Raw genomic sequence first — 72,089 nt, 5'->3', positions numbered from 1 at the left:
CATCGAGGCTAGGGAAGAAACTGCATCAACTAACGAGCAAAATAGCCAACCAGTTAATATCATAATGGCGGATCAAGTTCACACATAACAATCTTAACCTTCAATGTAAATGGACTAAATGCTCCAATGAAGATACAGACTGGCAAACTGGATAAAGAGTCAGAAGACTCCATCAGTCTGCTGGTATTCAGGAGACCCATCTCACACGCAGAGACATACATAGCCTTTCAAATAAAGGGATGGAGGAAGATTACCAAGCAAATGGAGAGAACAAAAAAAGCAGGGGTTGCAATCCTAGTCTCTGATAAAACAGACTTAAACCATCAAAGATCAAAAGAGACAAAGAAGGCCATTACATAATGGTCAAGGGATCAATTCAACAGGGAAGAGCTAACTATCCTAACATATATGCACCCAATACAGGAGCACCTAGATTCATAAAGCAAGTCCTTAGAGACCTACAAAGAGACTTAGACTCCCATACAATAATAATGGGAGACTTCCAACACTCCACTGTCAACATTAGACAGATCAACAAGACAGAAAGTTAACAAGGATATCCAGGAATTGAACTCATATCTCTGCAGCAAGCAGACCTAATAGTATACCTGCTACAGAACCTCCACCCCAACAACAGAATATGTATTCTTCAGCACCACATCGTACTTATCTAAAAATACCATATAATTGGAAGTAAAGCACTCCTCAGCAAATGTACAAGAACAGAAATTATAAATAAACTGTCTCTCAGACCACAGTGCAATCAAACTAGAACTCAGGACTAAGAAACTCAATCAAAACCGCTCAACTACATGGAAACTGAACAATCCTGCTCCTGAATGACTACTGTACATAAATCTAAATGAAGGCAGAAGAAGATAAGTTCTTTGGAAACCAATGAGAACAAAGATACAAATATACCAGAAACTCTGGGACTACTATTTAAAGCAGTGTAGAGGGAAATTTATAGCACCAAATGCCCACAAGAGAAAGCAGGAAAGATCAAAAATTGACACTCTAACATCGCACTAAAAAGAACTAGAGAAGCAAGAGCAAACACATTCCAAAGCTAGCAGAAGGCAAGAAATAACTAAGATCAGAGCAGAAACTGGAAGGAGATAGAGACACAAAAAACCCTCCAAAAATCAATGAATCCAGGAGTTGGTTTTTGAAAAGATCAACAAAATTCGACAGACCACTAGCAAGACTAATAAAGAAGAAAAGAGAGAAGAATCAAATCGACGCAATTAAAAAAATGATAAAGGAATATCACCAATCGGACCCCACAGAAATACAAACTACCATCGAGAATACTATAAACACCTCTACTAAATAAACTGGAAAACCTAGAAGAAATGGATAATTTCTGACACTTACACTCTTCCAGGACTATACCCAGGAAGAAGTTGAATCCCTGAACAGACCAATAGTAGGCTCTGAAATTGAGGCACACTAATAGCCTACCAACCAAAAAGTCCAGGACCAGATGGATTCATTGGAAGAATTCTCTACTCAGAGGTATAAGGAGGAGTTGGTACCATTCTCTGGAAACTATTCCAACTGATTGTAAGTATGAGTGGAATCCTCCTTAATCACATTTTATGAGGCCAACATCATCCTGATACCAAAGCCCAGAGACACACAACAAAAAGAGAATTTTAGACCAATATCCCTGATGAACATCGATGCAAAATCCTCAATAAAATATCATAAAACCGGATTCAACAACACATCAAAGTTTATCCACTATGATCATGGGTTTCATCCCTGGGATGCAAGGCTGGTTCAACATTCGCAAAATCAATAAAACATGTAATCCAGCATATAAACAGAACCAAAGACAAGAACCACATGATTATCTCAATAGATGCAGAAAAGGCTTTGATAAAATTCAACAGCCCTTCATGCTAAAAAAACGCTTCAATAAATTCGGTATTGAAGGAACTACCTCAAAATAATAATAAGAGCTTGGCTTATGACAAACCCACAGCTGGCTGGTCATACTGAATGGGCAAAACTGGAAAAATTCCTTTTGAAAACTGGCTACAGATAGGATGCCCCTCTCTCACTAATTCCTATTCAACATAGTGTTAAAGCCTGCCAGCAATTAGGCAAGAAAGAAACTGAAAATATTCAGTTAGAAAAAGAAGAAGCCAAATTGTCCCTGTTTGCAGATGACATGATTGTATATTTAGAAACCCCTACTGTCTCAGCCCAAAAATCTCCTTAAGCTGATAAGCAACTTCAGCAAAGTCTCAGGATAAAATTAATGTGCAAAATCATGCTAATTTATACACCAGTAACAGACAAACACAGAGCCAAATCATGAATGAACTTCCATTCACAATGCTTCAAAAGAGAATAAAATACCTAGAATTCAACTTACAAGGATGTAAAGGACTCCTTCAAGGAGAACTACAAACCACTGCTCAGTGAAATAAAAAGAGGACACAAACAAATGGAAGAACATACCATGCTCATGGATAGGAAGAATCAATATCGAAAATGGCCATACTGCCTTAAAGGTAATTTATAGATTCACCGCCATCCCATCGTTACCAATGAGTTTCTTTTCATAGAATTGGAAAAACTGCTTTAAAGTTCATATATGGAACCAAAAAGAGCCTGCATCTCCAAGACAATCCTAAGTCAAAAGAACAAAAGCTGAGGCATCACGCTACCTGACTTCAAACCATACTACAAGGCTACAGTAACCAAAACAGCATGGTACTGGTACCAAAAACAGACATATAGACCAATGGAACAGAACAGAGTCCCTCGAAATAATACCACACATCTACAGCCATCTGATCTTTGACAAACCTGAGAAAACAAGAAATTGGGAAAGGATTCCCTATTTAATAAATGGTGCTGGGGAACATAGCCATGGGTGAAAGCTGAAACTGGATCCTTTCCTTACCCTTATACGAAAATTAATTCAAGATGGATTAGAGACTTAAATGTTAGACCTAATACCATAAAAAACTTAGAGGAAAACCTAGGAAAATTACTTTCAGGACATAGGCATGGGCAGACTTCATGTCTGGAAACACCTCAAAAGCAACGGGCAGCAAAAGCTACAAATTGACAAATGGGATCTAATTAAACTAAAGAGCTTCTGCACAGCAAAAGAAACTACCATCAGAGTGAACAGGCAACCCACAGAATGGGTATATGGTAACTACTCCCATCTGACAAAGGGCTATTATCCAGAACCTACAAAGAACTCAACAAATTTACAAGAAAAAACAAACAACCCCATCAAAAAGTGGGGCAAAGGATATGAACAGACATTTCTCAAAAGAAGACATTCATACAGCCAACAGACATATGAAAAAATACCATCATCACTGGGCCATCAGAGAAATGCAAATCAAAACCACAATGAGATACCATCTCACACCCAGTTAGAATGGCGACTAAAAGTCAGGAAACAACAGGTGCTGGAGAGGATGTGGGAGAAATAGGAACACTTTACACTGTTGGTGGGATTGTAAAACGTTCAACCATTATGGAAAACAGTGCTATGATTCCTCAAGGATCTAGAACTAGATGTACCATATGATCCAGCCATCCCATTACTGGGGATATACCCAAAGGATTATAAATTATGCTACTATAAAGACACATGTACACGATGTTTATTGCAGCACTATTCACAATAGCAAAGACTTTGGAATCAACCCAAATGTCCATCAGTGACAGATTGATTAAGAAAATGTGGCACATATACACCATGGAATACTATGCAGCCATAAAAGGATGAGTTTATGGCCCTTTGTAGGGACATGGACGAGCTGGAAACCATCATTCTTAGCAAACCATCACAAGAACAGAAAAACTAAACACCGTGATGTTCTCACCATAGGTGGGAACTGAACAATGAGATCACTTGGACTCAGGAAGGGGAACATCACACACCGGGCCTATCATGGGGGAGGGGGAGGGGGAGGATTGCATTGGGAGTTATACCTGATGTAAATGACAAGTTGATGGGTGCAGCAGACCAACATGGCACAAGCATACATGTAACAAACCTGCATGTTATGCACATGTACCCTACAACTTAAAGTATAATAAATAAATAAATAAATAAATAAATAAATAAATAAATAAAACATTATTCAGATAGAGCTTCATGGCTAATTATTTTTTCTTAAAAACACAATTATTTATTTTCATTGTTATATATTTTATTTCAAGGGCATAAACTTAAAGTTGAGGAAAAAGTAGTTTCTGTCCACACAAGTCTTTCCTTTCTCACCTCAACTTTCAGGGCTAATAAAATGCATTATAGGTTTCTTTTGATCATATGAAAGAATGTCGACAAATGAGCAAACAGTTTATCTATTAAGGAATTTAACAGTTTGGTTATTTTTTATTACTATTTTATGGATACAATGTTCAGGAAAAAATGTTACTTAATTAAAATTTTCAGGTTTATATACAAGGTAATCATGAATAAAATGAAATAAACCAAATTGTTTTAACAGGTTGTTTAAAATATTACTAATTGTTTTGGTATACTTATATGGCTATACCTCAGAATAATGTAATATGTAATTAAATATCAAAACTGTTTTTCATGGCTGAGAACAGGCAGGAAATAAAAAAGATCCTCTTCTCTTTGGGGGAAAAAGTCCCTGCCCTGGTCTCTGAGTAGTAAGGAAACACGGCAATATTTTGACTGAGAGGAAGAAGTACTTTTGGCTATGCAGAATAAAGCTAGAAATAAGCAGAGGTCAAGTCTAGTAAACTCAGATTTGACTGTCAGGTGTTTCCCTTCCGTATATCCGAAACTGTATTAAATACAAGCTCTTGAGGCAAAGACAATCAATTATCCTCCACAAGCAATTTGGGAAACATAAAAATATTACTAAAGTTTTGTAGTATGACAGATATTGATTAAACAAAACAAACTAAACTAAAACAAGCAAACAAACAAGGACACTAAAAAATCCCCAATAGACACTTTTTTCTTCAAGTATCCACCTTAGGTACAAGTATACCTCTCTGGACTGGTATTTCACCCATGAAGCATCTATATCTTTCATAGTTTTTGTCTTTAGCAGTAAGAAATTACTCTTGTAATCTCCTCTTGTGATGGAGGCTTTCATTTGGGGTCCTCAGTGTCTTTTGTTCTTTCTCTATATCCGGTCCTCCTGTTAGCAAAGGATCTTTACTAACATATATTTTGGGGTAGGAACCAGAGTCTACAAATAATATTATATTTTTAAATAATATATATAATATTACGTATTAACATTATATATTATTATTAAAATAAATAAATATTATTTTTTAAATTATTTAAAGAAACATTTTAACATATTTTGTTTTCTCTTAGAAAAAAATCCTTGCAGAAAGGATATCTATCTCCTTTTATCCTGATAACACTTTGTACATAGCAGGCATTCAATGCATATTACTTAAGTACATGAATTAACCAGTTCAAAAATATAATGTGATCCAAAACAAAGAGGAAAATCATTAGAAAATTTTTTTGTGAAAAGGAAAACAAAATGTGTTGATTAGCAGTAAGTTTTATTTTTCTTCTGGTTGTTCTGATACTGCTACTAATGTGTTATTTTCACAAAGAAGGCAAAGGGAATTGGTTCAAATAGATTAGGCTGAAGAGCTTCAGTTTCTGTTTTTCTAAATGGTAAATGTGTACATGACAATCAGTTGTCTCTTTACAAAATAACTATGAGAGTGTTCGATTGAAAGAAATACTCAAACCAGATTTAATTTCAAGAACAGCAAAGACTTCAGAACTAGCATAATGTCATGATATTTTTGCAGAACTGAGATTCTCGGATTTTTTATTAGCTCTAGGAGTTTCTGTAATGATGAATGCTAAAATCATTTTTAGTTCTTTACTAGTAGAGATTATTTGCATCCATACAAGTTATTACTTAATAATTCCCTAGCCATTTGCTTATGTTACTTTTCTTTATTTTTTATTTTACATTTATTTATTTATATATTTATTTATTTATTTAATTTTGAGAGGGAGTCTCACTCTGTCACTCATACTGGAGTGCAGTGGTGCGATTTCGGCTCACTGCAACCTGTGCCTCCCAGGTTCAAGCGATTCTCCTACCTCAGCCTCCCGAGATGCTGGGATTACAAGTGCCCACCACTGCTAAAACCACATTTTCCCTCTGTTTGTTTGGAATTTACTTATAACAAAATGATGCCCAAATTTGTAATGCCAAAAGTAGTGATTTTTGTTTCTGATTCAGGGAATTTATTATTTTATAAATATCTTTATTATCATTGGCATAAAATGTCAATCTTCAATGCTTATTCATAAATCTATAGTCTAAAATGGAATGAAACAATACTGCTGTAATTGATTTTATTTGCAGTATGTTCTAAGTATTTCATTATATAAAAAACAAATCTTATAAAGGAATAAATATTATTATTTTCTGGGATACTGGACAACACGTTGCACCTTGATTTCCACACAACTACTAACTCAGAGGCTCTTCATTTGTTTAACAAGTGATTCTCACACAAATCTCTGATAAAAAAACCAAGGTAGTAAAACCAAGTTTTAATGGTAAGAGATGAATAATAATGACACCTAATATTTATTATTTGCTTTGCATGTGTCAGCCTCTGTGTGAAGTTATGTATGACTAATATGCAATAACTTATTTATTTCATACAAGGTAAGTATAATACTTTATCCTTACATTTGAGGACTGTCAAATAGTTTGTTAAAACAATGTGACTATTGAGCATTGGATCTGAGATTCTTATGCACATTGATCCAGTATTTTATCATATGGATACACATAACTAAATGGAAAAACCATGTTTCTCTACTCATAACTCTTTTGATGCCAAATATGTATATGTTTTTCACAGCAAGCAATTTTCTAGTTCTCTGTAGACAACAACCAGGTGTCCAACAATGTAAATCAATACCGGATCTATTTACCTGGAGTTAACAACAGATCCCACAAGTTAATGGTTCTGTCCCACAAGACTTTCCCCACTTCAAAGGCCAGTTGGAAGCCATGGGTTCCCAGGCTACACACAATTTATAACTGTCTAACTTAGTTATAAATTAGGGATTCCCACAATCCCATCTTCAAGTTTGACAATTTGCTATAATTGCTCATAAATCTCAGTGAAACATTTTGCTTACATTTACTGTTTTATTATACAAGATATTAGTTCATTTTCATCTGCTATAAAGAACTGCCTAAGATGGGGTAATTTATAGAGGAAAAAAGTTTAATGGACTCACAGTTCCGCATGGCTAGAGATGCCTCAGGAGACTTACAGTCATGACCAAAGGGGAAGCAGGCATGTCTTACATGGCAGCAGGTGAGAGACAGCATGTGTCAGCACAGGGAAAAGTATCATTTATAAAACCATCAGATCTTATGAGAATTCACTCACTATCATGAGAACCGCATGGAGAAAACCACCCCCATAATGCAATCACTTCCCACCAGGTCTTTCCCTAAACACCTGGAGACTACAATCCAAGATGAGATTTGGGTGGGGACATGAAGCCTAACCATATCATTCCACCCCTGGTCCCTCCCAAATATCATGTCCTCACTTTTCCAAACACAAACACGCTCCTCCAACAGTCCCTGAAAGTCTTAACTCCTTCTAGCATTAACCCAAAAGTCCAAACCCAACGTCTCATCTGAGACAAGGCAAGTCCCTTCCACCTATGAGCCTGTAAAATCAAAAACAAGTTAGTTACTTCCTAGATACATTGAAGGTACAGGCACTGGGTAAATAAATACGCACATTCCAAATGGGATAAATTGGCCAAAATCAAGAGGCTTCAGGTCACATGAAACTCCAAAACCCAGTGGGGCAGTCATTAAATCATAAAGCTCCAAAATAATCTTATTTGACTCTATGTCTCACATCCAGGGCACGCTGATGCAAAAGGTAGGCTACCAGAGCCTTTAACACAAAGACGGGAGTTCTGCCTCTATGGAATCGGGAAGTTCCAACCTGAAACACCCCAAATCTTGTTGTTCAAGGTTTTCGTGGAGACTCTATTACTTAGATATAATTAATGAAATCATTGGTTATCCGTAATTAAGTCAATCTCTAGCCCCTCACTCCTTTCCAGATTCAGGTACCTGGGCTCACAGTTTCAACTTTCTAATCATCCCCTGGTCTTTGTGGCTACCAGTCCCCATCCTGAAGCTATCTAGAGACATATGCCACCAGTTATCTCATTAGTATACAAAAAGATACTCATCCTTCCTGGGATTCAAAGCATCTTAGAACCTCTTATGTCCTGAACTGGTGACTGAGACTACCAACTATTACAAGGAAAGATGCTTCTATCATTTATAAGACTTAATTAAGTTACAAGGCCTTTAGAATTCTGTGCCAGGAACCAGGGGCAGACATCAATATATAGCTTTTATTATGTCACAAAAACTAACAAGTACACTGTGATTTGCGAGTATTTAAATAGTTCATATGTTAAAAGATATTGGAAATAATGATGTAAGCGCAAATCTTTTCCTGAATTGGATTTTTTTTATTCCTAATATAAATTTCTAAAGTAGATTTGCTTGCATGCACCCTGAATGTTATCTTTTATTTTCCTGTATATTTTAAAGCATGTAATATGACAAATTTTTGTCATGTTTTTTAACATACCTATTTTGTTAATAGTGATGTGGGTTTTTTTTTTGGAGGGGGGGTTATTTTTCTATTTTAATTGCCTTTATTTGTCACAGACACTATGCCAACCTATATGCTCAGCATAGTGTTATCATGAGAAGCTCAGACTGGGCACGTGACAAGTTACAGTGACAACTGGGAGCCACCAATAGTACACCTGGTCCTGGAGGGGTCAGAAAGAGCACAATTATCAAAACAAAGTGTGTGGTGAAATAGAGAAAGAGGGCCAGGCAAGGAGGCTCATGCCTGTAATCCTAGAACTTTGGGAGGCCAATGGGGGCAGATCATTGAAGTCAGTAGTTCAAGACCAGCCTGGCCAACATGGTGAAACCCTGTCTCTACTAAAAATATAAAAATTAACTGGGCCTGATGGTGCATGCTTGTAGTCCCAGCTATTTAGGAGGCTGAGGCGGGAGAATGCCTTGAACCCAGGAAGCAGAGGTTGCACTGTGGCAAGATTGTGCAATTGCACTCCATCCTGGGCAACAGAGCCTAAGACTCTGTCTCAAAAAAAAAAAAAAAAGAAATAGAGAGAGACACTTGTGTGGAGGGCACTGCTTGACATGAAGCTTGGACGCATGCAATGAGCTCATCAACTAGAAGCAAGAAATCAGCAGAAATGAACAGCCCGACTCGAGTTCTCCCATTCTCTGGTCTTCTACCTGGACTCAAAACTGATTAAGCTCGACCTGAAGCCAGAAGATGAGCAAGCCTGTTCTTAAGCTTTAAAACAGAGAGAAGGGTGGAAAGTGAATATGGAGGGTCAAACAAAATATACCACCAAGACCACACAATCAGGTTGTAGACCATAAAGAGGCATTAATCAGTATTTTGAGAAGGGAAGGGAGTGTAGTGATAACATAAAAATATATCTTAGGACTTTAATATTTCTTAGGTCAAAATAAGACTGGGTCACAAATAGCTGAATAGTTTACCAGTACAAATATTACCCTCTGCTCTTCTCTCTTAAAAAAAAAGACCTTTGTACAATGTAAGGTAAACAAACATATGACAGATATTAGATAATTCAGCAAGAAAAAATATGACAATATATTAAATCTAAGTTTCATAAGAAATAAAAATATTCTAAATGTTATAACTGAGCCTATATTATAAAAATCATAAAATGTTTGTTTTACTTATTTTCTTTCTCTTTGTCCTTTTCTTTCTCCATACATGCTTTCTTGTACATATTGATTTCGGTAGAGGGTAGTAACTAGTAATTGATTAATTTCATATCCTAACCCCCAAGGACTGCCCGTGATATTAATGAACCTGTTTTTCTTTTAAAGAGCAATGATCCTTAGGTCATGTAGACCTCCTTGATGGCCTCCAGTTTAATTCATCCAGGGACACAAATATCTTTGTGTCATTGAGGGAATCTCACCTCCTACATATTTTACCTTACTCGTGAAGGCCCCTAGTTATGCTCTAAGGGATGTGCAATTTGAGAGTTCTCTTCTCCCCTCTCACTTTGACCCAAACTGAATAAACCTTTCTTCTCTGTACCTAAGCACCGATGTGTCAGAGTTTGGCTTACTGTGCATCAGGTACACAAAACTAAATTTTGGGGTATTACAAAATTGCAAAAATAAATTTAGATAGAGAAAATATTTAAGTAAAAATAGAGGAGTATAAACTCTTAAAAAAAAGCCAAGGGATAAGTCTTCTTGATCTTCGGTTGGACAATTGTTTCTTAGACATAAAATCAAAAGCCTAAGCAAGAAAAAAAAGACACTAAATAATTGGATTCAATTAATAAAAAACATATATTTTGTGCATTAAAAGATACTATCAAGAAAGTGGGATGACAATACATGCTATGAAAGACTATATTTGTAAATCATATATTTGATTAGGCTCCCCTATTCAGAATATATAAGGAACTCTTACAACTCAACAACAAAGAGAAAGAAAAAAAGAGCTCAATTAAAGAATGAACAGAAGACACAAGTAGGTGTTTTTCCAAAGAAGTGATCTGATTAACCAAGAACCACATATGCTCAATGTCTTTTAGCTATTAGGATGATATAAATCAAAACCACTGTTCCGTAGCACTTCACACCCTGCAGAATGGCTATTATTTGATAAACAGAAAATAACAACTATTGAGAGGATATAGAACAATTCAAACCATTGTACAATGCTGGTAGGGATGGAAAAAGGTGTAGCTGCTGTGAAAAAGTTTAGCAGTTCCTCAAAACTTTAAAAATGTAACTATTATATTACCCAGAAGTTCTATTATTAGGTATATACACAAAAGAATCAAAAACAATAATTCAAATGCGATCTTGTACACTAAGGTTTATAGCAGCACTTGTTACAATAGCCAGAAGGTGGAAACCACTCAAATGTCCAACAACTAATAAATGGATAAACAAAAGTAGTATATCTTGCAATACATTATTATTCAGCCACAAAAAAATGAAGTATATATTACAACATGATTGAATCTCAAAAACAGTATGCTGAGTAAAGAAACTAGAGTTAAAGGATCAGATATTGTATGATAGCCTTTATATAAAACATCCAGATAGAGAAACATATAAGAGACAGACAGAAACAGATGGGTAATTGCCAGGGGTTGGGGAAAGAGGAGAACAGGTTCTTCTGTACTAATAAAGATATTTTGATACAGGTGATGATCACATAACATTTTAAATGTACTTAATGCCACTGAATTATACACTTTAAAATGTTAATTGCATGCTATATGAATTTTACCTCAATAAAAAGATAAAAAGGGTATATTGCATAATCAAATTATAAATTAAGATGAATAGTCATGGTATAATAATTTTGAAATGTTACTCATTGATATAAAATTGTGGTTATTACTTTAAAAAGTCATCTATTTCAACAATCAAACCATATTAATTGAAATAAACTAAATAAAATAAGTATCTTATCTTAAGCTTATTTTGCCCAAGATAAAATATTCCAAAAGAGTCAACATAACATATATGCCTGAAGCACCTCTTCACAGGTTACTGTGAAAACAGGAAGTATTGCAAAGAGAAAGCACACTTTCTACATACTTAAAATATTTTGTTAATATTCATCAACATTTTCTGTCTACTTATTTTTATTACTGCCCTAACCCAAATTATCCCATTTTCTACTTACAAATATTACATAAAAATAATCAAACCCTTAATAAAATTATGATTACTACCTTACCAACTACTGCAGCTCCTTTCTCTATTGAAGTAGTGATCTGAATTGTCATAATAAGAATGTCAACCCTGCCACTTGCTTGTCTGGTATCTATATCTTGTATACTTCTCTTTAATTATAGCATAAAATACTGAACTCAATGTAAACTCTCAATGAATTCAGCCATGTCTTTATATAAATCTAGCCTTCAATCAAACCTTGCTTGAAATGTCTGATAGCCCACAAACCATGCCTTGATATGTTCCATAAGTCTTAAGCATTACTTGTACAGAAGGTTATTTACTCAAAAACATCGCATTTTGACCATTATCATCTCTGAATCCACAGGAATGATTACTGAATTATTATTTAATGATATGCCCTCATCTTTTTCAGAGGGCAGGTAGAAAGAAACTTTAATTTAAAAAGCATTTCCAGACCAGCACTCAAATATTTTGCTTATTATACTGCTCAAAATGCTTTATATAAGTATTTCCAAAATAAATGGCTGAAAAAATCCACTGCTGACAAAAAATGGTCTGGAGAAGTATGTGTATTTTCTTTAATTCTTCTATAGAATTAAACTGAAGCTCTCTCCCCTCTTCTTTTCCCTTGGCTTATAGTGGAAACTCAAAGTTGAAGTGGTAAATAACAACAAATACAACTATTACTTTTCTAGTTAACATTGTATCCTACTATCTGAAAATATATTCATTTGTATTTTAATTGGTTAATAGCGAATGTACATGAGTATGACTCAGGTTTTGGACATAGAAAAAGAGAAATCAACAAAGGACAAAGAAGTGAAAGGGATGAAATAGTAAAAGCAAAAAAAGGAAGGAAATGCATCAGCACAGCACTACAAATACATGAAAGTTATTATATCATTATGAACCTTACAACTGTTTAACAGCTTTTATTTAGAATTGTAGAATCAGTTGACTTTTGTGTAAATATTGTTTGCTGCTTTCAGAAATGGAGTTATTGACTACAAACCATTATTTTATAGATCTGTTTCTCAACCTAAGACTGTTTTTCACAGCTTTATTGCGCTACAGTTCATTTGACAGAAAACAATAATGTAGATTCACACGCAATTGTAAGATATAATACAGAGAGACCTTCTGTGTACTTTTTAACCATTTCCCCAGTGGTAACATCTTGCAAAACTATAATGCAATATCAAACCCAGATTACTGACATTATTAAATCCACTGACCTTTGTAGATTTCTCCAGTTTTATCAGTCCTCATTTGAATGTGTGTATAAGTGTATGTGTGTTTGATTCTATGCAATTTTATTACATGTCTAGGTTCATGTATCCACCACCAGAGTCAAAATACAGAGCAATTAATCATCACAAGGATCCCTCTTGCTCTTTTCTAACCAGCATTCCTCTCTTTTAATCCTCTAACCATGCCTAAACCATGAAACTCCATAAACACTAATCTACTAATCCGTTTGCCACTTCTATAATTTTGCAATTTCAAAAATGTTATATCAATAGAATAATATAGTATGTCAACTATTTGGATTAGCTTTTTTCACTCAGGACAATTTTCTGGTGGTTCATCTACAATTTCACTGATGCAAAATTCAACAGGTTCATCAAATGCTGTCAAGGCTGCAACAAACTTTACAGATTGGTTAGCTTTCTGGCTTCCAAACTCAATTACACTTTCCTTCCTTTCTTGCCAATTTGTTACTGCATTTAAGATGATTTAATGTCTTTTTTTTTTAAACCAATAGTTCTAGATGTTTTAAGGAGCAGTGTCAGTTCTTCACATTGCAAGAAATAGAAGTCAATCTAGATGCTTTTCTAAACATTTGTACCATGTTATTCACCTTTTCAAAAGTACAGTAAAGTTCTTTTTCACTCAATCATTTTTATTTTTCCCCCTCATCTCTTTTATCACCCCCCAACACAAATATATACAGAAAACCTCCACAACATGACCACCATGAAATTCATCCTGAAAGTTTCCTGGTGACTTTGTTGCTTACTATCAGTGTGACCATGGACGTATCATTTAACCTTTCTTGCTTCAGTTACCTCTTCTTAAATGAGGATAATAATAAGAGTTTCCAAAGATTAAACAAAATAAATGTTTTCAATGTGCTAAGCATGTGTCGAGTACTGCTTAACCCAGGCACTGAATCTTTGGCAGTGAAATTAACCAGAAAACTAAATTCCTGGCAACATGGGGTTTTCAGTCTAGTCAAAAAGAAAGTGGATAAATAAACACTATTGACAAAACACGCTGGCAAACAGTTAAACAAATGCTTAGTCTTAATGACACGAGGAAAGTAGTAAGTAGTCGAATGAGACCTATGAGAACACTGGTTTCCTTCCATTTGGAGGAACTAATGCTTAAAATGAATAATGGGATCACCCTCACAAACCCTGTGAGATCTTCACTTTGCAAACCTCTTTCTCTACTTCTGCATATTTATGCTTAATAAATAAAAACAAAGGAGAGCTTATTATATGACAAGCACAGCGCTCAAACTTATGTGTGGGTAATCATTTCGTTTTCACACCATGAAATATGAAGACATCATTTTTTCAATGCAAAATTTTCCTAAAGTCGCAGAGTTAAGTGACTTTCCTTTTCCGGTTTTAAAAATTAATCCAATTTTATATGGCTCGTATACAATTTATATACGTGTGTGATGCTGAATAAATAATATTACAGTCACTGTCATTATGATAATATTGTTGGCATTCATGTATTTAATCCCACCTAAACAATTTCTTATAGTTAATTTTACCTACATTGCAACAGGTATCTGAAATTGTAGAATCCCCTGGTTCCCCTTGCTTTCTTGCTATGTCCTGACTGAAAACCACAGAATGCCTTGACTGATCTGTGACCCAGCCAGCTGCAGGGTTTTCCCAGCAGGCTTGAACCCAAACCGGGGTCTCAAACGTTCTTAGATGGTGATAAACTTATTTAGGTTGTTGCCCAAAATACTGAAAGAAACTGGCCATATCCTGACTCCCTGGCTGAGGATATACCTAGGTAGAATGCAGAACATCTCTCTCTTTACCTGTACATTATGAGGATCTTCTACATTACTCTGTATGTAAGTTCCTGTAATAAATGCTAGGCACCAATTACTCCAGCATTTAGTGCTTTTTTATTTTTTAGACACAGGATCTTGCTCTGTAAGAGACACAGGCTACAGGCCTCAGTGCAAGGGTGCAAATATAACCTCTAACTCCTGGCCTGAAGTGGTCTTCCTTCTTCGGCCTTCGACCTGTAGTCCTGGGATTACAGGTGTGAGCCACCACACCTGGCTGGTGCTTCTTTCTATGGAACCACAACTGGCCCCAACTGTGGAGGGTTTGGAGCACTCCCTTAAGGGAATTCCCTGCTGCCACTTTTGGGGCAACTCCTGTGCCAGTTCCACACAATGAAACAGATATTTATAAACAGTCTTCTTCCATGAAATCAGAAGTTTTAAGTGTATCTGTTTGTGTTTATTTCTCAATTAAAATGCAAGTTGACCCACAATGTTACTTCTAATACTGGTCAATTGATAGTGGGATTTTTTTAGTTGTAGAGAATAAAAGAAGAAATTCCAAAGTCTGACTTAGGTTAGAAGTACAACCCAACTTTTACTGAATACCTTTCTAAAACCTCGTAAGTTAGAATTGATACTTCCCTAAATTAGCAACACTTTCAGCAATAAAACTAAGGGCAAAAACATTCAGTGAAGCATCGCAGAAGCTCAGGAATGTTTAACTAAAACAAGAAAGTCCATTTATATTATATCCAACCCTAATTAAAATGGCCTTAGTATAACTTAAGTGAGAGTTTATAAGATTCAGTACCAAAAATAGAAAGTAACAAAAGTATCTTTAACATAAGTTAAAGGAAATATAACCTAAATTATCGTGAATGCAATACTAAGCTTGAGCTAAACTTATTTTTTTTTTTTTTTTAGTTTTAAGGCTAATTAGGAAAAGGTTCAAAAGGTGAGTACAAGTAATATTAACTTTTAATGACTAACTATAGTTGAAAGAGAAAAGAACTTGATGAATATAAGTATGCACTTAAAGTATAAAAATATACAAATGGAAAGTTAAATCTGCCTAGCATGTCTTATAACTTCAATATTTCTTTACATATTGAATATGTAAAATATGTCAAAAAATATACAAATGGAAAGTAAAATCTGCCTAACATGCCTTATAACTTTGTTATTTCTTTACATAGTGAATATGTAAAATATATCAAAACATTTGAAAAGTTTTATCTATAAGAAAGAGAAATATAAATCTGTTTTCATCTGGCAGAAATATTAAAAAACAAAAAAAAATAATTAAAAACAATTCATCAAAATATTCATTTTCCATAAGCTATGGGTCAGAAACTGTGTTCTGCAGTGATAATGCAGTAAAGGTAAATATTGCAGTTACTAATTTCTTGATGTGTAATGGCAAACTAAACAAATGATTTAATTAGAATAGTACTAAGTACATGATGTGAAGGAGATACCTGTAATGCAATAAAAGCATATCATTGGGAAACAGGACATGATCATTTTGAGAGATATTACTCTTTGAGTAAGTAACATTTGTACTGAATCAGCAGGACTGGAAAGAATTAACAACAGCCAGCAGAGTTTGTTTCAGAGATTATTAACACACCGTTTGAATCACTATATTTTTTTCCTGGGAATCTTCACTACCAGATTATAATGCTTTTATAATATATGAAGAGTTTAAATTGGTGTTTACTACCGCCTTTTCACAAGTGAAGCCACAGAACCATCACGTCAGAAAGTTCTGTGAAATCAAAATTGTAGTTGAGATAGAGAAAAACATGGGGAATAAATGGAAAGAATGAAGAACATGAATATCATTCTTCCCTCACCATATAAAGATTGAATCTTTACCTAATAAAAATTAAGGTAAAAGATAAAAAGACCAGAAGGTCCGTAAGCCCCTCTTAGAATAAATACCATATGGTCATAGTGTCTTCTAAAGCCCCGATGCAAAGATGTTAACAAGGAAATAGGAAAGTGATAGTGGTACAGGGCAGATGAGCCCTAAAATTGGGGCTTAGCCCAGGAGGATTCTTGGGTTCATCCAGGAAAGAATTTAAGGGCAAGCTGGTGATGTTAGACAGCAAATTTTATTGAAGTCACAGCGTATAGCAAGAAATCACTGGTGAGAAAAGGCCATCCATATATCTATTCAAAGGGGCCTAAATCCAACTTCAAAGGGGTGTTTCTGACATTTAGTAGGCAACAGGAAGAAGTGTAATCCAGGGGAGATGAGTCTCCTGTGACAGTTTTCTGAGGTACCTTTTGATAATACCATTTGTCTTTTCTACCTTTCCCTAGGATTGTGGTCTCCAGGCACAATGAAGATGGTGTTGTATGCCTAGTGCCTTTGAGACCCCCTGGGTGACAGTCACCTTGAACGAGGGGCCATTATCACTCTGGAGGTATTTAGGAACTCTAAAGCAAGGAATTATCTCATTAATTAGTACTTGTATCACCTTAGGGGCTTTCTCTGTTTGACATGGACATGCTTCCATCCAGTTAGTGAAGGTATCTACTCATATTAGGAATTACTGAGCCTTTTATCTTTGGCATACAGGTGAAATCCATCTGCCAGTCTTCCCCTGGGTAGCCTCCCATTCTTTGGGTTCTGGGAGGAAGAAGCTGTTCATGCAAGGGATTATTTTTAAGGCAAGTCTAACAAGCATTAACAACCTGTTTGACTATTTTTAGCAGATTTTTACCAACAACCACCTTTGGTCAATTGATATATTTTATTCTTACCTAGGTGGAAGGCCTGGTGAAGGATTTTAAGAACTTTCCACAGTTGGTAAATGAAATTTGCCATCCTCTGATTATAGCCATCCTGAGGACTGAAAGGTGTATTCCCCGAGAGGTGGCCCATTCTATTTCAGCCGGAGAACACTGAGGTTTTATTTCTCTTACGGAGCCCTCCCAGATAAGAGGGGCCTGTAGTGGATCAGAAACCTGGGGCCCTCTCAAAGACAATTTAGCTGCTTAGTTTGCCAACTTATTTCCCTCAGTTATTTCATTTGTCCTCTTGTGATGGCCTTTACAGTGCATTACTACCACTTCCCATGGAAAGAAAACCAAGGGTAACAGTCTGTTAACTTCCTGATGGTGTATAATGGGAGACCCATTAGCTCTGAGGAAGTCCCTCTCTTTCCAGGTAATGGTGTGGACATGGAGGACTAGGAAAGCATACTTAGAATCAGTATAAATGTGAACTGCTTTCCCTTTGCTTAATTCAAGCACCTAATGAGGGCAATTAGCTCAACTAGTTGAGCATTTGGGCCCAAGGAGATAGGTGTTCTCTCAATAATATCAGTCTGGTTAAATCACCCTGAGCACAAACGCTCAACTAGCTGAACCAATTGCCCTCATTATGGTGCTTGTTCTACAAAACAACTTCCATCTGTAAAGAGAGTCCAGTCTGGGATCTCTAGGAGGGTTTCTTTGAGGTCCTCCCTGGAAACATAGGTTTGCACTACCATCTGTTTGCAGTAATGTTCACACTCCCCAGTTTCCTCTGGGAAGAAGGTGGATGTGTTTAGGGAGGGACAGGTTCTTAACTCAACTGTAGATCCCTCTAATCGCACCACTTATATTTCAGGATGTGGTTGTCTTTTAGCCAGAGACTCCCCATAGAAGACAGCAGTCCTGCCACATTATGTGGGGTGTAAATGGTTATTCCCCATGGTTAACTTAGTAGCTTCCGGTACCAGCAAGGCTACCACTGCAGCTGCGTAGGGGCAGGTCAGTCATCCTTTAGCCACCAAATCAAGCTCCTTGCTTAGGTAGCCTATAGGCTGCTGGGCTGGACCTCGGGCCTTAGTTGGAACTACAAGGGCCAATCCCTTCCTTTCTGAGACATAAGTATTGAATATCTTCCTATGGGAAGACTAAAGGCTGTTGCCTCAAGCAAGGCTTGTTTCAATTGAACAAAGGTCCTTTCACCCTCTGGTTCCCAAATTAGGGAGTGAGTCTTGGCTGCCTGAGTTCCACCTTATTAGGTGAAATAAGAGACGAGTTGTTTTACCATACCTAGGTATCCATAATCTGCAGAATCCTGAAATGCCCAAGAATCCTCTCAGTAGCTTGAGGATTGGATTTGGGGGAGGGGAAAGGAGGAGATAGGCTTAATCCTTTCTTCACCTTGTGCCCTGGGCTGACATATTTGTAGCAGTTAACAGGTACATCTTGGGGACTTCTGGAGTTTGTGGGCATGCAAGGTGGTCATTATTAGAGCCTCTGTCTTTTACTTGTGTCTCCTCTGTCTCTCAGGCTTCCTCCTGATTCCTTTTGTAAAAGACTGAGGTGGCCACCTCCATGAGGTTCTCTAAAGTATTATCTGGCTCCTTGGCCTGATTTTGCAGCTTCCTCCTGATATCAGGGGTCGCCTGAGTAATAATCTTATCTTTTAGGATTAGTTGTACTTCGATTGAATCGGAGATAGAGAGATGCGCTTTAACAACGCCCCTCTTAGCCTTTCCAGGAAGGTTTGGGGACTCTCATCTAATCCCTAGTCTATCACAGATATCTTGGATTAATTGAGAGTCTTAGTTCTAGTCCTTTGTAAGCCCTCCAATATGCACACCACACCTGAAAGTGTTTTTCATTATCCCATTTCATCATTGGTATCCCATTTGGGGTCCTGCAATGGTACTGCTATTCTTCCTATTGTAAAAGTCTCATTCCCTTCCCTGGCACTATATGTGACACAAAGCTCATCTCTAAAATTATCTGCCACTTGTAAGGTTGCCTGCTTCTCAGTGCTAGTCAGGGTTTGGTTCAAAAGTAACATCAAGTCCTTCCAAGAGAGTTCAAATACTTGGGTTGCATTCTGAAAACCATCTATATACCTGTCAGGGTCATCTGAAAACTTGCTAAGATCCCCGTTAATTTGCCTTAAGCCCTGTAGAGAAAAGGGTACCTGAGCCTTAATAGTGCCGTATTCACCAGGCATATCTTGCAGGGGCAAGATTTTATGCTCAAAATGAGGATTTCTAGGATGAGGCAAGCTTCAGATAGGACCTGGATAAGGAGGATGGGATGGGTCAGAAAGAGCAGGATCCAAGGCAAGTGAATTCTCCACTGAAGACACCTCTGGGGTTTGCTTCCCTAGTCCACTGGGATTGCCCTTTGCAACCTCTCCTGAGATGGCCTCTAGGAGGACTGAATCAACTGTAGAATGTCAGCAAAGGTCTGGATTGCCCTGCAAGACAAAATGTCTTGCACATATGGGACCTTGGATCATTTGCTCTTGCATTTACAGAAAAGGCCCAGCTTCAGGATAGTATTGAAATTAACGCTTCCCTCCAGAAACCAAGCTTGTCCTTCCTGCAAATCATAATCTGGCGAAACCCTGTGCAAATGAATATTAAGTTTTTTGTGTGTGTTTTTTGTTTTGTTTTTTTTGTTTTTTGTTTTTTGTTTTTTCTCCAGAGTTTGTGGGTCAAAAAAGTCTCAGTGATTCAGGATGCACTCAAGAGGAGTGGCAGGCTGAAGATGGTTTGACACTCATCGGAAACAGAGAGGAAAAGGCGTCCCATAGTTCCTAGCTCTCTTCCAGTGAAAACCCAGGGTATGTGAGGGGAAGTAAAAAAGGCATCCCTTTCTTTCTTCCATTCTTTCCTTCCCCAAGCCCTGGTGGGCAGTAGGGGCACCACCAATGGGTGTGAGTGTGGCCTCCACCCATGGAATGGAAAGGCTTAGTCAGTAGGGATAGTCACAGTAACCTATGCTGTGCCCTAGCTTTCCACTGTCGGTAACCTTTGGGTTCCCTAGATCTCATCTATGCCACAGATGTGAGCAAGTTCTCCACTTATAAAGTGGGAAGGCTTAGTCAGCAGGGATAGTCATGCTCACTTGGGATCTACCCTAGCCTACTGCTATCTACTGAATCTGGGTTCCTGAGACCTAGTTTTCCTTCTAGGCTCCAAACCAAAGCTTGAACAATACACTGGAGTAATGCTAAGGTGAAGCTGTGGAACCAGATCCTCCTCAGACATAAGAAAGAAAAGAGAGTCCTGAAAATTGGCCTAATAAGATGCCTTCCAAGAAGAAAAAACTAATATCTTGCATAAAATAGCTCCCTATATTTGCAGGACTATGTTGACTCTTGACATAGTGGGGAAAAAAAAAAAAACTTAAATGCAGGAGAGGGGAAGGTGCTTGGGGGAAATAGCCTCTTGCCCTATGTTAACAGGTTTCTTCAATAGGGGAAAGAAAACTCTCAATCGTTACATCCTCCTTGCTTCTAAGAACAGACAGAAACCACATTGTTCTAAATTACACTTCTGATGACTGAGCCAAGTGCTCATTCTACCCAGTTATATTATCTCTGTGGTTTGCAATACCCTTAATTTTGATATAAAGAAGAGGTGCCAGGACAGCCACAAAAGAAAGGAGAATGCTATAGAAAAGACTGGAGTTCCTAATGCCGATACCCTGATGGGCTGTCAGGGACTGGGGTCAGTCCAGGGGCTTTTAGATAACACCGAGATGTAGCCTCAGCCAGATACCCGCAATTGCCCCAGGTCCTCCTTCCACTCCCATGTGAAACTGGATTGTAACAGAGCCAGCATTCCCAATACCTAAGGGCGATGGGGGATTGACAATGCCCTCACCAGCAAGCCTATCTTCTTGAGACTTGTAGATTTAGCAGCTATGCTACTCACTCTTAACTGGCTGACAGCGGCCCACTGTTTCATCTGTTTGTGGGAAAACAAATATGAAGACAAGAAACCTCAGAAATGAAAGTGAAAGATGTTCTCTCTTACTTACCCTTCTGTTGATCCCAGAGGAGTACCCAGAAATAACACAGGATTCTTTTGGTGCCGCTTTGTCAGTTGGAAATCTCCACAGCTGGCAGGGCCCCTGCCCAGGCTTCCCTTGAGCCCCTGGGCTCTCTCCACCCACTAGGTCCAGCAGGATGTGCTTGACTCATGCTACTGGCTTGGATCCTGTGCCTGATGTGGCTCTGCGCTCAGTCCAGGGCTGGTCCAGGTGTGCCAGGGCCAGCTTCAGCCTTAGGTATCAGCACATGGATGAGGAGGATGCACTGGCACCTGAAAACTCGGCAATGCCAGCAACCACAGAACCCCAAAAGGTGCTAAAGCTTTTGCTCAGGGAGTCCCTAGGTTTGAGCCCCCAGGAAGTGTGGCAGCTTTCATTTGTTCCAACCACCCACAGCTCAGTGAATGGCGGTGTGTCACACTGATGGTAGTGGCAGCCCACCTGGAGTGGCCACTGTGAAGACCAGAAAGTGGGGGCATGTGGCACCCAGCAGTTTATTTTCACTCCTCTAGCTTGGTAAGCAGGAACACATGTTAAAGCTCTTTTCACACCCACTATTTTGTGGGTTCTGGGTTCTCATCCTGCAAGCAAGAGGAATGAGGTACACAGACACCGGCAAGAGAGCAAGACAGCGAGAATAAGAGTGGCTGAAAGGTCAGCTGCAGCAGGGGAAGCATGGCCAGGGATGCATGCTCCACGGAACTCGTGGGCGCCAGAAACAGGCAGGAGCCCCATCCTCTACCAAGTTGTTGGGGTGGGAGCCCTGTGCTCCTAGGCATAGCTGCAGCCATCCAGTCATGGCTCTGGACCCAGGAAGCTCTCCTGACCCCACAGGCTTAGAAGTGCCTGCTCCCACTCCCTGGCCTCTCCTTGCTCCCAGCACCTGCTCTGATTTCGGAGGAAAGTTGTGGCTGAGCCTGGGCACTGTCATGACCTGGCTGGGTGTGCACGCACTTGGGGCAATGCTGACATGCCAGCACCCTGATTCCTTGGCTCCCTGTGGGCTTTGGGTGCTGAGTGTGAGAGGGAAGCCGGCGGGGGAGTGAAGGCAGCTCAGTGCAAGCCTGCAGGCACCCCTCAGCACAAACAGCCTGGGCACTTTGGATGGCACGATGGTGGCAGGCAGACAGATTTCTAGGAGGAAAGGGGACGGTCCCCAGTGAAACCTGACTATCAAGCCACGGAAGGCCTGAAGCCTCCGGGCCGGCTGCCAGTTCCAGGTGGAGTCTGCGACCAGGAGTGAGAACTTATGGTACTTTACCCGTGGCCGCTTATGGACCAATCAGCATGCACTTCCACCCCTCTGAACCTTTAAAACCCCCGGATTCAGTCAGACTCACACAGACATTTGGACTAACAGCTGCAGAAAGGAGCTAACCACTTCAGGTCTTACATTGCTGGGACAACCTGCCTGTTGGAAAGGAGCTACCTACTGCAGGTCTCTGCTCTCCTGAGAGGTGGACACTCATCCAGACGACCCACCTGCGGAAAGGATCTACCTACTTTGGGTCTCTGGAGAGCTGTTCGGTTGCTCAGTGAAGCTTCTCTCCACCTTCCTCACCCTCCAGTTGTCTGTGTACCTCATTGGTTATTGAGATGGGACAAGAATTCAGGACCCACCAAATGCAGGACTGAAAGAGCTGTAACACAAACAGGGCTGAAACATGCCCCCACCCTGCTTGCCACGTTGGAGGAGATGAGAGGGGGAGAAGAGAAGCAGACCTCTGGGAGCCCAGACCTAGAGGGTCCCTAAGCCAGGAATGTGACACCTTCTTTGGGGTTCTGTGGATCCTGATGTCTCTAAGCTTCCAGGCACCCCAGTATTCCCCTCATTCGATGTGAATGCTCGCAGCATAAGCCACATGCGGTGCATCTGGTCCAGCCATGCAGCCTTGCACAGAGCCAGCACCCGTGCCGGCGCCTGGAGCTGCCCACCCCACCACAGCAGCCAGCATGCCAGGCTATGCACAGCAACTTGACCCTGTCCTCGCTCGCCCACACACCCTTCCTCACTCCCTGCCTGGCTTGCTCTTCGCAGATGTGAGATCCAGACCAGTGGTGCAAGCTGAGCGCAGATTGCCAGGCTGAGTGGGTGAAATGAGCCCAGCAAAGGTGAGCAATGCTCATGCAGAAGGCGCTGCTGGCCACAGAGGTTTCCAGATGGTAAAGTGACACACCAAAGATCCATGACAACACTAATTCAGTCCCATCGCCCATAGCTTGGGAAATGGGGGTGTGGTGTCACCAAGTGGTTTGTATTACTGCTATAGCTCAGTTAGCAGGAACAAATGTTATAGGTCTTTTCCCATGTGCCATTTGGCAGGTTCTGGGTTCTTGTCTCACAACCAAGAGTAATGAGCTAGGTGGACACTGGAGAGTGAGCAAGGCAGAGAAGAATTTGAGCAACAAAAGCTCTTGACAATGACAGGAGACCCGAAGTGCATAAACCTCTATGTGAGAAGGGACCCAAAAGTGGTTGCCCATCTGGGAGGCAGAGCCCAGGGTTTTTAATGGGCTCAGAATGGGGGAATGCATGCTGATTGGTGCATGTGCAAGCCTGGAAAAAGCACCATTTGATTGGCTGAAAGGCATAGAGGAATTTCTCACTCTAGTCCTGGATTCCATCCAGAATGAACATCTCAGTTTTCAGGCTTCAGGCTGTCTTCAGCTTGATGGTTGGGTTTCACTAGGGACCCATCCCTGTCTGCCTAAAAATCTGTCTGTCTCCTGCCGGTATCAAAAGTATTCTATCTGTGGCTTTGACAGAAAAGTAAATAGCTTTTGTAATTTATTTAATATATTATCTAATAATCATCTTAACACAATTATAAGATCTTTTAAGACTATCCAAACATTACTGTGTTTAAAGTTATAGAGAAATATTTTATCAACATAATTTAATGTACATCAATATGTATCAAAATTTTTATCATAGTCTATTTGCAGAACAAAGCCTTTCTTCATGTTTATAGTTGTATATGCAGGCCCATATAAGAAAAATTAGATTCTACATAATTTAAACAGAAAGCTCTTTTAAATAACATTTATAAATTTAATAAATGTTATTGTTTTCAATAAAGCATTACCAACAAAAAGGCTATTTAAAATGATGACTATTGTCTCCAAAAATAATTGTGAATTGGCTTTAGTTGCATGATTCAGTTCTGTTTCTATTTTCTGCCTATTTTTATATCTATCTGAAGTGAAAATGTTTATGAGTTACTTGCTAATTAAAATGCTTCATTTTTTAATCAACAAAAAATTAAACTTTTACTTGCTACAAAGTCAATAAAAATTTATGAAATGCTGTTTAATTAAAGGTACAAAAAAGTCATTTTTAAAATTTCAAATAGAGTCTTGAAGGAGCATTACATGATGAGGTATTGGGTGGATGGTCAAAGGTTTACAAGGCTTACAAAAGGTTCTTGTAGGGAACTGAGTTGGAAATTGGGAGGCAATTAACACCAAAACTGTAGCAGCTAACTGCATGGTTGCAAGTTCCCTAGCCACTTTTTTTTCTTACTTTCCAATCTGTGGGAACAAAAACATGAAAAAATTACATTTCAGCATTTTTCAAGGAAGGGATACAATTGCTATTTGGAAAGGAGAGTACTTTGTTGCAATATGACCCTAAAATCCCAACTTTCATATAATAAATTATTACATTACTCTTGGTCCATTAAAATGCACAATAATGCAGTTTACATTACAGAATGTTTGTCTACTTTTCTTATGAAAAACATACAGCTAGCACATGAGGGCATAGACTCTGAATCCAGGCTGCCTTCTTTCAAACTTCAGCTCTACCTTTTATGAATGAATCACTTATGGAAAAAATAATAAGTAACAACTACTTCAAAGGATTATTCTGATGATTACATGAAAGTATTCAAGGTGCTTAGAACAATGCCTGCTACAATATTGATATTATATAAATGCTAGCTTTTATTATTATTTCATAACACATTTAGGCAAATCTGTTGCTTTCTTATATTAACAAGAAAATGTGGCCCATCGTGCCACGATCCTAAAAGAAATATATTTTTTAATAATATGCTCACTTGCAGCTCCTAAATGGTTCTACCCACCACACACAACTCATTTTAATAGCTAATAGTTATTGAGTTTATTTGAACTACAAACTAAATAATTAAGCCCTTGAAATGCATCATCTTAATTTATCTTCTCATCAGCTGTTTAAGGTATACATTATATAGCATAATAATTCCCGTTTTAAAGATAAGAAACTATGTTAGTGAAAGATTAAGCAACTTTCTCCATATGAGGAAGTAAAGAAATTAGCACTTAGCCCCAAGTCTGGTAATTTATAGACCAGGATTCTTACCATTTTTGGTGCTTACAGCATAATTACTTTGTTCTTAAGCCCCCCAACTGTTCATAAGATTCTTGCCTTAATTTTTAAAATTTATTACATATATCATTTCTGAGATTAAATCCATATGTGCTTTGGTTTCCAGGAAAAAATGCTGTGACTTTGTTTCTACACTAAAATTTTATATGGTCTTTTGTATTTCCAGGTCCTACACATTTGTTCCTAAACACAATCTCCATGGCTGGGAAACCTTGTCAATATTTCCCCTCTAAATACCAACTACTGTTTTGTTTGTTTGCTAAAGTTACTATTTCTAAAAGTACAGTTAGTGTTGCATTTAATAATCCCAAACTAGAATGTACTCTATTATTTTTAGATTCATATTTGCTTCACCACTTAAATAGAAGTTGCTTGGTAACGTATAAACCTATTAATTTGAAGACATTATGGAGAGTTGATTTTTGTCTTTATTATTCTTTTCACTACAAGATAAAGTACCAGTTTATTACTTATAGTCAGGAAGTTTCTTTACCAATATTTATTTTAATGATGTAGAATTTGAAAAAAAAATCATTTTTACTCAAAAAAAATCCACACACATAACACAATAGACTTATAGTGTCAAAATTGCATATTTTTAAAGTTGAGATCTAAAAAGAAAATGTATTAATTAGACAATGAGTCATAGATTCAAAGAATTTCTGTAGTTGCTATACTACTTCCTATTTTTAAATGTAGACTGAGATTGAGAAATCAATAAAAGTCTTAGGTGAAAAACCACATAAAAGAGTTTGGAGAGGCCAGGTGTGGTGGCTCACGCCTGTAATCCCAGCACTTAGGGAGGCTGAGGTGTGTGGATCACAAGGTCAGTAGCTCGAGACCAGCCTGGCCAACATGGTGAAACCCTGTCTCTACTAAAAATACAAAAATTAGCTGGGCCTGGTGGTGTGCGCCTGTAGTCCCAGCTACTCAGAAGGCTGAGGCAGAAGAAATGCTTGAACCTGGGGGGCAGAGGTTGCAGTGAGCTGAGATTGTGCCATTGCACTCCAGCCTGGTCGACAGAGCAATACTCCATCTCACAAAAAAAAAAAAAAAAAGAGTTTGGAGAAAGTAAGGGTGATTTCCGGTTATATGGCACACTTTGAATAAAAAATACTTTGTATAGATTATCTGCTAATGATTTTGTTTTGAATATTTTGAATCTCATTTATTTTTTATTAATAAGTAAACATTAAGGTTAACTAATGTCATTATAGAATTTAACTTTTAAGCACCTGAGAAGATTGTAGATTCTAAGTTAATCAGTCAAATAATTTAATACCAGCAGAAAATTCAGAAACTCGGGTGGTGTAGGCTCTGCTGATTTTAGCTCTCACTCTGCTCAGTAGGCAAAAGGCCCTGTGGCTTACCTTAACCTTTGCAGGCTCTAGGGAAAACTACAACGATAGAGGCCCACACATCATAAGTCTAATTATTGGAAGGTTTTAAATAGGGGTATAAGATATTAGATAGAAAATGGTTTCTTCTCCCATCTTGGCAGGAATATAATTTAAGAACATAATTAGTAAGCATAAAATAGAAATATAGACATAAACGTTGTTTTTTTTTATTTTACAAAAGTGTGTAGGAAAATCAAGTTTAATTATTATTGTATATAAGAAGGGTATTCCATTAATAGATCAGATATGTCTGGAATTTTAATAAAAGTAAAAACATATAATTCATAAATTATGTACCTAGAATATACAATTTATTTTCTTATCTTTAAAAAATATTAGGGCCAGGTGCGCTGGCTCACGCCTGTAACTCCAGCACTTTGGGAGGCCAAGGCAGGTGGATCACGAGGTCAGGAGTTCAAGACCAGCCTGGCCAAGATGGTGAAACCCTGTCTCCATTAAAAATACACAAAAAAATTATCCAGGCATGGTGGTGGGCGCCTGTAATCCCAGCCACTCGGGAGGCTGAGGCAGAGAATTGCTTGAACCCAGGAAACGGAGGTTGCAGTGAGCCGAGATCGTGCCACTGCACTCCAGCCTGGGCAACAGAGCGAGACTCGTCTCAAAAAAATATGCATATATGTAAATAAAAAATATATTAATGATGATTTAATTAATATTTCATATCATATGTTTTCTATAGAAAATAATGACAAAGAGGAACAAATCTGCAACTTTCTAGTGTATATATATCAATATATTCTAATTAAAAATATAAGTTCAAAATTCATAACTAATTTCAAAAATTTTATTATCTTTCAGGAATGCTTTCATATAAGTTGTTAACTTCTAAAATGTTCAAAATTATCTGTTAAAGTTAAAAGCAAAATTAAAATTATACTTAATAAATATCAATGAGGAATTTTCATTAAAATATTATTAGTAAAAACATTAGCAATTGAAAAATTTATTTTCAATCTAGTTGCCAGTATAATAGCGAATACCTTACTGTCATGTCTAAACTTATGGACTAGACATGGTGGCTTGTGCCTGTAATCCCAGCACTTTGGGAGGCCGAGGCAGCTGGATCACCTGAGGTCAGGAGTTCGAGACCAGCCTGGCCAACATGATGAAACCCCATCTCTACTAGAAATACAAAAATTAGTCAGGTGTGGTGGTGCACACCTGTAATCTCAGCTACTCAGGAGGCTGAGTTGGGAGAATCACTTGCACCTGAGAGGTGGAGGTTGTGGTGAGTCAAGATGGTGCCACCACACTCTAGCCTGGGCAACAGAGCAAGACTCCATCTCAAAAAAATAAAAAAGAGTATCACAAATTGTTTAATATTGCAAAATACAGCCTAGATGCCATGTGTGATTGTTGAGAATTCTGAGCTGAGTATTCCTCCAGAACCAGGAACTGGAAAAGAGACGCTACTGAGTAACAATGCTTTATAATGTAACAGTCAATTACAGTCATGCTATCTGAGGGGAAAGATTCAACTAGTTATCTAAATTTTGTTCTTCTTACATACATGGACATCCTTCTATATGGATATCCTTTCTGCACTCTGAAACATTAGTCATGAGAAATCCACCATCCTGACAAAGTTTGGGCATAGTTCCCTTTTGTTCAAATACATGGTAGAATATATGAAGAAGCATTTCCCTAGAGTCCTACAGATATTAATGGTTAGAAGCATATTTAAGGGTTTGCCCTGCCAATGCTTGACACCAGATCTCAGGAAGAGACATACCATTTGAACTCAATACATTTACTTTTGTGTATGTTTGGAATATGTGGGACTTCTAAAATGCAGGACCCAAAACAAGGTCCCTTCCTGTCCAATTTCAGGGTAATGCTGTGCCCTGATGAGGAACTCCCCATGCCTAGAGGAAGGAGGGGCCGTTTTTAGTCCACACACACAAAGAAACATCTACTCACTAAAGCCTGAGCCTTCGGGTTGCATTTGCCCCAAAGGGAGGACTTTTTTCTAATTTGAAAAATGACACCATATGAGCTAATGAAGGTCCTCAGACTCCAAATACTGTAGCTATAAAAAGAAACTTTAAAAATTTAGAAAATTTCATTTTATTTTGAAATATTTATTGCTTTTTTCAATTTAAAAAGCTTGTTCAGAATAAAAACTTTAAATTGGCTAAATTAAAATAAAAGCTTTTTATGCTCTCACAATTTCTTCTTTTTGAAAAGTCATTTTCTAAAATTGTTTTCTATTGAAATTTTAAAAAATCACTTTATCATACTGCCTTCTTTGGACTTATTTAGTTAAACCAAGGTTCATATCCAAAAACATACAATTCTAACTTCTTCCCCTTGGTCTCACTATCATTTCACATAAAATTTTAATCTACAAATAAAATCTAGAAATATGAGATGTGAACACTGTTTGGTTCAGATAAGTTTTAGTTTAATCCTCAACTCTTAGATATGTTACAATAGTCTTGGTCAAGGCACTTACTTGTTTGACCTTAAATGTGGCTATTATTATATAAATAGTAATTTGGACAGTAATTCATCCAATGCATGTAAGCAGCTCTTCCTTCAATTCTAAAAAAAAAAAAAAAAAAAAAAAAAAAAAAGTTTAATAAAAATATTCTAAGTGAAATTTCTGATCAGAATTTCTGATGTATTAGTAAGTTAAGCATCCTATTGAGTTGGTTAAGTGTTCCTCAGCATTCTAGGCTTCCCATATGTTTCATAATAGTCACCTAAGTACACACAAATTCTTCATCTAGAATATGCTTTCCTCTCAGGCTGTAATCTTTGTGGAAACAAGAACCAAGTCTGTTATAATCTCTTCTCTATTCCCAGTTTCTAGCACAGTGCCTGTACTTGCTTAAAAAGTATTTATTGAATTGAGGAACAGAAAAATAAATGCACCAAATTGAGATTAAGTTAAAACTGATAGGAAAGTTGTGACTATTCTGAGTCTATGGCTACAGGCTTGGCCTGTGCTCATGCTGACTTAGTCTGCATGCCTACATGTTCAAGATTCCCTCCATGGGGTCTTGGAGCCACAGATATAAGTCAAAAGAGAAAATGGTTTTTTCTATCTATTCTAAGCCTGAGTTGTCCATTTCTCTTATCCAACTCCAGCATGAGCCTCTTCTAAAAGATGTAAAATTGAAGAATTTTCTCTCCCTCAAGGGCCCTGTGACCCATAATATGCAAATCTAGTAGACAATATGATCACTTTTTGTACTGATAACTAACACTTTCATTTGTAGTCCAGTGCAGGTTAGGTTTGTACATTTAAAATGCCCCATGCAGAAAAGTCAGCTGTAATCTCCTTCCTGATCTTCTCCCCTCCCAGATCTCAGTTCTGGGAGTCACATATAAAACAAGAAATCATATCTTCAAAGATGCAATTGTTTTCTAGGTACAATCTAAATGCATATCAATTTAAAATGCAGCACAGTGAAGCAACAAGTCATGGACTTAAAACTAGAAAAACCATAAAGTTTTTCTTTTTTTAATTTTCTTTTGTTGTTGTTGTTTTTTAAGTATCAGGGTAGTGATTTTCTTAATTTGTAATTAAATTACCTAACAGATTCCATCCCCAGGACAACTGGATACCTACTTCATATTTGTCTGACTTTTGGGCCCCTTGAATAGATTTTCTTCAATAATTGTCTGATCCTATGACAAATGTAAAGCTTCATCTTTTCATTACACATTCCAGTCTATTTTCTACTTATCTAGAATTCAAAACATAATAACTCAATTGGCTAACTGGACATCTTATTTTAATATAATTATCTTATGTCATCTAAATTGCTCCATACTGGCTTATGGGTTTTGTATGCTTTCCATGTTACATGTATATTTCTCTGCAGAATTACAGACTATAAAGTGAAAAAAATAGAATATATTACACAGAAAGGCCCATTAGGACTCACAATTGTATTAGCCTGTCCCGGAAATAAATGTAAACCTTTCTTCTAAACATCAGTTGTACAGAATTACATCTTTCAGTATATGCCCATATATAAGATATGGGATTTTCATACATCTCTGAATTGTATATTATGACTTATAATAGATCGTTTATTTTGAAATAACCATCGTGAGACTTCTACTTAGCTTCAAGGCCACCTCAGCAGAGGTTCTCTATTTGCACCATGCTTTAATCAGTTGCAGTTTCTCTTTTTATATTCTTTCATTTGGAGATAATCTGGTTGGCCTTGTATTCCTGTTCTTTCTTTACACTCCGTTCTTGCTTCAAGGAGAAGTTAGAGAAGATGCGAAAGAAGGAAATGCATATACTTTGGTTACTAAGCAACCATTTTTAGTCCTGCTACTAATATGCCAAGAGTCCGTATCACATCTTTTACCTTCTTTTCTACTCTCTTTTTCAAAAATTAATAATCAAATTTAAAATATTTATTCCATGTAACTAGCCTTAATTATTCATGTACCAGCTATGATCCAAAAGTATTTTTATTTAAAGCCCCTAATTGAAGATAAAGACAAGGCATCTCTAGAAATAAATTATATTACTGTTTATTTCTTTTTACAAGCAATAGATGTATGTAGAAATACCTGTGTACTTGTCAAGAATAGAAGAAAGTAATGAATGCTGTATAATTTTCCTCAATAATTTGAAGAAATGCATACTGTAGTTTTAGGGAAAAAGTCGTGAAAATGTGAGAAATGAAGCAGGAAGCTGATTCTTGGGGCCGACAAAAAAACTGAAACAATTTCCCACCAAAAAAAAAAGGTAAAAATGACAGCTATGAAATAAAGTTGTCTCCAGATACCCTGTTCATCTACTTCATCATGGAAGTTCTCATGCCCCCTGAAGATAACCATTAACTCTGCCTCCTCCCTATTCCAGGATTCAAGGATCCCATGTTGTAGAAAATTATTTTTCCTTTTTTTTTTAAGACAATTATTGATTCATGTACTGAAGAAAGCTCTTCACAGAAAATTTTTGGCCTCTAGTAGGAATCTTCCTTGTACCCTGTGGTAATTGGATATAGGATCCTGGCCTCCCGAGATGGCAGTGGGGCTGCACTTTCCTCTGGATATGTCATTACTTACAGGGGCCGCTGTGCCATTAGACAGTCATACACCTTGTAGGCTGTATCACTGCATAGAATTAGCTTTTGGCATGATGATGAAATCATCACTTATTAGATAATATTCATGGGAAAATATGTTTCAAGTTTTCAATAACATCCTAAAATATTTTAAAACATCATAGCTGGTTTTTCATTTGAGGACTGTTTATACTTTACTGCAAGCCCTGGACTTTTAATAACCTTTTGTAAAAGGTTATTACCTTTTTCACACCTCTGTTTCCAATTGCTGAAGTTATGTTGGTATAATTTGTCTCTCTGCTTTGCCTTCCTCCTGGCTGGCAGCTGGCCAAAGGTTTCCAGTAAATTTGTTTTAGTGAATTACTTTTTCTCCCCTTGTACTTCTCTCCTCCTTTGCTGCCTCTCTGCTGCTGGCCACATTCCCACTATACCCTGGTAAGCTTTACTACAAGAACAGGCCAAAAAAAAAAAAAAAAAAAAAAAGAATCTCTTCATAGTGTTTTAGATAAGGGTTTTATTTGGTTCACATAGTTGATTGGTTTTTGCAGCTTCTCTCTGTGGCTACCTTCAATCCATTCCTTTCTCAAATGCTGAGAAATACAGAAACTCTTTTACATTTTCTTTAGATAATCTTCATCATCCTAACCATCTTTACTTAATCTTCTGAATACTGAAGACAAATAGCTTTCTACATGAAGTATTTGTCTGTGAATTATGCATACATAGAGACATCTAACATAATGAAATTACTGAAGCACATGATTTAAGGTAGAAACTTACTAAATATTGAAAGTATTAGGTCTTCAGAGACAGTTAATTCTCATGGATTAATAGGCAATCCTAAATTAAGAATGATAGTAAGTGATTTTCTATTTATGTTGTATAGATAAAGCACGCAAGCATCAAAAACACATTCTTATCACGATGTAGGGAAGGGGGACACAAGTTTTCTGTGTTCTATACAGTAGCTTTGCTTTTCAGTGACTCATAACATGTGAATACATACATTTACATCATTTAATATTCCAAGGGCTTGACTCCAAAAGATATAAAAATAATTCAACTCTATTGTGGTTCATTTTATTAAATGGAGAGGAAAAAAGTGAAAATAACTTCATCCAATTTGATTACTGAGGTTAACACTCCGAGCCTGTACTTTATGTAAATACTGTAGGAAATAGCAACAGCCAGGTTTAAGCTAAATTATATAAAAGTATATCTGGTCACATTTTATTTTTAGGAAGAGAATTTTCAAAAAAAAAATGGATGATGTTTTTGTCATCCCCTGCTTAACGTCAATGTCTGATAAGTGCTGAAATTAAAACATAAATTATGTACACTAGATATAACTACAAAATAGAACAAATTGATAAGCATAAAATGAGATTGAGAAAAGGGGTAATTTCTTCCAGCTCAGGCTTTATATTAAAACTATATTTTCTGTATCAGAGAAGATAGTTTTTATAATAAGGTGTGTGTATATATATGCATATAAAATACACATGTAATATATTTTCTATGGTAATACATTTCTATAATTGGATGTTACAGCAAAGTGACTGATGTACTAAATATTAAGCCTAAATCTTTCAGTAGTCAACCTTATGACCTTGAGAAAATTATTCAGTATATATTCTGATAAATACTAAAAATTACTTTATCAGTATTTTGATGTCCATTTAAATTGTCTTAAAATATAAAATCTATATCTGTTTTCATACTCTTTCTTTTCAAAAATAGCTGATTATTTTAAAACTGTCATGTGACATACATTATAAAAATTACTAGGTAAAGGAAGAGGAGGCATTAAGCATTCTGCTATTTGAAGCTCTTGTTATTTTTATATATAGAAAACCTCCAACAAACATCAAAACTATATACTGCCTGATGGATCTGGTATATTTTTTGACTGGACATAAGACTAAGAAAAATAATCTTGTTCTAAGATTTAAACACTCACTGATGACATTCCCCCACCCCACTAATAGTTCTATAATTTCAATATGGATAATCTTTTGTTAAATAATTAATAAAGACAGACAATTACTATTGCTTATATATAAAATTAATATTATATAAAACACTTTTCTCAATCTTGTATTTCCCAAACCTAGCATTACATAGGAAAGAACTATGTTTTAAATTAAGGTCAAGCTATTCTTAATCAGAGCAACAATACTGATTTACATAATTGTTCCTATAATTTGTACTCATCAAGCACCTACCTAGTGTGATTGCTGTTTCACAAGTTTTATGAAAAGGAAAATGTTACAGCTTTTATTTTAAAGATAAAATTGACAGATATTGTGGTGAATAGTAGAATCTTTAACAAATTTGAAATCAGTACAAACTAACATGAGTACATTTTTAATGCTACTAAGTTCTAGTGTAGTTATTTATTTCAATGATTTTATAGGCCATACTTATAGTATTTGAGAGTGCTTATTTTTAAAGAACCTTTGTTTCTTTACATAAGCACTCTCAAATATGATGTATTGTGGAATGACCTTTTTATTGTGTGTCATGATTAGAAAGCTTGAAAACTGTTTCTAGGAGAATTTGCCTGTGGGAGAAATGGGAAAGAAACGGAATGGTGCATATCAGCTCCAAGAAAAGACAAAGTGAAATCAGTGCTATTTCAGTTTTGACTGCACACCATAATGCCCTTGTGTCCCAAGGAAAAATCTGAACAGAAGTCAGCTAGTGTTCTGAAGGAATATTAGTCAAATTGTAAAAGCTGTTGAACCTAATGCATATACCAATTTTGGTATGTAAAAATAATTGTTAAATTACTAATTATGAATAAATTAATATATAATAAATATTTATTGAGGGTTTGTAATGTCCCAAGATTTGTGTTAAATTATTTACATTTGTTTTTACTTCTCACAAAGATCCTACATGAGCATTACAGATTTACTAATTTTACTGTAAGGAAAGTTTAGATATGACTATTCTGGTTGGATTGGCTGAGGATACTGATGTCAGAGACATTAAATAAATTGATCAAGATCACACAGCTAAAAAATAGAGAATCCTTGATTAAAACTCATACCCATCTGACTCGTCTATATTGATTCAGTAAGCAACACAGGTTTTCTTCCAGAAAATTTTTTTAACCAGAAAAGTCTCCCTACTCATAGGCCAATCAAACCACTAAACTTGGTTGTTTTTGTTTTTGTTTTTGTTTTTGTTTTTTCTTGATATTCTATGTTGTATCTCTGGAATCATTGCTAATAGGATGAAACAGAAAATATTTCCTTGTGAAATAGTTTTGTTAAATTCTAATTTTCTTTCTCCAACTCTGCAGTGTTGTAGTTTCAGGACTTTGGGTACAATCTATCAAATCTACTATGAATAAGTGACAACTATCATTCTAACCACACTTACAAATGTAACTTGTCAAAAGTAAGACCTGGATAAATTTGGTCACTTCTTAAAACATAAAGACTGCATTTCAAAACTTTTAACTACCAAGGAAAAGTCTGGGCTCTGGCACATTTTATGTTGTTTTAGATTATGAAATGGATTTGGATTTTAGATAATAAACGTAAAGACATGTCTCTGATTTCTGAAAATCAATCACACATGGTTTCCACTTAATTACTATTTTCTGCCTTGCTGAGAAGCAACATTTGGTTATCCTTTATTACAACACTGAGTTCATTAATTTAGCTAATTGCACTTTGATGTCTTTAGACCATGAATGCCTACTCACGACTCTTGGCGGTCGGCCTCACAGTAAATACAACAGTTCTAAAAGCCATGGCTAAGGTCATGGATATTTATTTATTTATTCATTCATTTTCTTAAACTGAAGATGTGCTTAAGTGAGCCTTATCACACAACAGTTGTATTTTAGGTTTGTTATACTTCTTGGCTCACATACACGTGTCTTTAAGTGAGACCTAAGCACCAATAATAGAGGTGGCCCTCTATAACAGAGAAAAAACTCTCATACAAAGTATCATATGCTATTCTCCTTCTGTTTATGGAAACAAGGGCTTTTATTTCACTTGCTTGCTTCTAAGTTACTATCTACTCACTTCAAACCTTTCAGTGGATCACTTAGTTACAGTTTCCTAATCCCTTATATTCAATTTCTAAATGTGAACATCTCTGAAACATTCATTAAGTTTGAGGTATATGCATTGATAAAAAAACATGAACTAAAAAAATTCAGTCTGTATTTATATATTCATTGTGAATTCTCAAACATTTTACCACAGAAAAATCAATTTGTCTGAAGAGTGTTGCCTAGACCTCACATACATTATGGTGCACTTATGGTTCATATATAGTTCATTACTATATATGCATATTACCTTTCTAAGATGTGAAAACTTCAGAATTTCAAATGACATCTGGGCCAGAGAGTAAAAAAAATTGGAGGACAGTAACAATTTCTAAATGCATTTTACATTAAATATGAAATATGTGTTTGGTGTTTTAATGCTGATGAGAATAATTTTGAAAAAAAAAAGTCCTAAAGCAGCAAACAGAGGTGTTTCTTCATGAAAGTATTTTCGTTGCTTTCTGAATATCTGTAAAAATGTAGGAATACTAAAATCAGCCAAATAATTTTATTTTAATCATAGCCTAAAAAATAATATGTATGGCATATTAGCTCAAATGTCACTTCTTTGGAAAAGACCTTCCTAGCTATTTGCTCTGCTCAAGGCATAATTCATGCTGTCTTATCTGGGCTCTCATACTTCATGCTTTTCTCTTATAGGACTCACCACTTCGCATGTGAAATATGTGCTTTGGAATTGTGTGCATCCTCTCTAGTCTAAGAGTGTCTCCATGTCCCAAATGTAGCTATTTTCATGTTTGGAATCTCAGCATCAATGGATTCAATGGTTTAATTACAGGAATATTAAGATGGTTTCTTCAAAATGAACTATCTTCATAATATGTAATTTCAAAATACAACTTAACTTTTGAAAAATTAAATATTTTTGTTGGATGCCCTCTCTCACCACTCCTATTCAACATAGTGTTGGAAGTTCTGGCTAGGGCAATCAGGCAACAGAAAGAAATCAAGGGTATTCAGTTAGGAAAAGAAGAAGTAAAATTGTCCCTCTTTGCACATGACATGATTGTATATTTAGAAAACCCCATTGTCTCAGCCCCAAATCTCCTTAAGCTGATAAGAAACTTCAGCAAAGTCTCAGGATACAAAATTAATGTGCAAAAATCACAAGCATTCTTATACACCAGTAACACACAAACAGAGAGCCAAATCATGAATGAACTTCTATTCACAATTGCTTCAAAGAGAATAAAATACGTAGGAATCCAGCTTACAACGGATGTAAAGGACCTCTTCAAGGAGAACTACAAACCACTGCTCGGTGAAATAAAAGAGGACATAAACAAACAGAAGAACATACCATGCTCATGGATAGGAAGAATCAATATCGTGAAAATGGCCATACTGCCCAAGGTAATTTGTAGATTCAATGCCATTCCTTATACATACATATACATAATTATTCTTGCTGTGTGGCTTACAAAACTAATTTTAGTCAGAGTCTTATGTTTTGCATAGAATTCCAAGAAAAGAGAAGGCTGGGGAGCACTGAGAAAAAAATCTTTGCTATTCACATTATAATCTTATTCTAAAAGCACACCTCTACAGAAACAGTTTCTGTGAATTGTTAGTTACAAAATATTAAGTGTAAGTCATTAGAAGCAATATTCTAGGATGATACAAAAAAGATAGGTTTACATAAAATAGAAAAAGTGTGAAAAACCTATCATTGCTTTCATCCTCGTGATTGTAAAACAAAATAATGGTTTGATTATTGTTATTCTCGGTGCCCCTCTTAATACATTAATTTAGATTACATCACTGGTATGCAGCAAACCTCAAATAACTTCCAGCAAAAATAGAAAAATAATACATGCTGTTAACTGGTCTCTAAGAGTTTTGTGATGTATGATGATCTAAAAATTTTAAAGAGAGGAAAGCCACTGCTCTTGGAATTGGTTTTTACTTATACTTAATATTATCTGTCTTTTTATTTTATTACAATGTAAGAAAATATGATGACAAATATTTGTAGTTAATTGTTACATAATCTACTGGGGTAGGCATCTTTTATTTTTTAAGACGGAATCTGGCTCTGTCGCCCAGGCTGGAGTGCAGTGGCGTGATCTCCGCTCACTGCAAGCTCTGCCTCCTGGGTTCATGCCATTTTCCTGCCTCAGCCTCCCAGGTAGCTGGGATTACAGGTGTCTGCCACCACGCCTGGCTAATTTTTTGAATTTTTAGTAGAGATGGGGTTTCACCATATTAGCCAGGATGGTCTCGATCTCCTGACATCGTGATCCGCCCACCTCAGCCTCCCAAAGTCATGGGATTACAGGCGTGAGCCACTGCGCCCGGCAAGGGTAGGCATCTTTAAAAGAATTACTGTGACTTTATAGCCCCTCTCTGGAGAATGTTGATATATCACACTTCGAAACTGGAGCAATTTGTCCATTTTTATTCATGAATGCTTTTTAAAATTTCATATTGACACCATACTTTTCTGTTTAGCTTGCACTTTGCGGGTAGCAATACTAATTAAGACGTTTTTCTAATGTGTGAGACAGATTTTGTTTTCTATTTGTGCATAGATGGATAATAGAAAAACATTGATTTATATCAGTAATCTTAAAAACTGAGCACAATTAATAATGGGGCACGATGAAAACAGATCATCAATATGGGGCATAACAAGTAAAATAAGTGCAATGGCGATGCTCTTTGTCATTTTGAATATGAAGAATAGTACATACTTCTAGTTCTATTTTGACTTTTAATATATTCGTGGAATAGATACTGCTCACCTTTGCCAGTTTAAGTTGGGTAGTGATTCTCCATACTTTCATAGTACTGTAAGCATAGTTTTTCATAGCTCTCTTCCTATCACTTGGAATCAAATATTTAATTTGTGTTATTTCTCAGTTCATAGAACTTATTATAACCTGATCTTTTTAGCTCTTTATAGTTGTCATTAAATAACTTGCACATACTTAAGTGTATAATTTGATGATTTCTGGCATATTTCCATAAAAAGATACTGGCAATTAAGACTATGAATACACTCCTCACTCTCCAAGAGTTTCTGTGTGCCTATTTTAAATTCAACTCTTCTTGTAACAGCATCTCCTCAGGCATCCACTGACTTTCATAGACTAGGTTGCATTTTCCAGAAATAATATAAATGGTGTCATACAGTTAAGTACTCTGTTTTGTCTGATTCCTTTCCTTCAACCTAATTATGCTGTGTGTGCATGTTAACATAATTTATTTTTATTGGTAAGTAGTATTCCACTCAATGGATTTGACAGTTGATCTGTTCTTTCACTGAAGGGCATTTGGTTGTTTTAATTTTCTATTAATTACAAATAAAGTTGCTATGAAGGCTTAGTTAAAATTCTTCATTCAAACATACACTGTGATTTCTCTTTGGCAAATAAATGTGACATCTCTGCATCACATGTTTGATGTATGTGCAACTTCTACAGATGTTGCTAAACTGCTTTCCAAAGCTGTAGTACTATTTTATATTTTAATCAACAACGCAGAGATTTTCAGTTGCTGCATAACCTTGACAACATTTAGAATGGTCTTTTTAATTTTAGCCACTTCAGTAGGTATGTATTAAACATTCATGGTAGTTTAATTTGCATTTCCTGAATGATATTGAATGTCATTGCCTGTGCTTCTTTGCCATTTTTGTGTCTTCTGTGAAGTGTCTGTTCAAATATTTTGCCTACTTTCCTATTTGATAGTTTTTCTTTTTAATATTGAGTCATAATATTAATATGTTCTTTAATATTCATGATGGAATTTTTTTCTAAATAGAAGCTTGATATTTTCTTATTGTCTGCGGCTTGCCTTTCTAATTTCCTATAAGTGTTATCTGAATAGTAAACTTTTCAAATTTTATAAAGTCAAATTTAATTTATATTTTTAATTCATGCTTCAAAATGTAGAAATTATTGTCAAAGTGTAGGTTACAAAAAAAATTGTTCTGTGTTTTCTTCTAGCAACTGTACAATTTCAACTTATACAGTTAGCTATATGGTCTATTTCAAATTAAGTTATGTATATACTAAGGGTTACACTTCATTATTTATTTAATTTTTACATACAGATAGCAAGTTGTTTCAGTACCATTTGCTGAAAAGGATAACCTTTTGCTACTGAATTGCCATGGAACTTTGATAAATATCAGTTGACGATATATATGGGCCTATAGCTAGTTTCTGTAATCTAATTTATCTTGGTGTGTATTTTTATGCCAATATCATACTTTCCCAATTTATTCAGTTCTAAAATAAATCCTAAAATCTGGTAGCACACGTCCTTCAAGTACGGTCTTTTTCAAACTTGTTTTGGCTACTCTGGGTCTTTTGCATTTTTAGATAAACTTGAGTTTGCATTTCCAAATAAAATTCAGCAGACGAAAGCCTGCTGGCTTATGAGTGGGGCTGGTTTCAGTATACAGAACAGCTGGAGATAATTGGCATATTAACAACATTGAGCCTTCTAATTTGTAAATATTTTATACCATTCTGTTATTTATGCCTTCTTCAGTTTATCTTGGCAATGATTTGTAGTTTTCAGTTTACAGGTCTGGTGTATCTATCATTTATAAAATTTGTCCCTCATTTATTTATTTATTATAAATTGTATTGCTTTTTTAAAATTTGTTTTAAATTGTCTATTTCTAGTATATAGAAATATAACTAACTGGTAGACAATTATGTCACCCTCAAATAAAGACACTTATTTCTCATTTTCAAAGTGGATGTTCTATCTATTGCTTTTTTGCACTCATCAGAACCTTCAGTGTTATGCTTACTACAAGTGTTTACTATAAGTGTTGAGACCAGATGTTCCTGCCTCATTTTTAATTTAGCAGCAAGGCATTCAAATTCTCACCATTAAATACAATGCTACCTGTAGATTTTTTGAGATGTACTTTATCATTTTGAGGAAGATCTTTTCGATTCTTATTTTGCTAGGAGTTTTTATCAAGACAGGATGTTATATTTTAGACAAATGTATTTTTTAATCTCTTAAGATAATCACATGGCTTTTATTTGTATTTTTATATATGAAGAATACCATTAATTTCTAATTGTTGAGCCAATCTTAAATACATAGGATAAATCCTACTTGGTTAGGAGAAATTACTATTTTTATATCTTGTTCAATTTGATTTGTTAAAATCTTGTTAATGAGAGTTTGTGCCTGTATGGGCTGAAATGAGCCCTTCCCCCTCTCCCCCAAATGTTATATGTTGACATCTTAATCTCGAGAATGTAATTGTATTTGAAAACAAAGTCTTTAAGCAGGTAAATAAAGTTAAGTAAGATCACTGAGAGTGGGCCTTAATCCAATATGACTGGTGTTTTTATAAGAAGAGATTAAAACACTGATATGCAAAGAAGAAAGACTACGTGAAGACCTAGGGAGAAAATAGTCTTTTACAAACCAAGGAGACATGTCTCCAAAGAGACAAAGACCCTGCCAACACCTTGATCTCAGACTTCTAGTTTTCAGAACTGTGAGAAAATAATTTCCTGTTGTATATGTCACTCAGTCTGTGGCAAAAACAAGTTTTGTAAGGCTTCCCTAATAAACTGCTGTAGTAAATTGTTTGTTTTAGAGTTAGGATGAAGGATACTGGTATATAGTTTTATTTTCTTATAATGTTTTTGTACTAGTTTTTTTTATATGCCTAAAAAGTTACCAGAAATGCAGCAACTTAAAACAACATGCATTTATTACCTCACAATTTCCGTAAGTCAGAAGTGAGCATGGCTTAGTTGCATCTTCTGCAATCTATAATTGTCAACCATTGTTGGTCTTTTATTTGAAGGCTTAAATGGACAAGGGTTCACTTCTGAGGTCATTCAGGTTGCTGACAAAATTCATTTTCTTGTAGTTGTTAGACACATTACCTTTGTCTTATTCTTTGATAAGAAGCAAGTCACTGGTCCTTTCCACACCCAAAGGGAGACAATGAAAATCATGAGAACCACCTTAAAGTCTGTTCACTACTATATTTCTTGGATTTTGGTGTTAGAGTAATCCTGGCCTCATGGAATAAAACAGAAACTGCTTTCTCCTTTAAAACTTTTTATGCAAGCATTTGTATGAAACCAGTGTTAATCTTCCTTAAATGTTTGCCAGACTTCATGACTGATGGCATCATCTCGACCTGATGTTTTGTTTTATAATTTTTTGTATTACAAAATTCATGTTCTTTAGTGGATCTATTTAGGTTATCTATTTCACAGTGAGTAAGTATAAGCAGTTTGCACATTTAAAAAATATATTCATTTTAACAAATTTGTTTAATTCATTGTTATAATGTTTCTGATTATGAGTTTAATATCTGTAGTATGTGTAGTAATGTATTCTATTTCATTTCTGATACTGATAATTCATATTGTTGCAAGACTTTCCTTAGTCCAGCTAAAGACGGGGTTTTTGTCCACCCCATGGCCATGAAAATTCAGGCTCGCAGACAATTTGAATGGTAAGTAAGACAAGGTTTATTGGGTGAAAAGGAAAAATGGGGGAAACAGGCAATCTCACTAGGCCAAGGTCCCTGTTAGAGCACTACCTGCCTCGCTGTCCAAATCCTGGGTTCCACACAGGAAGAAAAGGGGCCAGGTTCCTCCCTGTTGCAAATGAGTGGACTTCTGTGTTTCCACCCCAGTGCACATTCCCAGTGCACAGGCTGTTGGAGATTCTCCGGGGACTCCCTCCCACCTAGCTGTCTTCTTCCCCCTCTAAAGAAGTACATCTAACTGCCATTAGAATAAGGATAAGGTTGAAGATCCATCTTAACTGCTCCTTCTGACAGGGGGCGCTGTTTTATAGAAACAAGTCAGAGCTCCCTCCTGGGCCTATTTAAGGGTTCCCAGCAGATGTGGCCATCATCAGAGGCTCTGGTTGCATGATTGTTTAGAGTTTGATGGGGTGAAGGCAAGAACAGACAAACTGGGCTATTAGAAAACACATATCAAAATAAAACAAGGAGAAGAGTAAGGAAATCTCAAAAATTTCAAGGCCTTTCACCAGTTTGCACAGGGAGAGGGAGGCCAAAAGTCTGACAGGTAAGAAACTTTACCCTTTTGCCAGTATGTTGGGATTCTGGGTTCCCTTCCCCTGAGCCCAATCCTAAGTCAACCAGTTTAAGGTTTGGGAAATTAACTCTTTCCAGTTCAGAGGATGCATCTGAGGGGAGTGTCCTGTAGTACAGAGACGCAATTACCTATTAGGGAAGAGAGAACTGAAGAGGAGAGAAGAAAAGAGAAAGCATTTTTAAAGGAGTTCCAGGGGTTCAGGATGCATCTGAAAGGGGTACAGCTGAAGATGAACGGCCACCCATCTAGAAAGAGGGGAGCAGGCATCCCTGGGTTCCTTCTCTTCCCAGCAGATACTGGGTTATGTGAGGGAGAGAGGCAAGAGCAGCCACTTTCCCTCTTCCATCCTTGCATCCCTGAGTTCCAGTGAACTGGGCAGGTCCCACCATGAGTGCCAAAGTGGTTTGCACCCATGAAGCATGGAAGGCCTAGAGAATAGGAATTATCTGCTCTCACCTATGCTTCTATCCCCACTACCGTCAGTAGCCTTGGAGATCCCTAGACCTCATTTATGCCATGGATACTAATATGGCCTTTATCCATTAAAGGGGAAGGTTGGCCTTGGCTTAATCGGCAGGAATTAGCTATGCTCACCTGCACTGTGCCTTTTAACTTCTGCTGTCATTTGCTTCTGGATCTCTTAGATCCAGTTTTCTTTCCTAGTGCTGTGACTCAAAGCTTGGAAGTGAGTTTGGAACAAAAATGTGTCTCAGGGGTTTGCATGGACTCCTTATTGTAGGCCAAATGCTAAGGTGAAACTGTGGAACTAAGAACTCCTCCAACAAGGGAGATAAAAGGATGTCTTGTGACACACCCAGATAACTGGTAGCTGCAGTTAAGCTTGCTAAGATTTGGGTGCGTGGTGCTTGACTTTGGTTAGCTCCCTTGGCCTTACTTTACGGAAAGGAAACTTCTGAGTGATGGACATCCTATTTATTGCAATTGCCTGACAGGATTTGCAGGATAATTGCTCAGAATTAGAATATCAATCCAGGTTTCCTCATTACCCATCCCTTTTGTTCTTTCTCAGCTGCAGGCAGAGATTGCTGGTTGGTTCACAGGAACAAGTAGCGTTAGTCTAAATGTAGATGAAAACTTAAATCATCTAGTGAGTTTAGAATTTAACAACAAATATATGATAATTTTTGAAACAGGATTTCTCTCTCTCCAGTCCTCATTTTTGTTAAGAAACAAATAATCATAGGACAGACTGGTTTGCTAAATAGACTTTAGTCTTATACTTGACCTGATTATGTGCATAAAGTGCAGCAAGAATACTTATTTTTACAAAGGCATTTTGGATTGGCTTTGATGGAACTCCACTCCCCAAGGAATCTCAGATAAAACCTTTTTAAAGCCCAGCCCACCCATGGGTTTATCCTCAAATACCCATGAGTTGGGTGATCCTTTCCTCTTAAGGTCCCAAGATAAACTTGGAGCTCCTGGACCTGTTAGAAAGTGACATTCTTTACCGAAGACATGTTAGGAACCCTGTACAGGGACTGCACAGACAAAGGTAAGAGGCCAATCTCCCCACAAGGCTTTTATCAGCTCTGCAAGTCAAGAGTGAATCCTTAAAGGGAAGCCTACCCTGCAGTCAAAGCCTTGGTAAAATACCTAGTTTTTCCAATTGTGTCCTGCTGCAAAAGAAAAAATGAATTCTTATTGCACTGATGCAAATGACTGTATTGCCATAAGTTGAGAATACTCACAGATAGTTTCCAAACTCTAGAGGAACCAAGCAGAGAGAAATAATCTTGCTCCAAATTTGGTTCATAGGAGTATATCTTAATTATTAAAGTCCATAAATAGTTTAAAATGTTTCCTTGACTGTGAAAAACAAAACAAAGATCAGCAATATTCCAAGCAAAAGTCCAAAAGGCTGCTTCAGCTTCTTCAGTTCAGTCCACTTAGTTAACTCTTGTTTTGCTTGATATTTGTGAACATTTCATCCCTTCACAAGTCCTGTATATTTTCCTTTATTCCAATGTTACATTCTCCAAAGTTATCGGAAACCTGATTGTCTTAAATACATTAGAAATTGTATTTGAGACACCTGTCAGAGTTCTATAGCTTATTATAAACCATCTTTTGCAAAGCATAAATCAAGACAATTGTCTGTGAATAGCAAAATGTTCAGGGTAAAGTGAGAAACACAATTTACAAAGAAGTTTGGTTATCTCCATGGTTTACAATAACTTAACAAAACATCCTTAATTGCGATTGATAACACATACTCAGGAATTAGAATTTTAGAAATCCCATACAATTTTGGAACAAATATTAGCATTATTCACAAAAACAGAACCTAAAGAAGATTGAACATAATTCTGGCAATCCTATGTACTTAAACATATCAGATAATCTTTTTTATCCTTCTTTCTGGACATTCCAGGGGCCCTTGGAAGTATCCAGAAAGCCAGGTTGGTCAGGAAAGACAATTTTGTAACTTAAGTTTGATTTGGGGAAGACTTTAAAATATATTTAAAGCATTTGATGTTATGAAACTGAATTCCAGGTTACCATAAATTATTGATTTTGCCAAAATGATGACTCAGAAATTTTAAAGAAGCAAAAACCTTTTATAACCCTTTATAAATTTTGCCAAAGAACAGATTAGTGTTCTAAGAATACCTTGTTGTGTGTTTATTTCAATCGTCAATTGATAGAAAAACCATATAATATCCTTTTAAATTTAGCTAATACATTCATATAGAGACCATTGTCTGCAAGATTAATTTCCACAATTCTTTCACCACTTCCTTGAACCTTCAGCCTTTTCCTATCTAATTTAAAACAATCCTTTAACCCTAGGCAAAAGTTTACATTTCCAAACCTTCTTATAACCTTTTACAACAAAAACAAAAACACACATTTTACTGTTCTTACACATCTTGCATGTAAATATGTTACTCTATTTAATTCTGTGCTAGCTGCAGCCAAGGTTTACCTTCTTAGTTAAGGGCGTGGTTAGTTCCATATGTCCCTGGGCCTTACCAGTTGTGAAGTCAGCAAATCAAATACTTTTGAAAACCCAAAAAGCAGTTTGCAACCTCAAAACACTTAGCAAACCTTGCATCTGACTTGCATAGTTTAGTTCACCCATTTACATTTTAAAGACACCTGCATTTTACCAATAATCTTTACGAGTGTTTTTATTTCTCAAACATTACAGTCACTTGAAGTGGAAGGTACCACAGCTTTTAACTTCCCTTTAAAAAGATCCAAGCGCTTGTCTTTCTTTAGACCAAATTAATTAGAGCTCTTTTGACTGACTTCAGGCACAATATACACACAGACAGACAGAAGAAAACCCAGTCACTGGGTGGGGCCCTTTAAGAGACAGGGCTAAGACAACCTATATATATCAAACCAGAAAGAATCTTATTCCCTAAGGCAGGATTGCTAAAGGAAGCCCTTCCAGGGAGTTATAAGCCATGCCCTCAGGATGTAATACAAGAAGGAGGCTTGATTTCATAACCAAAACTTTCCAGAGAATACAGTGATAGTTGTTGGGGGTTGCTAGTCTAGTACAACATCTTCTAAAAGAAAATGAAACTTGTAAAAGTTAACTACCCACAGGGTGGAGAGAAAAGAAAGTTTAAAAATACCTGGGGAAGAGCCTCTTACTCCGATGCCACTGATTCGTCCAAGATGGAGATTAGTTTAATTACTATCCAATGGAGTAGAACCCCTTGGCTGGGGAAGGCGAAGGCGGAGACGGAAAGCTGGCTGTGCCAGGGACCCTTGAGCCACGTGTCCCAGCCCCAGCATGGAGCAGGTAAGGACTGGGAGCTGCTGCTGGTTGGTCGGTCCCCATTAAGGACCTTTCTCCCAACTCCCAGGAGCCACAGTAGTTGAAGGCATGTTTCCTCTAACCTCAGAAGTCCGAAGATGGAAAGGCTTAGAACCCACAGTGAGGGATTGTGAGTCCCCATTTCACTCACTACTTCTCGAGCCCCGACGTTGCACGCCAAAAATGTTGCAGGATTTTCCGTAGTTCGGCTAAGGACAGGGTCCTTGTCCATCCCATGGCCCCAGAAATTCAGGCTTGCAGACAATTTTAATGATGAGTAAGACTCTCAACTAGGCCAGAGTTCCTGCTGGAGTGCTTCCCGCCTAGCCCTGAGAATCCCAGGTTCCGCACAGGAAAAGGTGGGGCCTGCTCCTCACTACTGCAAAGGGCACGAACTTCCGTGTTTCCACCCCAGTGCACATTCCCACTGTGCAGGCCGCTTGGAGATTGTCTGAGGACGTGCTCCCACCTGGCTGTCTCAATATCATATGTCTTTTTCATTTTTTTTACTAGTCTGACTAGAAGTATAAAGATTTTACTAATCGTGTCAAAAATCCCATTTTTTTATTTCATTGTTTTATTATAAAATTTGTTTTCAAGTCTATTTTTTCCTTTGTTCATCTTTTTATCATTCCCTGTCTTCTGCTTACTTTGAGTTGCATTAACCCCTTTATTACAATACAATGACTTTATCCCTGAAAATATTATTTCTGAAACCGTTTAAAATCAGATATTCATTGACCACTCAGCTGTTACTGGTTTAGAATTATTGTATCTTTTGCCATTCTATCACTTTTAAACTATTTGTGGTTTTATATTCAAAGTGTTTTTTGTGGCCACCATATACTTGGATATTTATGTTTTAATCCAGTGTAACAATCTCGGACTCTTATTGAAAAGATTAGAAATTTTAAATTTAATTTTATTATTGATAAGTCTGTGGTGAGTTTATCCTTGTTAAGTATTCGTTTTATATTTATTCCATAATCTATTTTAACCACTTTTTTCTCCTTATCTTAGTGCATTATTTATATATGATTCAAGTCTGTCCTATTTTTATTAAGTATATAACATATATTTTTCACTTACACAAGAAATTTCCTACCACTTAACATATAGTCCATTATGGAATACTGTACAACTTTACCCCAGAACCAAACATGTCCATTTTCTCTTGCCTATTCTATGCACTGCTGTTTTATTTATACCTATGTAATAAATAATCTCACAGTATATTGTCATTATGTTTACTTTGACAGTTATCATTGAAAGTGATGTAAAAAATAATAACAAAAGTATCTTGATTTACCCACATTTTTACCTTTTTCTAATCCTTATATTGGAAATATATTTTTGCTAGAAATGAAATTTTACATTAACTTCACATTCTACCCCCATTTCAGGAATTTAATTGTGTTGTTTCAGTTTCTTGCTCACAGTATTTTCATTACAAGTCTGCTGTAGTTGATAATCTTTCTCCATTATAGGTAATGTAACTTAATTTATCTGGCTGCTTTTTTGTTTGTTTGTTTGTTTTGTTTTCTGAGACAGATTTTCCCTCTTGTTGCCCAGGCTGTAGTGCAGTGGCACAATCTCAGCTCACTGCAGCCTCTGCCTCCCAGGTTCAAGGGATTCTCCTAACTCAGTCTCCCAAGTAGCTGGGATTACAGTCGCTTGCCTCTACGCCTGGCTAATTTTTGTATTTTTAGTAGAGACGTAGTTTCACTCTCTGGCTGCTTTTAAAACTTTCTCTTTTTTACTTTACTTTTTTTTTTTTTTAATTTAATTATAATGGACATTAGTATAGCCTTCTCTATTCGTTTTCGTTTGCAATTGTTAAGTTCTTAGATACAAAGATTTTTGTTTTTACCACATTTGAAAACATATTTATTCTTCCAATACTTTGTCCCCTTTCCTATTTCAGTGATGATAATTTTAATAAAATAGTACACTTGAAATTGGACCACAGTTCACTGATGCTTTGCTCTTATTTTCAGTCTTTTCTCTCCTTTCTTGGGCAGTTTTTATTGTGTCTTCAAGCTCATTAATTTCATTTTTGCAGTATTTAATCTCCTTTGATGTGTATTAGTCCTATTAAATGTGTCTTTCCTGTCAGAAATTTTTTTTTTATCTTAACAAGTTCGATGTCTTTTATCTACTTAGAGACATCATCAAAACTTAAGTTTGAATTTTTTCTTCTCAATGTACAAATGATTATATCTAACTTTTTCGAACACATAGAGTATAGCTTTATTAACTCTTTTATTGTCCCTGTTCACTAAATCTATTGTTTTTGTCATTTCTGGGTTTGTTTCTATTGATGTGTTTGTATTATCATTACAGATTGTATTTTCTTCTTCTTTGTATTCATAATAAATTTGGGGGGATGCTAGATAGGTGAATTTTACCTTGTTTGTAGCTGGATTTTTTTGTATTCTCTCAAATATACTTGAGCTTTATTTCAGTAACCAATTAGGTTACGTGGAATCCATTTTATCCTTTTTAATCTTGCCTCTAGTTATTGCTAGGCAAGACCAGAGCAGTCTTTACTGTTAAATTTTACTTTATACAGAGGAAAAGTCCTTCTGAATATTCTACCTGATGCCCGATGATTTTGAGTTTTCTTTCACTCTGGCTAGTGGGAACATGAAATATGTTTCACATTCTGCTATAATTTGAATGTCCCCTCCAAAACTCATGTTCACATTTAATTGCCATTGTAACAGTGTGGCACTGTTAAAGGTGGGACCTTTAAGAGGTGATTAGGTCATGAGAAGTCTGTCCTAATGAACATATTAATGCCTTTGTAAGGAAAGAGGGCTCCTGATAAAAGGATACTTTTGGCCTCATTTCTCTCTGTTTCCCATGCTCACTTGCACTTCTGTCATGTTATGATGCAACAAGAAGGCCCTTTGATCTTAGATTTTCCAGCCTGGAGAACGATAAGCCAAATAAATCTTTTTTTCTATAAACAACCCAGTTTGTGGTATGTTGTTACAGCAGCAGAAAACATTCTAAGACATCTTTCTTTTTTTCCGTAATACTTATTCTGATGTTTCATTTCCAGTGGTTGTTTCCTTGGCTTCAAGTGATTTCCTCTTACAGGTACTAATCAGGACTCAATTTAAATAAAAAATGAGTCGTGTGCAGATCTCTGGACCTCTCTGTCTTTGAAATTCTTGCCGCATAGTGATGCTTTCTTTACTTCTCTAGTCTGTTCTGTAAATTCTAACTGACTTAGCTTCCCTGAATTCTGAACTCTGTCCTCAACTCAGGGAGCCTTCCGGACTCTGTTGGATTCCCCCTAGGAAGAAACATGGAATAACACTAGGAATTTCTCCTGTTAAGGATCAATGCTAACGATTTTTAATAAAAGAACATAATGTATTTTTTTCCTGTGTTTTCTCATGTTTAAAGTGGGAAGATACATCTAGTAGTTCATGACATTCCATCATGATCAGCAGTAAATTCAACAGATAATTAATAATTGTCGATGTTGTGCATCATTCCATATTGCAAATGTAAAATAAAGACCTGGAATCGAGAGAGTTCATATAAACCTGATGATTCAGTAAAATTAAACGTAGTATCAGTCTAAGTCCAAAAAATTACTGGAAAGTGACAATCAAGGATAAAACCAACTACAGGGTGAAAAGTTAAAAGCCATAATAAGCCTGTTAATTCTAACATAGTAAGAAAATAACAGAGTAGAACCAGAGAAAAGTCTACGTAAGCAGTAGGTCGGTAGGCAGAACAATGTCAAAGACATGACTTACAAAAAAGAGCATTGCCAGACTCACTTCTTTCCAAAGTCCAACTGAAATGTCAAAGATATATAAAGAGAAAGATATATAATACAAGGTCAAGTATTAAAGCAAAATAACCATGCAAGTTCATGTGAAGCAACAGCACAAAATTCAAAGAGTCAAGACTTTTATATGACACCTGTGGAAGCAAGAATAATTCCAGAGTGACAAATTGTGACAATGTAGATTTTATGAACATCTGGCTGAGGTGAGACTAGGTGAATAGTGTCAAAAATCTGCAACTGAAAGGTAGCACCTGACTTAATAGGAAATTGGTTTGCTTAATTTTAATGTTCATATTCAATTTTTGCTTTTGTCATGCTTAGATCATTTAAAAAATAATGATATAAAAATAAATAATATATGTGGAAAATAACTCAAAAAAATCACTTTAGTTTTATTTTCCATTTATTAGGAAGCAAAATGAGTTACCTAAAATTTTTCATCTGTAAAAATATTCAGCAAATTTCACATCTTTTCACATAATTTTAGTTACTACATTTAACTGAATATGTTTGAATATATGTCATTATTTATTAGGAACAAAACATGCAATGCATTTCTTTTATTCCATTTACTTTTGCTGATGTGAAATTGCAGAATTAGAACTTATCCTGAAAATGGCAGGGAAATAAAAGTTGGATATGAACCAGTGTGATACATTTTAATAAGAAAGCAAAATTAGGTTAAAATGCTCTAGCATTTTCAGTAATTAGGGCTATAGAAGTAAGATCTCAAAGGAAAGTGTTTTGAATGAGAGAGGAAAGGAAAATTTATGGTCACAGAAAATATATAGGCTTTTGTTTTCTTATAACTATTAGGAGTACAATTCTTAGCAAAAGAGCAAAGTGTATCTTAATATTTAAATAATTTTGAAATAGTTTTATTTTTATTCTTTTTTTGTGTTTAATCAACACATTTTTATTAATATCCTACTATATGCTATGAATCATGCTAAGTGCTGGGGACATACAGGGAACAATTAAAACATCCAGATCAATCAGGAGGGAGCTCTGGGAACTCTTAGGCAGGAGGGAGTCCAGTCAAATCCCTCCCAGCTCTCAGGCCACACTTGGTGAATGGGCTTAGTTTGGGTGATTCTCACATTGCCTTACAGTAAGCCAATGAGGTTGCAATGAGCCGAGATTGTGCCACTGCACTCCAGCCTGGTGATAGAGCTAGACACTGTCTCAAAAAAAAAAAAAAGAGAGAGTTAAAGGCATTGTCATGCTTCACCCAGACACTCCCAGATCCCATTTTCTGTTTATGTGTGCCCACTCCTCTAACTTTGGAGGGCATTTGCTTCCAACAGTGCATTCCTATGGCTCACTGTGGAGGATTGCCTATGAACCTTTAGAGTATCTGTCCCACGCCCACAAATGCAGAGAGCTAGCAGTTTCTAGTTGTTTTTGTCCCTGAGAATATGAAAGTCAGCTCCCTTTGCTCAGTGGAAGACAACTCTAAAGCATAAATTTCTGCAGCTAAAGTCACACTGAAACCAGACTCATCTTGTCATTTCATTCCGTCCTAACTTCTCTCTTATCCTTAACAGGATTTTCATACTCTCTTACCAGATTCTTGTAATATATCACTTGTACATGAGTCCCTGTCTCAGGATCTGCTTTTGTGGCATTCAGCCTAAGTCAGTAAAAAATTCTAACCACATCGTTATTGGTGTAGACCTAAGGAGTTGTTACTAAGCCAGGGCACATTCTCCCCTGGGCAGTGCCCAAGACGATGTTAACATTTTTCTTTTTGCTTCTCCATTGTCCTGTGCTTTAAAGGTGACCTAATCACTGCTATTCAAAAAGGGGAAAAAAAAAAGTTTTTTTTCTGAAGAAGTTAATAGACTTCATCATTTATAGTCAAGTTTTACTGATTTGGTAGTCACTCTACACAAATTGAATTTAATCTATTTGCTTTCAACCACATATTACTTTCAAATTTTCTAGATGAGACTCCATAGAATCCTTTAAACAAAGAACAAAAAGTAATGACATGGATGTAATTTTATATAAATGAGTAATCTTGGCCATTATTACAATTAGAGGTGCTTAATAAGAAAAATTACTACATAGGTAGCAATTAGTGATTTGAGATACTTTAATAAATCTTTAAACTCCTGAGTAATGAAAATATTTCACAAAATATCTTGAAAGATAATATGCTAACTTGAAGATTCATTGGATTGAGAACTCTTGTTTTTGATAAGACTATAAAAACACTTGTAATAAATCAAGGTGATTTTTAAATTATTGGCCTAGACATTTCTAATAAGTTAGGTACTATTATTCACATTTTTAAAGAGGTAACTGAAACCCAGAAAATTCCAGGTTATTCAAGGGTAAGTGATAATAAAGAAACTAATGAAGTCTTAAGTATATGAATTTGATACCTAAAGTCAATGCTGTTTCAACAGCAGTGAAATTTAAAAATTACTTAAGCAAAAACCTAAGCAACATAGATAAAACTTTTGCTTGTAATGTCCAGATAATTGAGGGAAAAATCAGCATTACATTTTCTTCCAATAATCTGGATAATTTTACATTTGCATCAGGTATGCATCTCAATGGCAATATCAAGGGCATGTGGCATAGCGTATTTGAAAAGCAATACTTATAAGCATTACTTATATAGTGTATTAAGTATTTATAAGCAATATTTAAATAAAATATAAATCCAAGTATTCAACTTCAAGGTTGTGAACAAAGTTCTAATATCCAGCACCTAAAAGGAAGTTAAACAAATGTATAAGATAAAAACAAACAACCTCATTAAAAAGTGGGCAAAGGACATGAACAGACACCTTTCAAAATAAGACATCTATACAGCCAACGAGCATTAAAAAAAAAAAAAAAAAAAGAAAACTCAGTATCACTGATCATTAGAGAAATGCAAATTGAAAGATACCCACTTCACACCAGTCAGAATGGCTATTATTAAAAAGTCAAAAAATAACAGGTACTGGTGAGGTTGTGGAGAAAAGAGAATACTTATACACTGTTGATGGGAGTGTAAAATAGTTAAAACATTGTGGAAGAGAGTGTGGCGATTCCTCAAAGACCTAAGGTCACAAATATCATTCAACCCAGCAATACCATTACTGGGTATATACCCAGAGTGATTGAAATCATTCTACCATAAAGACACATGGGATGCAAACATTCGTTGCAGCACTACTCACAATAGTAAAGACATGGAATCAACCTAAATGTACATCAATGACAGATTGGATAAAGAAAATGTGGTACATATACAATACAGAAAGAATACTATGCAGCCATAAAAACGAATGTGATTATGTCTTTTGTGGGAACATGGATGGAGCTGGAGGCTATCCATGTTCAGCAAACTATTATAGGAACAGTCAAACAAATACCACATGTTCTCACATACAAGTGGAAGCTAAATGATGGGAGCTCAGGAACATAAAGAAGAAAACAACAGACACTGGGGACTACTTGTGGGTGGAGGGTAGGAAGAGGGAGAGAAGCAGAAAATATAAAAATTGGGTAGTAGCCTTAATACCTGGGTGATAAAATAATCTGTATAACAAGCCCAAGTTACATGAGTTTACCTATATAACAAACCTTCACATGTACTCCCAAAACTGAAATAAAAGTTTTTTAAAAAAAGAAAATAATTTACACCATTACAAAGGGATTTTTAAATTCTCTCTCTACTCTGTAGGTTTTCAAAGCAGTAAGGTTATAGTTAGAGTCAAACTCTAGGAGGTCTATCAGTCAATCATTTGTTCACTGAAGTTTCATCAGGAAACTTACCATCTCACCTTTAGGATACAAGCAGGTAAAGTAGCCCTGCTGCTCACATGCCATACTAAGTAACCAGATTGTTGCTAGTGAGACTTGGTGGTTAGTGTCTAGAATATAACTTACTTGATTAGGCATCCATTCCCTTTGTTCTCTTGGGATCTACCATGCATAATGATACATAGTGAAGTTCTTTTTGGACATGCCAACTCTATTAGATTCCTAGGCCTGCCGTAACAAAATACCATATGTAGGGTGACTTAGAACAACAGAAATGTATTTTCTCAGAGTTCTGGAGGCTAGAAGTCTGAAACCATGGTGTCAGAATGTTTGGTTCTTTCTGAATGTTCAGAATCTATCCCATCCCTCTCTTACCATCTGGTGATGGTTGCCAATCTCTTCTGTACCTTGACTTGTAGATACATCGTTCCAATCTTGTCTCCATTTTCACAGTCTTCTTTACTTTTACCTCTTCTCCTCTCCTCTTCTTCTAAAGACAGAAATCAAGGATGATGAATTGGGCTGATATTGGATTAATGCTCACCCTAATGACCTCTTCTTAATATGATTACATCTGCAAAGACTCTATTTCCAAATTAGGTCACATTTACAGATACTGGTGGTTATAACTTCAATATGTTGCTCTAGGGTACACAATTCAACCCATAATTACAACTTTCAGAGTTCTTCCCATTTGTAAATCAGACATCTTTCTCTTTTTCCTTTTCTGAAAGGCACTTCTATCTACACTCCTACACTCCCCCTCCTCGTCAATGGATACTTGTATTATTGTTTTAACAAACTCAGATTTTGCAAAAACAAGAAAACAGTATATAGAAGTAACAAATTTAGACAGGTAATGAGGATAAGAAAATAATTTTGAGATTTTTTTGATAATTTTTTATAAGGGATTATTCTAACTGCCAAGATTATTGAAGTCTTAAAAAAAGACTAAATATTTCCACAAAGAACCTATGATATAGCTGCTAATTTAAGTAAAAATGGAAATTATATGAAATAATAGCTAAGGGGGAAAACAGAGGCATGTAAGCCATACCATGGGGCAGGGAATTGCAAGTTGAAGGAAGAAGGTGACATTTGAGCCAAGTCCGAAGAGATGGGGGAATAATCTTTGTGGATATCTGGAGGAAGTTTAAAGGTCTTGAGGATGGAATGTACCTACAAAGTTTTTGGAATATCAAAGGGGCCAATATGGATTGAGCAAAGTGAGTTAGAGAGGACATGAGATAAAATAGGAGGTAAACAGTTATCTAGGTAACTGTCACTTGATTTTTTCTGAGTTGGCAGGCTAGCAATGGTCTTTGATCACAGAAGTAATATATCTTTATTATTTATTTATTCTTTTTTTTTTCTTTCTTTCTTTCTTTTTGGGATGGAGTCTTGCTCTGTCACCCAGTGTGAAGTGCAGTGGCACAATCTCAACTCACTGTAACCTCTGCCTCCCGGGTTTAGCGATTCTCCTGCCTCAGCCTCCTGAGTAGCTGGGACTACAGGTGCGCGCCACTACGCCCAGTTAATTTTTTTTTTTTTTTTTTTTTTTTTTTTTTTTTGTATTTTGTGGTAGATACGGGCTTTCACGATGTTGGCCAGGCTGATCTCGAACTCCTGACCTCGTGATCTGCTCATCTCAGCCTCCCAAAGTGCCTGGATTACAGGCGTGAGCCACTGCGCCTGGCCAATAGATCTTTATTTTATAGAAAAGGAGGCTTTATCTGACTACTGTGATGAGGATAAATGTTAGTGAGAGGAGGAGAAGCATTAAGGTCTGTTAGAAAGCTATTGCAGTGATCCCTATGAGAGATTATGGAGGTCTACATCAGGTATAGTAGTAGAGATAATAAGAGGTTATAAGGTCTAAACTGCCCTGAAGGAGAGACAAAGGGATTTGTGAAAGATTAGATTTGTGATGTGAGAAGAAGAGAGAAGTGAAGGAAAATTTTAATGTTCTTGGCTTGCACAACCTAAAGATGTGGTTGACATTATACAGAATTAAAGGTTGTGAAAGGGATAGGCTTAGAGGAGAAAAAAAGTAGTTTCATTTTTGACATGTTAAGTTTGCTATGACAATTTTACTTTCAAGTGAAGGTTTCAAGCAGTTGAATGAGTGTGAAGTTAAAAGAGAAATTTCTGGGATGTACATGTAAATGTGCTACTGTCAGTGTCTATAGATAATTAAAATCATATTACTAAGAGAAATAGTCAAAGGACTGTAAGTAGAAAGCAATGGGAAATGTTTCAGTGCCAACTTTTTTAATTTTAAGGGCTGGATTCTCAGCAGACTGCAAAGATGAGGAGAAATCTGCAAAAGATACTGAGAAGAAACATCCAGTGTGGGAGAACAAAAATCATCATGGCATTGTTTTAGAAACTGAGCAAAGAAAGAGCTTCCAACTGAAGGAGAAGGTGATCAAAAGCGTCCAATATTGGTTATAGTTAATGTAAAATGAGACCTATGAATTAACTATTGAGTTAAGCACATTTACAGTTAAACTTTAACAGAAGCAGATGAGTGATAATCAGAATAGAATGGGAGAAGTGCAATTTGAAATAACAAATATAGGCAATATTTTCCAGGAGTCTTGCTGCAAAGAATTGTGTAGTAGAAAAAAGGGATTGATGTCAGTAAAGGGTCTATTTTCATTATAATCTAACAATTTGGCTTGCTTTTTAATCCAACAATTTAGTTTGCTGTAGTTTCATGAATGCTGGTAGAAAACTCAAGACAACTGGGTCAGAGATGAAAGTTTATTATTTACAGCACTAGCCAGAAGTAGCCAGAGTTTTAGCATATTAATGTCTTTTCTGTGAACCCCAACTTCCATATGCAGTGGGGTGAGTTACGGAAGAATATGCCTCAGTTTGGGAAACTTTTTATCTACCCTTAGCCTGAAAAGCCAAGGATAGAAAAAGGTTAATGGAAACTACTCTCTTAAGAGGAGCAATGGCTTTCATTCAAGTGATGAGGCCACCAAAGAGGCCCCTGAGGGAGATGTACTCTGTGGAATAAATACCCTGACATTCACTTGAGTTTTTTTGTACTAGGATGAAAGAAAGTTCTTCCTTAGCTTAGCAGGAGACACTAATTCTATTGTCTATGGCTGATTCCTATACAAATATCATTGAAAAGATCATCTGAAACCAAGAATAGTTAGTACCTCTCTTTGCAAGATGTGCGCAAATGTAATCGACCCATGAAGAATATCTCCCTACAATTAGTAGAGGATTTTTCTTCATTAACAATTTAGCTCTATCTTAGTATGTCCGTGAAAAGGATTAAATTCGAGGTAAAATTTATGCAGAAAAAAAAAGTATGGTTTTTAGAGTGATATGCTTGAGTAGACACTAATACTGTACATGAAATCTAATGTACAAATGAATAATTTGGCTTAGATTATCAATTGTGATTTAAAAAGGCAGAGCATATAGATTTATGCTGGTAAGGGGATATTTGTGAGACTGGGAGCTAAGGAAAGCTCTCTTTGATTGCTCCTATTTTCTCAGTGAAATTAAGTAAACAGCTGAAAATGAAGATTGGACATAAGGCGTAAGAAATTTTGGAGAAAAGAGAAGATATAAAAGGGTTATCCAGAAAATGCAGAGATAAAGTAAGAGTATCTAATAGCATTTAGAGAAGACATGGCTATGGCTGAGTTACTGGGTTAGATACCTTCCATTTGTATTCTTGGTTCCTCTGCACCTTAATCATGCTTTTTGCCTATATAGATTATATCCCTTGCTTTAGACTTCCAGTTGGGTTCCACCAATGGGAAGCCACTGCAGGAGAAGGGAGGAACAGAGAAAGTTAGACTGTTTATTCCACAGAGTACATCTCCCTCAGGGGCCACTTTGGTGGCCTTGTCGCTAAAATAAACACCACTGTTCCTCTTAAGATGGACTTTTCTTCATATAGTTTCCATTAAACTTTCTCTGCTCTTGAGTTTTCAAGCTTAGGGTTGGTGAGAAGTTTGCTACCACTAGTCCTAAACTACTGCATGGTCCTTTGTGGGTACCATACACTCTATATAAACCTTTAAAAGTTTTATTTTGGCTGAAAAATTAATGATACACAGCATCCTTATATATCAGTGTGTGATCTCTTTCCTGCTGGAATCTGAATAATATAACTATAGATGCTATTTACTTGACATTTTATTTATCAAGTACATTTATAGAGATTCTTTAATGGTGGAGTAAGTCCAATTATGTTAGACTTAGTAGACACCTAATGTCAAATCAGGTTAATCTGCCATGCTCCCTGTTGACAAGCTCGATTCTTTCTAGTTGTTCTATATGTCCTAATATGTTTAGTGTCCTCTTCAGACAACTGCTTCTTCAAACTCGTTACAGAATTTATGTTAGGAACAGCCTGGTAGCCGAAGTCCCCTGAGAAATTTGATAATTTCACCAACTGCCTTCTCACCCTATCTAAGCCATGACAACTTCCTTTGATTCTAACGAAAATAGATTTATTTTTCTTATAACTCTCAAGAGTTATTTTTAAAACTTTTGTCATGTGAAAATATTTTAATCAAATTTAACTTTTGCTATCTAATGTCTTAAATCCCTTCTTGCATTCCTCTTAATTGATCCTTTTTCTTATATGTTCCAATCTTATTATTTTTATTCTTCATCATTATCCTTCAAGATTCTATCTGAAAGTCATGCTGAGTTTCAAAATGGTAATTTCTTTGATTTGTATTCTGGAACCAAATCTTCTTAACCCTGTTTATTTGTATGTATAGTCAACTTCTAGATACCTTTGTTTTCCTTCTCCATTAACATATATAATATTTTTCTTAAAACATTTTTGTAAAAATTAAATATAATAATATATGTAAAAAATATTAGTGTATTAGCCCATTTTCACATTGCTATAAAAAATACCCTGAGACTGGGCAATTTATAAAGAAAAGCGGTTTGATTGACTCACAGTTCCACATTACTAGGGAAGCCTCAGGAAACTCAGAATCATGGTGGAAGGGGAAGCAGGCATGTCTTACATGGTGGTGGGTAAGAGAGAGTGTGTGAAGAAGGAACTGTCAAACACTTATAAAAGTGAATTTATGAGAACTCACTCTCTATCATGACAACAGCAGGGGGAACTGCCCCCATGATCCAGTAATCTCCCTCTCTCAACACATAGAAATTACAATTCAAGATGAGATTAAGGTGGGGACTCAGAGCCAAACCATACCAATTACCAAACGAGAATTCAATATATAATACATTAGCCTCTTTTACTGTTCTGTCTGTTCCTCTTTTCATGGGGATCTATACAACTATACTTCTAACACCAGTATAATTTAAGAAGAACATTTATAAGATTTGTCATATTTTTACAAATACTATAAATGCATCACCACAGAGTTTTAAAAAATTTTAAAGAAGCCATGTTTATAATTACAATATTATATTTATATTTTGTTACTAAAATTTTAAAATTTATTCATATGTGCTGGTGAGAGAGGAATAAGAGGATATTCTTACAACTAAGTAAGTATCTTAAGATGGTGGATATTTTAACTTCAAACCAGATATAGTGCTAGATTAAATTAAGAAGAATGATTTTTGATGAGATGAGAAAGAAAGCATTGTCAAAGATATGATTAAAGTATAATTCTATATATGAGAAAGAATACATTGCTTTGATTTGAATATGTATAAAAGAGAAACCAACAAATGTTGTTGTCTTTTTTGTCTATCAGTGTTTAAGATAGCATGTCGTGGTTTCTTTTTAATACTATTCTATGCCAGATCATCCCACTGGACAAGCACCAGCTGAGCTTTTTCTGAAATAGCACAGCAACACAAGCCTTGAGTTCAAAAAACACTAGATCTCATTCTGCACAAGGGAGAAAAATCCTAAAGTATGGGATTCTATCCTGGTTTTCATACATTAAAAAATACTTCAAAACGAATACTTCTATTTATTACTGACACACAATGTGATGGACTCAAAATAAGGCTGTCTTATATGGATTATATGCGTAAATTGAATCTGTATGCTGAAATAGTCAGATTTAAAATGAAGACATTACTTTTTCTCCACAATACTTTCAGAGGAAAAGCTTTTAGTATCTCAGACTCTAAAAAACAAAGCATTTATACTGTGCAAATAAAATGATAATATTCTTCAGTTTATGTCCTTTCATAATATTAGAAGGACTTAAGGAAATATTCATAAAATGGAATCAAACATGTTCAATTCAGTTAACATTATTGACTTATCATTAATCTTGAAGTTCTATTTCAGAAACTAGTAAGTTATGACTAATTGAACATTTTGGAAAGGATGTAGAAAGTTATATGTGATGCCACAAACAGAGTTCTTGGGAACTTAGAGACAATAGTACGAAAATCCTCATAAAAAGGTGCAAATTCACAGTAAATACAAAAATAATTTTTAAAATAATTATTTTATTAAAGCTATAAAGCTTTATAAAGCTATGTATATTAACAACTTAACAATATCTGTGATGTTCCCTTTATCACATCAGAATATAATCTATGATCCTGACTTTCTATTATTGACCAAAATGATTTTTGAATTCTTACAGTATGAAAGACATTACTTTTTTCTGTCTTTACTTGATCTTCAAATGGACAAATTTATTAGGTGCCATTGATTTTCAAGGAAAGTAGGTTTTCTATAGTTAAATATTTAATTAAGCTTAAAATACAAGACTATAATTTTGTACTTTTTTTTTTTTTTTTTTTTTTTTTGGCGATGGAGTTTTGCTTTTGTTGCCTAGGCTAGAGTGCGATGGTGCAATCTCGGCTCATGGAAACCTCTGCCCAGTTTCAAGCAATTCTCCTGCCTCAGCCTCCCAAGTAACTGGGATTACAGGCACGTGCCACCACACCTAATTTTTGTATTTTTAATAGAGACGGGGTATCTCCATGTTGGCCAAGCTGGTCTCGAACTCCTGACCTCAGGTGATCCACCCGCCTCGGCCTCCCAAAGTGCTGGGATTACAGGCATGAGCCACTGGGCCCAGCCTACAATTTTTTAAAGTTGAGGCATTCTACTGCTTCTATCTGGCTGTGTGACAATGTGCATGACACTCAGTTAGAAAGGCTTTAATTCATTAATTTATAAAATTGGAGGGGTGGTTTACATTATCTCTAAAGTCTATTTTATTTAAAGAAGATAAAAATAAAGAGAGAGGGAACTAGTTAAACTATTTTGTAGAAACTTATAGTTGTAATATGGATTTTGACAAAGGTATTAATATTGAAGCACACTGCAGGTATCACAAATTTTCTTATTGATGGACAATTTTTGACAAAGTAATCACAATCCAATGAAAAAGCTACTCAAAAACTTTTACACTCAAATTTTTGGAAAGATTGTTGATTTTCTGAAATTAATTCAGTAAAACATATTTTTTATAAGAAATTTATTAAGTGCTAAAACAGGAAGAAAGCAGGAAGAAATAAATTATTACAAACTACATTCCATTGAAATATTGTATAAATTTTTTAATGCCATTGCTACTTATAATTTTGGCTGTATATTTACTGCCAAAATTGAAATTATCTTTCAATAATTTCAAGATGAAATGCCAAGCTGAAAATTATCTTACCCCATGTTCATTAACAGAAAGGTATTAAAGACATGTTCAGTTCTCTAGAGATGAAAGAGAGTTATTATTCCATATGCAAAGTCAATTATCATTGACTTCCACATGACATTATTTGAACATGACATTTATGGATTCCCATTATTTTGATAGCACTCTCCCTCCTCCAAACACAATGAATTGCTTTCAGTCATTCTGAGTTAAAAATATTAAATCACTTATTTTATTTTAATATGTATACTCTTAATTTTATAATGTATATCAATTTTATAGTATAATTGTATAGTATATCAGTATAAACCATGTGAATATAAAGCAACTTTCTCAGTTGGCTATGATTTTCATATTTAGATAATTAAGGAATAAATTTAACAGATATGGGGAAAATATTTTTGTAAAATAGTAGTTAACATATGACCTAAATGTAAAACGCACTGAGATGTGCATGTATACACATCATCCTATGTATTCTGTGACTGCATAAAATGCTTTGTTTACTCACTATTTGATAAGTTTTGAATGTAATGTGTCTGTGAGCCCTTTTCTCTAAAATGAAGTGATTGTCAGAGAGGAAGGGACAACTTTGACCCCCAGGGGATTTTTGGCAATGCCTGGAGGTACTTTTTGTTGTTACAGCTAGAGAGGGGTCAGATGATACTGGAGTGCAGTGAGAATAGGCCAAGGATGCTATTATATTAAACACCTAACAGTGAACAGGACAGCACCCACATAAGAAGCCTATGGCCCAGCATGTCAAGAGTGCTGAAGTTGACAATCACTGCTATAACCTAAAGGCCACAAATTTTCTTTTGCTTTCAGAAAAAAAAATTTTGTTCAATGAGAATTTATGTTAAATCTAAATTATTTTCAAATTTAGGATATACAAATACTGTTTTTACATGTAATTTTAGCACCACATTTGCTTTTGCAGACAACATACTAAAAGAAAATTGGAGCATACTTTTGAATGTAATCTAGCAAAATATGTTAAGACAATCAGAGTGTTTTTATCCTTTAAGGAAAAGCAGTATAGTTCCAAAAATTTACGTTAATAAAATAACAGAAATATGTGAAAACATTATATATTTAATTCCTTGATATTTATAATAGAAAACAATTCAGGTTTTTTTTTTATTATACTTTAAGTTCTAGGGTACAATGACTCAATAACAGTAGATTATTAAATTATAACATGGAGAGCTGTAGAGAAGGGAAGTGCTTTCTCTTTATGCTCTGAGGTTCAATAACTAGGTCTATGAAATAATCTGACAAAAGGCAGATTAGTAGGAGAAAGGGTAGAAACATTTTTCATGGGCAGAGGGGCATCACAGGGAAAACAAAGTAAATTATCGAATCAATGGTGAGATTTGGGACTTCACATACCACTTCACAGGGAAAATGAGGAGGGGAAGATATAGGCAACTTAGGAGGAATTAAATAATTTTAGAAAAAAACGAATGGGCCTTTACCCTATTAGAAAGTAATAAAACAACATAAAGCTATCACTTTTGAACTTCAAATGACAAAATGATAATTAAATTTCAATGTCCAAATTTCAATATGCTTCTCAAATTGACATATATTTGGTATTTAAAGTGTGACAAATTTGATCCACTACCTAGAAGTTTAGAAAAATTTTAGCGAAACCAAGTAGTATTCTAAAGTATTATTTACTATTTTGCATGAAACAATATAACTTTTACTATTTTACTTCTATATTTCAGAGCTTATTATAGTCATATATTTAATTTCTAGACTTAAAATTTTAATAAGTAGTACAAGGTGGCCTCCGACTCCCTGGTTCAAGGTATTCTCCTGCCTCAGCCTCCCCAGTAGCTAGGATTACACGCACCATCACGCCCGGCTATTTTTTTAATTTTTAGTAGAGATGAGGTTTCACCATGTTGGCCAGGATAGTCTCGATCTCCCGACCTCATGATCAGCCCACCTCAGCCTCCCAAAGTGATGGGATTACAGGCACCAGCCACCGCGCCGTCAGAGAGACTTTTAAGATGTATTCCATAATATCTCAGCATCCAAAAAAAGAATGTAATTAGCATACACTTTCTATTAAACATTTTGTGGGAAAAAATTAAAGGCAAACAACAATGTAGGAATTTATTTTTTAGATATATGAAATAAAAACTGAAGGTGAAAAAGCCAATAAAAATGAAACATGGATAAAACACAAAGGAAACTCACAAAAGAGACATTTATATTAGTATAAAAATATCAAAAGCAAGCTAATTAACTAGTGGAAAAACATTCAACTTCCCTGGTAATTAAGTAAAAAGTAAAGCATTTATCTCCCACATTATTATAAAACATAAAGGTAGATTTAAGTGTCAGTGTTTATGAGAATTTAAGAAAAGTTGGCATATGAAAATGTAAACAACAGTTCTGATAGTTGTAACAACATACCAAAAAAGTGTACATTTTAACAGAACAAACTTTCATCTTGAGATTTATCAACTGCAGTGATAAATTAGATCAAAATATATACAGGTGATAGAAAAATATAGAGCAATTTTTATTACGTAAATGCCATTCTTAGATGACATAAGATTGCTAAACTTATACCTTTTTTTTTTTTTTTTTTTTTTTTTTTACTCACTAGCTGGTTTTATTTTTACAGTTGCATATTGTTAGCACAGATATAGTTTGTATGATTTGGAATGATTTTTCTTATTTTCTTGCTATTCTGTGGTACTTAAACATGCAACAGTAAACAAATAATCAGTAGAAAGCTAATAACTCTAGTACTTTTTAGAAATAATGATGGGTTTGATTTTGTAGCTATCAGTTTTAATCAAATGACTAACAATCTAGCATTATTGACTACTTGGCTTTATTGTTTATGTTGTTCTCAAACATGTAAGTCTGATTAAATTTTTAAGATGAGACAAACACATTTTGATTCACTCAAATTTATGCACTGGAAAAAAAAATCTCCACCCAAGTTTCTCAATTAAAATTTAAAAAGCAAATACAAAATTGTGGCCAAAGTCTTCTTATATAATTTAAGCAATAGTGATAGTGTTGTAAGCTTTATTCTTTTTTATTTATTTATTTATTTGTTTGTTTATTAATTGAGACAGAGTTTTACTCTTCCACCTAGACTGGAATGCAGTGTTAGAATCATCACTTACTGCAGCCTTGACCTTCCTGGCTCAAGCCATTCTCCTGCTTCAGCCTCCCAAGAAGCTGGGACTATAGGGCATGCCAAACTATGCCCAACTAATTTTTTAATTTTTGGTATAGACAAGGTCTCCTTATGTTGTCCAGACTGGTCTTGAGCTCCTGGACTCAATCGATCCTTCTGTCTCTGTCTCCCAAAATGTTGAAATTAGAGGCATAAGTTCCCACAACTAGTCTATAAGCTTTATATATATACATATATATACACATACATATATACACACACATATATATATATTTGCATTTTCTAGCTGAAAAATGCTTTGCATGTCCAAAATAAATATTACAAATATTTTGAGGAATTGAGATTTTTTTTCTATTTTTAACCTTCCATCAAAATGTCAGAACTATTTCATTAAGATACAATCACTGAATATTTTCCTAGCTGGCAGACTAAGAAAAATATAAAATGATAAAAAATAAAAATAATTGTTGAATAACCAACTTCTTAATCTGTGCCTATTCTTATTCATATTTAGATCATTATTTCAGCATCAAAGGGATTCCTGCAGTATTTCATTTATTATTATTTTTCTTTTTGTTTTTTTCTTTTTTTTTCCGAGGTGAGTCTCAGTCAGTCGCCCAGGCTGGAATGCAGTGGCACGGTCTCAGCTCACTGCAATCTCCCAGGTTCAAGCGATTCTCCTGCCTCAGGCCCCCTGAGTAGCTGGGATTACAGGCACGCGCCAGAACACCCAGGTAATTTTTGTATTTTAATAGAGACAAGGTTTCACCATGTTGGCTAGGGTGGTCTCAAACTCCTGACCACCTGTTATCTGCCTGCTTTGACCTCCCAAAATAATGGGATTACAGGCGTGAGCCACTGGTCCCGGCCTCCTACAGTATTTTAAATGACACTTTTTAGTGCACAGTTTTGACAATTTTAAGACAAAGAGATTTGTTTGAAAGTCTACTGACCAAAGATTTCACATTTAATGATTTGTCAACTGATGGGCTGTGGCAAACACAAGAGTAACAACAAGAGTATCAAAGTAACACAAATGTATGGACTATTATACACTTTGTAATCTTTGTGGAGAATAAAAATGTACAATGAATCTTCATTATTCACAGATTCTATGTTTGCAAATTTGCCTACTTGCTAAAATGTATTTGTAACCTCAGAACCAATTCTGGTGACACTTTTGCAGCTATTTGCAGACATACAAAGTGCAAGGAAAGGAGGCAGATAAAAGATGAAGCTTGCCTTTCTGTTTTATTTCTTATGCAGAGATGACCAGAGGATAAAGACAGTAGGGGACAATAGACTTCTGCTCTGGGGGCAGGAAGAGAGAGTCTGAATCTCTATTCTGGCAGCTGTTAGTGGGAGGCCTCAGGCCAGTCTCTTAAAACTTTTACATTTTGTTTTCATTTTTGTAAAATAAAGAAAATCGAATCTACCAGGGTAAGTTGCTTTTAGGATTTATAAGTATAATCTATATGAAATATGTATAAGTAAATGAATAGACAGTAATTCCCCTCCTAGCAATGGCTCAGTATTTATTAATTTTACTATTCTCGGTGACTTTACAAAACATAACTACCATACATAATGAGAATTCACCATATATTAAAGTCTCTTAAGGTAAACTGAAATATTAAAACATATTTTTAAAATGTTTTCAAACATTTTGTAATTCAGTTTTTTTTTTTTCATGAAAATCTTCAATTTATGATTAAATGCAGTGAAGACATTTATCTGAGACTGAAACCAGGGTAATTTATTATAAGTCTTTATAGGGAACACTAGGCTTCAGAACCATTTCCCCACTACCCTCCCAGGACAGCCAGAATACCGTCCTTGGCTCTTGCTAGTAGGGGACAGGAGAGCTATCTCTGGAGAGATGGAATAGAGAAACTTTGATGTGTCCAGCATCAGGTTCTAGGCAACATAGGGATTACAGTAATGCATTGCTTAAGATGGGGATATGTTCTGAAAAATGCATCCTCAGGTGACTATGTTGTTATGCAAACATCATAGAGTATACTTACACAAATCAAGATGGTGGATAGATAGATAGATAGATAGATAGATAGATAGATAGATAGATAGATAGATAATTTTATATGAAAAACAAAATGTCCCAGCACAATTAATGAATATCAATTATTTCTCCTACTTAATTTGCAATACCAATATCAAGTGCCATATATCAGGTTTCTATATATGCTATGGTATAATCTTATGGGATTAAAAAGTCACTATGCAGTACATGACTATATCTGACACTCTGCATATTGAATAATGAGAAGACTGCCCACAGCTTGTTTCCCCCACAGCTGGCTTCATAGGTGAGCAACATGTGTAGTCACACAGGGCTCATACTTAGAAAAATCCCGGTCTTGGTTCATATTCTGTTCTTGCTGTCTTGACATTTGTAATTTCTGAACAAGGGGTTCCCCAAATTATATAGCTGATTGTGACTCACCTGCTTTCCTCCCAGATCTTAGCTACTTTTACAACTTCTGGGCAGGTGATTGCAGAACTTCTTTCTGGGGGAATTTATGATGGAGTCAGGAGACAGCCAAGGATCCCTGGTGAAACCCTGCCTTCAAGCCTAAAACAGCCTGAAGGCTAAAAAACTGGACTGCTGGTCCTAGATGAAGCCTGCCCTTTCCTGACTAATTCTCTCTGAACAATGCCCACCTGTGCACTGGGAGGACAGGGTGGAGCCTCAGGAAGTTCATGCTATTCACAGTGGGAGGACCCTGACCTCTTCAGTTCCTGCATGGTGACCTGGGATTCAATCTGTGAGATGGAAAACCTACTAGCAAGATTCTCTCTAGCTTTGCTGAGAGTTATTTTTCCTTTATCCTTTCTGCCCCCAAAATTTCACTCCTCACCCTTCTATGTGTCTGTGAGCCTAATCTTTCCTGGTTTTGTGACAAGAACCTGGATTTAGATGAACTAAGAAGAAAGTTCTGCAGCAGTTATATTACTCTAGGGAAAAAAAAACCAAAACCAAAACAAAACAAAACAACTCTCTGGGTACTAAACCTGAGGGTCCTCTAAAATTACAAGGACCCTGCCCAATCAGCCTAGAGAGAGGGCCACACATTAAACAAGTCCTCTCTCCATCCAGACACACACAACTTCAAATATGTTAGTGCCTCACTCTCACATCTGAACAATGAGTCATCAGTCATGAAATACTGAAGAAAAATCTTAGATATGGTAAAAGAAAGCAAAAGAAGAACTTGGAAGCAACAATGTGATAGTAAAGCTTTTAAAAGTCACAAGAGACATTGGAATGTAAAATTGATTATATTTACCCAATAACAGAACTAGAAAAACACAGAGATAAGTAACAAAAGAGACTAGATAGGGAATATTAATCAATACAAGGAGTATAATATCCAAATAACAAGTTCAATAAAGAACAAATATGAACAGAAGAAAAATAATAACAAAAATGTATCAGAAGTGAAGAAGAAAATTATCCAGAATAATAAACCACAGTCAGCATCCAGAATAATTTTAAAATATAAATTTTTTTAAATGTTTAATTCCAAGATATATCAGGAGAAATTTCAAAACAATTAATGATTAACAAAATTTCCTAAATAAGCTTGTAGACAGAAATAAGGAAAATGATCAGAAATCAAAATGTTACAGAACTTATTGAGAGCAAAAATAGAAAATAGAAGGCAATAAGATAAAGCATTGAATATTCTAAGGAAGTATGATTTTTGCACAGAAGAAAAATATAATGCAAGACTGAAGATAGAATAAAGACATTTCTAAATGTATATACCAAAAGGCATTATTATCCTATGCACCCTTTCTAAAGATCCTATGCATCCTCTTGGAGAGGATGTTCCACATGAATTGAAGTTGTTTATCACATCACACCCATAGGCACAGATAAGGAGATTTCCAGGAAGACAATGAGGGAAAGTCCAAGGATGAAAGTTCGGAGACGCAGATGGGGCATTTTTATTTTCCTGGCAAAAAGTTTAGGATTTAATTAATCATAGTACAAAAAACAACAATATGACTAAATGAAAAAATATATATATGAACCAGTAAAAACAAACTAAAATTTGCCAAAATGAAAATGAAATCTTCATGCATTATGTAGAAGAGCTGGGAATTAAAATTGTAAGTCATAATAACACAAAAACTAAATATGGATTAAGGTACAAATTCTAATCTGATTATATTAGGAGTATAGCAGAAGGGAAACAACAATTTGGGACTGAGTATGAGAAAAGGTATTTAGTATCAATCTTCTAATATAAACATGCATGAGACATAGACGATAGACAATGCCTAGAATTGAAAAAGAAGAGTTAGGAGGAAGAGGAGAGAGGGGAGAGATAATGGAGGGAGAATGTGAAGTATAATCAATCATATTCTTTAGAAATATAAAGTTAAATAATTGAAAACACTATGAAATATCTGATTGATTCTCTGGGGAGAATGAGACTTAGGATTGGAAAACATCTTTACCTATTTTTAATTAACTTTGTCTTTTAGACTATATATAAGTACAAATTTTCAAAAAAAAAAAAACAAAAAACAAAAAGCAAAAAAAACTTCTGTTAGTATTTGGCTTACTTCTCATTTTTTCTGTCTGATTAAATTCCACAGAAATTAAATTTAACATTTTTTCAAATATAGTTTTTATATAGTATTTATGTTTATCACTATAACACAATACCAAATTGTTAGTCAGAGGATCTTGAATTTTCAAAGTCTTGTAAAACTACTAGACATGGAAGTTTGAGTATCTAAAAACTTGAATCATTTAAATTTATTGTGACACAGAAAGTTCACATGAAGAAAATGTAAAGCACAACAATAGCTATTCTGTGAACTATTCTAAGGTAAGTGCTTATTTTTCTGAATTTCACAGATCCGAATCACTACCTTAAAGTCAAAACGTCTAAGCAGGCTATGTTTTGTGGATTAATGTTTTGATGTATCTTGGAGAATAGTATGCCCTAAGGTTTCCTTTAAAATATTCTGAATGTTGCACAATCATTTCAAAACTAAAGATATAAAAATGAACAATTCATTTGATTATGCCAGTTTGATTCAAGGGATAAGTTGTTACCTTACTATGTTATGTTAATGTAGATCCTCTGTTAAAAAATCAATTTGAGCAGGTCTACAGTAAATTTAGAAAACAACAAAAAAAAGAAAGAACAGAATAAGAAAGAAACAAGGGAAAGAACCAAGAGCAAGGAAAAAGGTGAGGAACCGAGCAGATAGGGCAAAAAAATTCCCTAACATGTGGGAAAGAGAACTTTCATTATCTGGGAGCCAGAACTCAACTCTTGCATGAAGAGAAGTAAGTCTTTTATTGGTGAGCCCCTTAGACTGATCTATCACAGAGGCTTCTGCATGGAGGTGCAGTCAGCATCAAAATTAATTGGACTCTTAATAAAAAGAGGCATTTTTCTCTTTTTCCTATTTTAATAGCACCTCTGAGTGAAGACAGCACAAATACCAATACTGAGTTCTGCAGAGGTAGTTCGGTGGTGGGGATGGGATTCAGGTGGTGTGCCTCAGGTACATCATTTCCAGTGAGCTAACTTAATACAAGCATGCATCTTGGAAATTTTTGAGCATCAAGAACAGACCCATTCTTCATGCTCTTCCTCTCAGAAGTCAGCTGCATCAGCAGACTTTTGAAAGCCCTGGAATAGCAGAGAAATCAAATTTGATATCATTAGCAAGAAACTGAATAACATATAGTCTGTATGTTTCACATTAAAAGAAGATCTATGCAGTCTAAAATTCATATAGTTGATGGCATAGCTAATGCTAATTTAAAAAAAAGAAAACCGCCCTGATTTTATTATTACATTAATGAGAATTGTGCTGCTTCTGCATGAAATTTAGCTATGAGCATTTATTTGCAGGACATATAATAATAATAATGCAGCACTTTATTTGGGGTTTAATCAGTTGTTCAATCAAAAATGTACTCAATTGAGGTTCCACATTTTTCATCATGTACTGGAAATAAACTAATACTATTGGGGAGGTATTCTAAGTGATGAGGCTTATAAGGTGTTTTCCATACTCCTCAGTGTTCCAACTTTCAGTTTAATCAAAACAGCAAACTCATGGTGCTCCACTAGAAAAGCATTTTCTTGACTCTTCAGCTACAAACTCTCCTTATTCTCTTCTTTATCTATGTTAGATTTCAGATTAATTATTGTAAATACTCAAATTTGTGTTTTCCTCTTTCTTTTGTCCTCTCCTCTTGTAAGTGTACATTCTTTCTCCATGCAGG

The 72,089-nt window shown here is 35.7% G+C and overlaps 1 long non-coding RNA gene across 3 annotated transcripts; it reads right to left on the bottom strand.

Moving 5' to 3' along the window:
- Window positions 1-15,788: 15,788 nt before the first annotated feature.
- Window positions 15,789-56,365, bottom strand: LOC103879301. Of its 3 annotated transcripts, XR_004178737.1 has the most exons (6): window positions 55,166-56,365; window positions 32,747-32,949; window positions 31,558-31,681; window positions 31,043-31,160; window positions 29,921-30,009; window positions 15,789-25,203 (listed from the first exon to the last, which is right to left on the bottom strand). It is a non-coding gene; the product is annotated as an uncharacterized LOC103879301 (long non-coding RNA). The 3 variants fall into 3 exon arrangements; XR_004178736.1 differs by having other exon boundaries at window positions 31,043-31,681; XR_002518411.2 differs by lacking the exon at window positions 32,747-32,949 and having other exon boundaries at window positions 31,043-31,681.
- Window positions 56,366-72,089: the final 15,724 nt, after the last annotated feature.

Source organism: Papio anubis, chromosome 15 (assembly GCF_008728515.1).
Source record: "Papio anubis isolate 15944 chromosome 15, Panubis1.0, whole genome shotgun sequence".
Taxonomy (NCBI): Eukaryota; Metazoa; Chordata; class Mammalia; order Primates; family Cercopithecidae; genus Papio; species Papio anubis.
The sequence above is the reverse complement of the archived record's forward strand: the minus strand, read 5'-3'. Positions and strand labels throughout refer to the sequence as shown.